A 70,308-nucleotide genomic window follows, 5' to 3' on the forward strand; every position below is an offset into this window, starting at 1 on the left:
ATTCCTCTAGATCCCTCCCCTTCACAGCTCCCCTCATCTGTGCCCTGCGATCCTTCCCACTCATCAGGTGGTCGCTCACCCCACGGATGTCCCAGTAACCCAGTGTCATAGGCATGGTGCTGGTCCCCGGGACTTAGTCCACTAGCCTCCGGGTGAGCAGCTTTGACTTTACCCTGGTGCCCTGGGGTAGCTGGGCGGGGCTGGTGCCCGATAGGATCTTGCTTCTACCCACTTTGCCCCGCAACACACCCAGCTCCTCCAGTTTCCCCCAGTCACCCACAGAAGCCGAATTACAGAGCTCCACCCCCAAGAGACCGGAAAGCGTACTGCGCGGTTCCGCCTGCAGTCCCGCCCTCATCCTCTCGCAGAGTGCGCAGATGCCGAGCTCTGGCCGACCGGCTGTCTTTGCCAGAGCGCTCTGCCTACCTGCCCTTCTGCCTTCGGGAGTGTAGGAGAGTGAGGCCTCCAGGGGAGTCCCGTTGTGTTGGTTAAGCACTTCATCCTTGGCAAACAAGGATGTGCAGGGCCCTGCTGATGACAGTGGTACCCGGGTGATGTTTCTTTGCCTGGCAGAGAGAAGTCTCTGTTCAGAAGTTCCTCATCTGAGTTCCAAGAGATTATTTCTATCTATCACAGAGAACCCTCTGATTCAAGAAGGTGGATAAATGGAAAATTTGAAAGTTCCTACACGGTCAGGATGCGGGCTCATATTATTCAGGGACTTAAAACGAGTCACTTGTCTCCTAACAGAGGTAGCAGCTTTCTCCATTGTGTGACCGTCTTAACGTACTTACTCAGACCTAAGAACCCCTGAAATGTCGGAGGATACACAGGGCCAGCACATGACACACTCAGGATCAGCTTATGGCAAATGCAACCTAGAAAGATGCCTAAGAGTTCTATAGCTGCTGTTCATGGCAGGGCACACTGTTTCAGACAACACTGGTTTTTGTATGTGTACAAAGACTGTAGTCTTGGGGAGCTGGGCAAGCGGGCTCTCCTTTTGTGCAGCAGGCATCACACGCTGCATTTTGTTATTGCTTTAAGACTCCTACAGGGGCTGGATGGTGCCTCACACCTTTAAACCCAGCACTAAGGGAGGCAGAGGCAGGCTGATCACTGTGAGTTCGAGGCTACACAGAGAAACACTGTCTCCGAGAAAAAAAAAAAAGTAATCACGTGACAAGAATTTTAAGCTCCATTATACTTCTATGGGACTTCCTACATAAATGGAGTCCATCTTTAAAATGTACTGAAGTGTCAGATGACTATCGTTAAAATTCTTACCCATGTTAAGAATGTACTGTGGCCAACTATTATGACAAAAATGTCTCTTACATTCTAAGAGACTGGGACTTTTGCTGGACCTCACAGCAAGAGTTAATCATACACCTTGAAGTCACTTAAGATTGCTATCCTACTGTATACTCAGCCTGTTTGTTTAACTTGCCTTTAAGAGAATAATGTAAGAACAAATTTACTTGCCTTGGATTTCTCATGTGCTAACACATAGCTGTAATCAGGGGGCTTTTTGGTTAGTTCGTTGGTTGATTTTGTTTGTTTGTTTGTTTTTGTTTTTTGTGTGTTCAAAAAGTTGGGTTGGGGGGGTTGGGTTTTGGAGTTTTGTTTTGTTTTGTTTTGTTTTGTTTTTCAAGGGACAGGGTCTCTCTACATATCCCTGACTGTCTGGGCCTATCCTAGAACTCACTATGTAGATCAGGCTGGCCTTAGACTCACAGAGATCCCCCTGCCTCTGCCTCCTGAGTGCTGAAATTAAAGGTGCATGCCACCACACACGTCACCCTAGTCTTAAAGTGTGTACTTGTCTTACTTATTTTTCTACTTCAGTGACAAAGCACCACGACCCAGACAACTTCAAGAAGAAAACGCCCTGCATGTTGGTTTACTGCACTGTTTAAGTTGCCGATTCCCTTGCTTCTGCCTTTCCTACCCATTATCAAGGGTAGAATTATTTCTCCATGTCTCCCAATGTGTCTTTTGATTTTTTTTTTTTTTTTTTTTTTTTTTTTTTTTTTTTTTTTTTTTTTTAGATGAGACCTCACTATGTAGCCCTGGCTGGCCCGAATCTCACTGTGTAGGCTAGGCTGCCCTCCAGCTCATAGAGATCCACCTTCTGGCCATGTTTGCTGTATGTATTTTGTTCCAGTTCACTATGTTTCCTAGAACTTGACCTCTAGGAAAAGGAATTCGTTATTCCTCCCAGGAGTCCTCCCAAATTATCTGGGCCTGCCTCGTTTTGGAGGGGTTCTAGTTATCCTTACGTAAGCATGACTTATTGGTGGGCAATAGTTTTAAATACCTGGAACACTTTAAGGACTGGTTGGAATCGGAGTCAGTTAGTGTGCAGCGGGAGGTGTCAGCTGATACCTGATAGTGGAAAACAGATGACTCCGGAGGAGAGACTATCCTTTGTTATCATAAGAGTGAATTACTTCGTGTCTCAAGGTGGACCAAGTCCTGGGCATTGGCTTCTTATTTTTTGTTTTGTCTTGTTATTATTTTTGACTCTTTAATGCCTTTATGCAAGATAGACATTATTGAATGGAATTAAACAGTTCCTGCCAAACAGGTTCAGAGAGCCCTGGGGAAAGCAAACAGCTGTGGCAGCCAGAGTGACCCAATATAAATTATAATTGATCGACCTTGCTGATGGGCTTGTAATGACCTCGAGAGCAGCCTAAAGTTTCACAATAGTGGAGATTGGAATCGATGATGTGAGAGAGGCTAATTACCAACCGCGCCTCTTTTCCCCCCCACACACGATTTTTTATATTGTACCCAGGTGTAGCCCCTCTTCCCCTCCTACAGGGCCTCTTAAAGGGAAGTTTCCTTACAAAGTCTTTTTTTTTTAAAGCAGCTGTGACATTTTTGTTGTCAGGTCCAGGTGAGGGTCATACGTCAGCAGTCCTCAGAGCCAGAACTGCGGCAGGGCCTGGAGAAACGCAGGCGAGTGTCATAGTCCTTTAAGTGACAGGTGGCGCATGTGTGGGGCCTCTCGTGGACACAGAAGGATAAAGATGGGAGAAATGATGCTTTAGAGAGCTTCCGAGTGGAAAGAAGATAAGGATTAATAGGCAGGAAAGGGATTTGAATCCAGATGTTAATCCTCATCAGTGTCTGGCACGAAAGCGTCCACCTGTGACTAAGCATCTTCTGGAAGATTCCTAGTCAGGACTCGGCAATCAAGAACACTTAGTGCTCTTGCAGAGGACCTGGGTCCTGTTTCCAGCATGTACCTCAGGTATCTCACTACCCCTTTCCGGCTTCCATGGGCACATGTAGTACACACACACATATATGCATACATGTAAAACAATAAGTAGATCTTTTTAAGGTGTATTTACTTATTTGTTTTTACAATTTATTCACTTTGTATCCGGTTGTAGCCCCTCCCTCATCCTCTCCCAGTGCCATCCTCCCTCCCTGTTTCTCCCCTGTCCCTAGTCCACAGTAGGGGAAGTCCCGCTCCCCTGCTGTCTGACCCTAGCCTATCAGGTCCTATCAGGAGTATCTGGATCCTCTTCCTCTGTGGGCTGGCTAGGTCACCCCATCAATGATAAGTGATCAAGGACAGGCAACCCAATTCATGTCAGAGACTGTCTTCTCTCCTCTTACTAGGGAACCCACATGGAGACTGAGCTGTCTGTGGGCTACATTTACACAATGGAATACTACCCAGCTATTAAAAACAAGGCAACCATGAAATTTGCAGGCAAATGGATAGTACTAGAAAAGATCATCCTGAATGAGGTAACCCAGAAGCAGGAAGACACCCATGGTATATACTCACCTATAAGTGGATATCAGCCATATAATCCAGGATAAACATACTAAAATCTGTAGCCCTAAAGAAGTTAAACAACAAGGAGGACCCTAGGGAAGATAACCATTTTGATGGAACCTCAAAGCAGTTTTGATTTACATTTCTTTTTTTAAATTTATTTATTACAGTTTATTCACTTTGTATCCCTGCTGTAGCCCCCTCCCATGTCTCCCTCCCAGTCCCACCTTCCTCCCTTTTCTCTCCCTATGCCCCTCCCCTAGACCACTGATAGAGGAGGGCCTCCGCGAGTTCTATCTGACCCTAGCCTATCAGGTCTCATCAGTACTGGCTGTATCTTCTTCCTCTGTGGCCTGACAAGGCTGCACCCCACAGAGAGAGGTGATCAAAGAGTTGGTCATTAGGTTCATGTCAAAGACAGTCCCTGCTTCCCTTACTTGGGGAGCTGCCTATGGGTTACATCTGAGCAGGGAGTTTAGGACCTTTTCAAGCATGGTCCTTGGTTGGAGTATCTGTCTCTGCAGGGCCCCTCTGGGCCCAGGTTTTTTGGCTCTGTTGTTCTCTTGTGGAGCTCTGTCCCCTCCAGGTCTTTCTATCTTCCCCTCCTTCCATAAGATTCCCTGCACTCTGCCCAAAATTTGGCTATTAGGCTCAGCATCTGCTTCAATACCCTGCTGGGCAGAGTCTTTCAGAGGCCCCAGGCTGGAGTGATAGCTCATCCACTAAAGGCTAGGCTCACAACCATAAATATAATAAATAAATCTTTAAAATAAAATTCCAAAGGCAGTGGTGGTGCTCACCCTTAATCCCAGCACTCAGGAGGCAGAGGCAGGCAGAGTTTGAGACCAACCAGGCTACAGAGTGTGTTCTGAGTTCCAGGACAGCCAAGGCTACACAGAGGAAACCCTGTCTCCAAAAGATAAAAACAAACAAACAAAAAAATCATTTCCAATAGAATGGGTGCTCAGTGCTTTGGAGGGAATATGTATCCTTTGAGCTGATCAATACTAACCTATGGATAAATACATTGGTGTCTCATAAAATCCTTATGTTGGATCAAGGAAAACTTTTCTCAGGCCTTTTAAAAACAGCCTCTTGTTGCATATGATAGGTAGATAGGCGGTTGACAATGCAGCTAGTACCGCTTGGCAACACTGGAGGTGCTGAACTTACACTCCTTGGTTACATTTCATTGTAATCACATCGCACCTAACTTTCAAATACACAGGCCAGCATCTTATTAACTCACCAGGAGGCCATTCCCAGGCCTAGAAGGAATTGATCTGGTATTCATTAAAGTTAATGGTGATGTGTTAAGCTGTGGGGATTAAGGGTGCTTTGTTCATTTACTTTACGATTCTACTAGCTCTTTTTATTTTTCCCCGAGAATTATGGATGATGAGAATAAGCTTTGGGAGAAAATGCTGTCTTTACAGAGCATTTTAATAACAACTTTGAACGAAGGTTATTACTAGAGAGAGAAATGGAAATTCCAGATTGAAGAGCAAAGCCAAGGCCCTCCCCCTCCCAAATAAAACTTTTCTGGCCACAGTAAAAGCTGAACAAGGAAGGAACAGCTCCCCTTTGCCCTGCTGAGAGGGAGACAGGAAATAATCAGAGCTCACTCACAGTCCACTGCAGGAGGCAGTCATAAATCTCCACTTATCGGCTAGCAGAATCCTCACGACCTTGGTTCTTTTCCTCATCCCACATTCACTGATTAGCAGCAGCACATTGCTGGCAGGAGGACGTGTTTTTAAAACCTCTTTGGTAGTACCTGTGGAGTCACAGCACCGATGTTGGTTTATTATTGCCGCTCTTTTGCCTCCACTTGCTGAACTACCTTTGAAGTTACGTATAATATGAGCAGGCGTCCTGAGCGGGTAACGAACGCTCAACGCTTCCCATTTTTCGAGTCACTTATTTGTCATAATTAGAAGCAATCTCTTGGAAGTCCTCCGAAGCCCGCCTTTTCTCGGTGATTATGGTCTTTGTTACTGCCACCTTGTTGAGCAAACCGCTCAGCTAAGACACTTGTCCAAGGTTCTAGCCCCCGTGCTCAACAAACATTTCTTTTAACTATATTAAAGCAAACAGTCCAGTTGTTGTTGTCTTGTTTTCTGAGCATTTTTGGAGGGCTGGTTTGTGTGTTTTGGAGGGGGCTTGTTTCGTTTTTGCAATTGTTACTGTCCTCGCTGTGGGTTCTGTTTTGTTTTGTTTCCTTGGAACAGTCTCGCAGTCCAGACCGTCCTGGAATTCTCTATGAAGCACAAGCTGACTCCAGCCTCCTGACAATATGGCTACCTCAACCTCCTGAGAACTGGGGTGCAAGGTGTAGCCCACCACAGATGGCTTCCACATTTTGTTTTAAACTGTTGTTTCAGTTTTATAACTCTTGCCAAAGCCAGAAAACACTACATTTTCAAGGCATTCAAAGTTGCCAGAACCCCAACCCCTAAAAGAAAAATCACCTGCTATGAGCATGCATGCTTTTCCAGCTGAAGAGTCAGGTAAGAGAAATTATCTTAGATGCCAGAAGTGATTTCATTTCTGGGATGATTAATACTTTAAGAGCGAGTTTAGATCTGTGGTAACAGTTTTTAAGATTTTTAAAATTGTGTGTGTGTGTGTGTGTGTGTGTGTGTGTGTGTGTGTGTGTGTATGGATATGTGAGCAAGGGCCCACAGAGGCAGAGGCATCTGGTCTCCTGTAGCTGGGTTACAGGAAGTTGTGACACTGTGCAGGAGTTGCAGTGTGGGTGCTGGGAACTGAACCCAGGTCCTCTGTAAGAGTAGTACGTGCTCTCAAACCCTAAGCCATCTTCCCAGCCCCCATCATAACATTTAAATCAGGTCAGAACTTCCCAAGTGACCTCTTAACGAAAACATTTAAGAGTTAAAAAAAAAAAAAAATCACAGAGAGTTAACAGAAAAATTTTGTGAGAAAAAGCTCTAGAAACCCAGGTGTAAAACACGTAAGGCACTTAGCATGCAAAATCCAGATCTTAATCCAGTCCTTTAAGCATGCTATTTTTGTGACAGACTACAGTTGATTTTCACACATAGACAAAAAAAAAAAATATATATATATATATATATGATATGGTAAAGCTTACTTCCTTTGTGTTTGAGACAGGGTCTCTGTAGGTAGACCCTGTAGGGGGACCTGGCTGGACTCACAGTCTACCTCTCTGCCTCCGCCTCTGCTTAAAGTTTTGAATGAGTTTTTCAGCACACAGTGTAGTTTTTTGTTATCTCTAAGTATGATGTCCCGCAGCAGACATACTGAACATATTCACCTTGTGTGACTGAGGTGATAACCGTTGGCATTTTCTGCTCCATTAGCCCCAGGCAGACTCCATTCTTGTGCTATATGTCTATGCAAGTTGTCTTTTTGTTGGACGTCTCCTCTAAGTCGACACGTGCAATATTTGTTTCCTCACGAATAGTTAATTTCTCTTCCCTGGTTTACCCATGTTGTTGCGTGTTGCGGATTTCTTTTCTCATTAACGCTAAATAATAGACGACATTTTCTTTACCCATAAACCCACTGGTGAGTATTTAGGCTGCTTGCAGGCATTGGCTGCGGTTAGTTGTGCATACCCAGAAGAATGGAAATATCCCTTTGAGATGTTGATTTCAGTTGGAGGAGGCTTGTGTCACTGGGCATGGGAATAATGGGACTGAGTGGCAGTTGCGTTTTTAATTGCCTCCGTACTGTTTTCCACAGTGCTTTCCTCATTTTCTGTTCCTGCCTATGCATGAGCATTCTAGTTTCTCTGTTTGCTGTGGGGAGAAGGGGACAGCTACCCTCGCTGTGTGTGAGATGATAGTTCATTGTGGCTTTGATTGGCTTTCTCTCATAATTAGCGACGTTGGGAGTCCTTAAACATCTGTTGGCCATTTCTATGTCTTCTTTGGAGAAATGTCAATTCTGGTGCTCAGCAAATGCAGATCAATCAGTTGGCCTTGTCATGTTAACAGGATGAAGATTAAAAAAAAGTCACTTATCATTTAAACAGATACAGAAACAGCATAACGTGAGATCCAACCACTCTCATGATTAAAAAGCTCAAAAACTAGACACAGAAGGTTTTGAGTGTTTTTATACTCACACGTCAATTAGATATGTCACCATGATAAGAAGCCATGTGTAAGAAGCCTACGTTATAATTAGCTGTTAAAAACTGGGAAATTGTTTTCCTCAAAGAGCAGGTCTATCTGTGTACCGTGTGCCCATGAAGGTCAAAAGAAGACACTGGGTCCCCCGGAACTGGAGTTACAGACAGTTGTATGTTGCCCTGTGGGTGCTGGAAATCAAACCTGGCTCCCCTGCAAGATCAGCTCCTGCTCTTAACCACGGAAACATTTCTGCAGCCCCTTCCTCCAAAACCATAAGCCAGGCAAACAATGCTACCTCTCATGGTTCTTACTCAGCACAGCAATCAGGCAAACAAAAGAGATAAGGGCACCTACAGTGCAAACGAAGAAGAAAATTTACCCTGATTTGAAGATTTCATAATCCCACACAGAGAGAACCTTGGTGTGTGCGTCAGCGGTAGAGCCCTTTCCTAGCATGTGCAAGGCCCTAAAAGTCCAGTCCCAGGCACCAATAAAAATAAACAATTAAGGGCTGGAGAAATTTAAAAAAAAAAAAAAAAAAAAAAGCACGTACTACTCTTCCAGAGGACCTGAGTTCAATTCCCAGCACCCACATCAAGTGGCTCACAATGTCCTTTCTTTTCAGTGTGGGTGGGTGCCTTGAAACTCCAGCCCCAGGGGAATCTGACACCTCTGGCCTCTTTAGACACCTGCACTCATGTACAGACACCCACCCAGAGACCAATAGTTAGTTTACTGTAGAGCCCTGTTTGTTGAAGGACTGACCTTCGTCACTCCCTGCGCTACAGTCAAAAACCTAAACTGGAACTTTCTACCATCTATACAAATCAACTCCCACTGGGCTCGTTGGAATTTGAGACCTGATTCTATAGAACCCCGAGAAGAAAACACTCTGGGACATCGGTCTAAGTTAGTCTTCTTGGAGAGGACACCAGAAGCACAGGCAGTGGAAGGGAAAATAGACGAGAGGGTCACGCCAAGGTTGAAAGCTTCTACAAAGTACAGGAAGCAACCAACAGAGTAGGAAAAAACATTTGTGAATTACATGCCTGATGAGGGGCTGACATCTAAGATAGACAAGGAGCACCTACTACTCAGTAGGAAAATGCTTTAAAGCCTTGAACTACATACATTTGAAATATAACTGATGTATTGGCCACACTAAATAAAACAAGCTTTTAAGTTTATCACTGAGTAAACTACAGTAATTTTTTAAAATGTATTTATTTACTTATTTATTCACTTCACATCCTGATCATCGGCCCCTCCCCCCTCCTGGTCCCACCCTCCCTCTCTCTTCTCCCTCTTCCCACTGCCCTGCTCCTTAGAAAAGGGTCACCCCACCAACCGGCTCCAGCACAATACATCAAGTCAAATCGTGACTGAGTGCATTCTCTTTGCAGTAAGTTTTCTAAACAAGCAGAAAATCATTCCCTATTCTGTGCACATACCTGAGTCTCTCTGTAATTACTGCAGTCAATGTAATTAACTGTCTAGCTTAGTCATTTTCTTTAATTAGAGTGACCAATCTTTTGTTTTCTCTAGACACAAAATAATTCAAGAGGGGAAAAAAAGTTTAAAATTTTTGAACTATTTTTAAATGTATTAGTTTATTTTGGAAACAGGGTCTTAATTATCTCAAGCTGGCCTTGAATTCACTATGAAGCCTAGATGACCTTGAACTCCTGAGGCTTCTTCGTGCTGGGGTCACAGTCATGAGCCACAACAAACCCAGGGCATACTACAGAACTACATCTCCAGCCCATTTAAATATATTTTTAACTGATACATAAAAAATTATGCATATTAATAGGTACCTCATTGTTTTGATAGGTTTACATATCATGTACCTTTGAAATCATGTTAAACATATGTCACACTTACTTCTTTACAGTTAAAAAAAATCCAGACTCTTTTCTTCCAGCTTTCTTTCTTGCTTTGTTGTTTGTTGTTGTTGCTTTTTTTTTTTTTTTTTTTTTTTGAGACAGGGTTTCTCTGTGTAGCCTTCGCTGTCCTGGGCTCTCTTTGTAGACCAGGCTGGCCTCAAACTCACCGTGATTCTCCTGCCCCTGCTTCCCCAGTGCTGGGATTACAGGCGTGAGCCACCTCAGCAGGCCTCCTCCCAGCTCTCTGAAGAACACGTGGCATTACTGCACGGTGGCACCATAACACAGCAGGGCTTCTTTCACCGTAACTTAATACTTTTGCTATCTTTCTATGAGCACATGTCTCTCGTTAATCACACCTCCTGATAAAACCAAAACAAACACACGTGTTATCGTCTCCAAAAGTGATTGCATTTTAAAAAGTAAGGACAGATTAAAATGTTTCATAACTGATGTCTTTGTCTCTTTCCCCACAACAGTGTCATTTGCCTGGAATCAGGAGCCCCTGACCAGCCTTGAATGGTGATAACTTCGCCTTTGACTAAACCCCACACAGGCAAGTCACACACAGCCTTCATTCAAGTTGTTCTTCTAAGGCTTCTCATCTCAAACGGTTCCCCTTCCAGCCGACACCGGCCTCCCTCATGTTTCCCCAGTGACACCAGTTCTTGTGTCTACCGAACTGAATACAGATTGCAATCCTATGAGACAGACTCCCAAGTGCCATAATCTTAGCTGTAGAAAACCCAAAAGATTAAAAATTCTAACTTGAAAAAGTCACAACTTCAAAAGATTAAAAATCCCAAATATTGAAATCCTGAAGGCCGAAAAACCACAACTCTCACTGGGAAAGAAAAACGAAAAGCAGCAGGTTTCGTGAGACAGGCACAAAGCCCGGCTGTGTGGACAGAATTCACACACGTCCCGGGATCCGCATGCTGTTTTACATCTCGTTGGGTGGAAGGAAAATCTGAGAGGCGTTTTCAGCGGCTTTTCTTGAAGATGTTCCCAGAGCAGATTAGCGTGGAAGTTTGAGTGGCCTAGCCTCGGTGTGGTACTGTTACCGAATCTTAGGGTCAGAGCCTGGGATCTGGCAGTCCCAACAAGGTAGGCTGAGCCATCTGTCCCCAGCACACCAATTAAAGAGACAAGTGATATTGAAAAGCAGAGAAAGGAGATTTATTCAACGGGGCCACCTTGGAAAGAAGAACAAATAACAAGGTCGGGTGACATCCAAGTTGGTCTTTGGGGTGCTGATGTGAGAAGCTGGTCCCGCCCAGCACTCACACAGTTTCCTGGCTCTGGACTCTCCTGCCTGGAGGTCTGACAAGTGTCAGGCTGTGTGAAATCTTTTCATGGGAAGCAAGTTCCTTCTCTGTCTGGCCATAAGACTTCAGCCTTTCCCTTCCTCCAGGGTGGGATTCCTAGCAATTTGTTAATTTTTTGGAGCCCATTATTTCAGTAGTACACACAAGTGTCTCTCTTTTCAATAGCTTCTCCCGCCAGCTACAGAGAACACAGAAAGCTAACATCTCTGAGAGGTGAGACCCAGCTCTCTGCAGCTGCCTTGGACACAAGCATTCCATGCTCCCCGGCCTTTGGATTCCAGCACTTGCGTCAGCAGTCCCCAAATCCTTGGGCTTTTTTTTAGCTAGGCTCCCTTCATCCTACTTGTCAGAACTAGTTTCTACAATTTGTCATGCTGGGCATCTCAGGTTTGTGTCATTTCAAACCCTGGAAGTATAGATTATGCAAAAGACCTTCAGAATCCTAATTCACAGCAAGCTTTTCTTTTTTCTTTCTTTCTTTTTTTTTTTTTTTTTTTTTGCAAATTTTGCAAATTTTGCTCTGTGTAAGTTCGGTTCCATCACACTGACTCACTAATTTTGTGTGTGAGCACTACCCAAGCGTGTAAAAAGTGTTGAAAGGTGCTTGGTTAATGAGGGCATGCTCTCTTTTCAGCTGCAATCGTGGAAGACAGAGTTTTTAAGGATTCCACCTCTTTGATCAAGTGCTTAATGCTGTGATGACTGACCGAGGCTTTTTGTCTTGTTACAGGTTTGCAGTATTGGGGATGAACACAGAGCCTCACACCTTTGAAGTCCCCCAACCCACGTTTTGGTTTTCCTTTCTTTTTTCTTTTGTTTCCTTTTGTTTGTTTGCTGTTGTTGGATGGTTTTTTGTTGTTGTTGTTTTGTTTTCTTTAGTCCTGGAACTCACTATGTAGAACATGCTAGCCTCAGACTCACAGAGATCCGCCTGCTCTGCCCTCTGCCTCATGAGTGCTGGGATTAAAGACATGCACTACCATGCCCAGCCTTTTTTTTTTTTTTTTAATCCAAAGAGTTTCATTAGGCTTGCTTACAAAAATATGGGTGAAGGGGTCTTGACAGGAATATGAGCAACTTGCCAGTGGCTATACCACTGAAGAAATGTTTCTCCCTTCCCCTGCAGCAACCATTAACTACCAGAAAGCCTCGAGGTAGTTCGTTCTCTCCAGTGTTTTGAGACAAGGTCTTACTATGTAGCCACACGCTGCCCTCAAGCTCCACTCTGCCTCCCTGGCGATAGGATGCCAAGCAGGAGGCATCATTGCTGTTTTAAGTTGGACAACTCGGCTGGTAAAACCTATAGGCATCAATGAATGTGGTGACTTGACTGTTCTTTTATGTGAACAAAAAGGTTGGTAGAACTCCAAAGCCAAAATTATCTTGAGTTACAGTAGCCTTACTATTGCTTACCTCTATATGTGACATAATATTCATGTGATAGGAGCGCCAAGACTGCTTAATGAAATTAACTTTAAGGACAGACCAGTTCTTGTAAAACCTCTCCGTTATAGTCTGAAAGAGAAATATCTCCCAAAGATGCGTGTGTTCACCCACTTGATCCCCATTTGGGAAAGTGGGCCCTCACTAGACAGCTTGAGGAAGCCAGAGACTTGAATTCAGTGTCCCTGACCCCTTGGCTTGCCCCTTCTACCTTCCCTTTCCTCTATTTATTTTTTATATAAACAGAGAGGCTAGAAATGTTAGACCACAGACCCCTTCAGGCTGACTCCTTTGTCTCAGAAATGAGGCCCTGCCTCCTCCTGTGCATGTAAAGGGAACTCATAGGCAAACATTCTGTATCCTCCACTCTAAACAAACAACTCTCTTGCCACTCCCACCTTGAAACTGGCTTTGACTTGTGGCCAGACTCCCTACCCCTTGGGAAAATTCTAAAAGTAAGGCATTTCCGGCTCTTACTCTCTCTAGGCTCTCGTTCTCATGTCCTATCTCTCTCTCTCCATCTCTCTCTTTGTCTCTTCATCTCTCTCTGTCTCTCCATCTCTCTCCCACTCTCCTCTCTTGGTCCCCATCATATTGTATATGACACCTTGTTCTCTTACTCTCTTTCTTTCTCTTTTGTAATGAAGTTCCTTTCCAGGTTTTAAAGGGGAACTTCTTGTTGCTTTTTTATTGCTTTGATAAAAAAAAAAAAAAAAAAGATCAAAAAAGCAACTTTTGGATGTTGTGGATGAAAGGATGAAAAAATTTGTTTTGGTATTTGGTTCCAGAAGGAGCTTTTGTTACGGCAGAGGAGCTGTGGCAACCAGCAGCAGGAAGCAGACAGGGCATGTGAACATGGAGCAGAGAAAAGCAAACTCAAAATGGAACAGACTCTAAATGCAAACCTACTCCTAGTGGCAGACTGACTTCTTCCAGCAAGGCTCTGCCTCCTACGAGTAGCACAACCTTCACAAATAGTGTAGAAGAAAGTTCAGCTGTGTTTACTGTATGTACCCCTGCATGCCAGAAGAGGGCATCAGATCACATTATAGATGGCTGTGAACCACCATGTGGTTGCTGGGAACTGAACTCAGGGCCTCTTGAACAGCAGATAATGCTCTTAACTTCTGAGCCATCCCTCCAGCCCTTAACTATGTATTCAAATGCTGACTACAGTACCTTGAGATCTGGTTACCACCCTGCCATGGGCATTGTTATTAATATTAAACTATCTCCTGTACCCAGGTGACGAGAAGGAAAGTTCCCATTTATCCCCGATTGGCAGATTAAAAGGCCTATGCTTGGGCAGGGCAGGAGGTAGGTGTGACCAAAGTTGGGGGTGGAGGGGCTTTGAGGACAGAAGGATCATGGGAGAGAGAGACAGGAAAAGAAGGAAGAAAGCAGACAGCTGCCGAGGGTTACATGGGAAAGCACATGGCCAGCATGGAGGGAGGAAGCTGCCCAGAGAACAGAATAAGCCAGTGTTTATGGAATTATGGATGGGAGGTAGCCAGGTAGACATTATTAGAACGATTGGCCTGGGATGGGGCTAGGAGGGAAAAGTAGTTTGGAGGGTTAATATTTGCCCTGCCCCAAGTTAAGACAAAGCTATTCTAAAATCTATCCGATGTTTATGTCTTTTATTGATTATAACAGCGGGTTAGCTAATATTGCTGTAATCATTATAGGGCTAATAATAAACATTGTTAGGCCATACCTTTAATTTCCGCCACAATAGTGCCACCAAATGGAGGAGACCAAGTGTTCAAATGCATGAGCCTGTGAGGAACATTTTCAATGAAACCACCACCTCCCCTTTTTTCCTTGACGTCTCTGCCCTGCTGTCTGGGATAGGATGCTTGGTGGAGATCCTAACTCTCACCACTAGATCCAACCATAGGCTGGATCCATTTTCACAGACTCTCTCGCCGAATGAAGATCATTTTTGAAGACTAATTTTCACGTCAGCTCCTTTCCCAAAACTGCCATTCTGACTTTTTAAAAAGTTATTGTTTACATGTATGTATGTGTGTCTGTGCATCTATGTGCTCATGTGTGCCAGTGCCTGTGGAGGTCAGAGGGGTGTTGCCAGATCCCCTGGAGCTGGAGTGATAAGCAGTTATGGGCCACAGTGTGGGTGTTGGCAAATGAAATCAGGTCCTCTGGAAGAACAGCAAATGCTCTTAGCCCCTGAGCCATCTCTCTAGCTCTGTCACTGATTTTTAACACCACACAAGCCTAATGACCTGAATTTGATCCTCAGAACCCACATAAAAATAGAAAGAGAAAATGGACTCCACAAAGTTGTCTTCTGACGTCCACGTGTCCTGTGGCGTGTGCATGCCTACATACACACAATAAAAGATTGATTTTTCAAAAAGAGATCTTATTAAAATGTTTTAGATGTCCATAGTTATAAAGCTGGGTGCACACGATTCCTAACCATGGTGAGATGTACTTACATACATTTTTGCTCCTAGGGTTTTATTTTATGAATAGAGTTGATCTGCTCATAACAGTTATATCCACAAGACTGATATTAGTGAATCGCAGTGTTTACAGTTACAAAGCTGTTTGTGCAATGACGGCTGACTTGCTGTGATATAGCTGTTAAAGTGCTTTATTGTGGTTTTATTAGGTTTCTAAGGCAGGAGATCAGTGCATTTGAGGCCAGCCTAGCCTACACAGTGTGTTCCAGATAGCTTGGGCTAGATAGGGAAACATTTTCATAATGATGATGATGATATAATAATAATTAATAATAATAATAATAATAATAACAACAACAACAATAATGGGGCTGGAGAGATGGCTCAGAGGTTGAGAGTGCTGCTTGCTGCTTCTGGGAAGCAGATGATGTCTAGAGTGACTGTCTATTATTGACAAGGACCCCAGTGGAGCCTTCCTGTCCATGTGTGAGTGTTGAGGTGTACACAGAGAGCAAGTTCCTGGACGGCAACTTCCTCCTCCCCTACAGAGACCTGCCACTAGCTAACCCCAGACCTTCGGGGTCAACAAGTAAAACTGGGAAACCCTGACACCCCAAAATGGTTAGATTACTGGTAGACCCAGCTGCAAACGGAAGGGACTAGCATGCTGTACAGACTTAAATCCCCGCAGGGTTTCTGGCAGCAACAACTCCCATAGCGCCCCCTGGTGTCCAAATGTGCAACTACAAGGCCCTAAGGGCAAGCAGAATTTGTCCCCAACCAGCCATACAGCCACAGCTACCTAAAAGGAAAAGCATTTTTCTTTAACCAAAGCTTCCGTCAGTTCCATGAGCTATCAGGCCTATATCTTCCCAGAGAGCCCACCTTTTCCCCACAAAGATGGCATGGAGTGAAGAACAGCCGTGGGTTTGCACAGAACAGCAGGATTCCCTGTAGTTGGGGGGACACGCTGGTGTGAATATGCAAAGCATGGCCACACTGGAGCACCTCCAGCTTGATGGGTGCTGAGCTCTTGTTTCATGACAGTGCTGGGTGGTGTGGGGGCAGGGACGCCTGGACGGTCAGCTGATGACATCGGCTCATATAGGAGGCTGCCTGCAGCTTCCATACCCAGCCAAGTGGCAACCTCAGGCATAAGAGCCAGTGGTGGGGCAGGCTGAGGGGCAGATATAGTCAATGCATATTGCATATATACTTATTGTGTGTGTGTATCTATATATTTATCAAAGGATAAATTTTAGAAATATTTTTAAGAAACAGAGGTATCACAATGATAATTCAACTGCACCTGGCAGAGAGCCTCAGGGACCCCAAGTCCAGGCCACCACAAGAATAAAACAGGTTATCATCTAACAAGAGCCCGTTGGCCACCTGCATTTGCAGGCCATGCTTCCTTGCAGGACACTGTGTCAGCCGATGAAAAGAGGACCTTGCGAATGCACAAAGACACTGCAGAGTAGCAGGCCTTGGACCAGGGCAACACTGATTGCAAGGAAGAAGAGGTGACGGGAGAAAGACTGGCACTTTTCAAAACCGTGACTTTAAACTCCCTGCTCCCCAAGCCATCCCTGGTTGACACTTTTTTTTTTTTTTGCTTTTTTTTTCTTTTAACTTTTTTATTTTTTTATTAATTACACTTTATTCATTTTGTATCCCCCATAAGCCCCTCCCTCCTCTCCTCCCGATCCCACCCTCCTTCCCCTTTCTGCATGCATGCCCCTCCCCAAGTCCACTGATAGGAGAGGTTCTCCTCTCCTTCTTTCTGATCTTAGTCTATCAGTTCTCATCAAAAGTGGCTGCATTGTCCTCTTCTGTGGCCTGGTAAGGCTGCTCCCCCCTCAGGGGGAGGTGATCAAAGAGCAGGCCAATCAGATTATGTCAGAGGCAGTCCCTCTTCCCATTACTATGTAACCCACTTGGACACTGAACTGCCATGGGCTACATCTGTGCAGGAGTTCTAGGTTATCTCCACGAATAGTCCTTGGTTGGAGTATGAGTCTCTGGGAAGTTCCCTGTGTTCAAATTTTCTTGTTCTGTTGCTCTCCTTGTGGAGTTCCTGTCCTCTCCAGCTCTTACTATTTCCCACTTCTTACATAAAATTCCATTCACTCTGCCCGACAGTTGGCCATCAGGCTCAGCATCTGTTTTGATAGTCTGCAGGGCAGAGGCTTTCAGAGGCCCTCTGTGGCAGGTTTCTTGTTTGTTTCCTGTTTTCAGCTGGAAACAACCCAGATGCCCCTCAACTGAAGAATGGATGCAGAAATTGTGGTACATCTATACAATGGAGTATTACTCAGCAATGAAAAATAAGGAAATCATGAAATTTGCAGGTAAATGGTGGGACCTGGAAAGGATCATCCTGAGTGAGTTGTCGCAGAAGCAAAAAGACACACAAGATATATACTCACTCATATAGACATACAACATAGGACAAACCCACTAAAATCTGTGCATCTAAAGAAACTAAGCAAGAGAGAGGACCCTAACTAAAATGCTCAATCCCCATCCTGAAAGGCAAAGAGGATGGACATCAGAAGAAGAAAACAGGAAACAACCTGGTTGACATTTTTACAAACACTTTGCTCCATGTTTTGAGTCTTTGCTGCAGGTGGCTCAGTGGTTCACTTAGCAACGCCCAGGTAAGACAGAGTCAGTTCCAGGACTGGTCATCTCTAGACGCCCTGCTGAGGATCTAGCCTGTGAGCATCCTGAACCCCATCTCCTTGCCCACTGAGACATCTGCTAATGTATCCATTGAACCTAGGCCCTCCTAGTTCTGCCAAGGCTCCTCTCCTCTCCTCCTCATATCTGTCCACACAGGAGCATCTGACTCCCAGATCTGAGAGAAGAACCATCTCCTAGACCTTCTCGGGAGACAGGATTGTCTGGTGACAAGATGGGCAACAGAAAGGCAAAGGGACCAGAAGGCAGCTCAAAGAGCCACACCAAGACCCACATGTCAATGGGAAACCCTCAAAGAAGAGACCAGAGACGCAGTCTAGGAGAAGCGACTGCTGGGTAGCAGAGGCTTAGGGTTTGGAGGACCAGGGAGACAGTTTGATGATATAGAGGAGTAGAAGAAGGAGGAAATTGTGTGTGTCCATGTCCATCTTCATGTGTGTGGACATGTGTGTGTGTGTGTGTGTGTGTGTGCGTGTACAGAGGACAACTTCTGGTGCTGTTACCTGGCACCAACCCCTCCCCTGCACCCTTTACTTTAAAGACAGACTCTCTCCCTGGTTTGGAATTTACCAAGTAGCCTAGGCTGGCCAGCCAGTAAACTTCAAGGATATTCCTGTCTCTGCCTCCTCATCACTGAGATTACAGGTGCAAATCACCATGTACAACTTTTTTCTTTTTTAGATGTGAGTTCTGAGGATTGAACTCTGGCTCTTGTGCTTAAAAGGCAAGCACCTTTCCTCCTGAGCCATCTCCCAGCCACTGGAGACCTGTTGATTAAAAAGTTAGTCTAAGCCAGGCAGAGGTGATGCACACCTTTAATCCCAGCACTCAGGAGGCCAAAGCAGGAGGCTATCTGAGTTCAAGGCCAGCCTGGTCTACAGATTGAGGTCCAGGACAGCCAGGACTACACAGAGAAACCCTGCCTAGAAAAAAAAAAAAAAAAAAAAAAAAAAGTTATTCTAGTGGCATCGACAAAAGAAAGAACTGTCAAATGGCTTAATAAAAGAAACTGAATAATATAAAGAGTTACCCTGGGTGACCCCTGGCAGAGTGAATAACACAGAGGAAAATGCAGCTTGCCAGGCAGGACAGGCTAATCAGTATCTGGTGATAGACCAGTGGCTTATGGGTTTGCCTGCTTTATCACAACCTGCAAACATCTCCCCGGAGCAGCTATGTGTCACTGTGTGTCACTGTGAAAGTCAGATGCTCCGAGATAGCGTCATCTGCAAGACTCTAGAGGTTTCTAGAACTCTAGAGGTGGTGTACCGCAGGGGCTCAGCTCGGGATCCGGAGTCAGACAGAATTTGAAGCCTGGTTCCTAACATCCCAACACTTAGCAACCAGGAAATCCCTTAATCTGTAGATTAGAATCTCCATCTGTCAGACGGAGATAATAAAGCAGATACTGTCCAGTGGGCTGTGTGGATTTGAAAAGTAACTCAGGGAAATGAACAAGATCAATAGAATGTTGGTTAGCTGGCGTGACCTGGGAGCTCAGAAGGTGAGAGCTGGAGGCAGATGTTGAGTCTGAGCCTCCACCATCATCCCCAAAGCATCCTAAGACCCATGTTCACTGGGGGCCTCTCCCAGGGGGTACACAGGGCAAAGGTCGGGGTGTGTGGCAGAAACAGAGAAGGAGGAAGTCCTGGGAGTTAAAGGAGACAGTGGGGTGCTTGCTATGATGGTGTCCCCATGGCCCAGGCAGTGACAGAGGGTTATGTTAATGTCTGTGCTCTGTACTGCCACTGGAGACCATGTGAATGTCCATGGTCCATGTTGTCACCAGAAACCATGTGGACGTCACTTTTGCAGTGATACTGATGACTGCAGACTCACAGAAAGAAGGAGAGAGAAGGTCTCTGACAACACCTACCCCCACCCCATATCCTACACCCCCTAAAAGTAACAGCCGAGACAGAAAGCCATCAAAGAGAACTCTTAAAAATTGTGATGAGAACGCCATAGTATAGCTCTCCACAGCTGATGGCTTCTGGCATGGGTGTGGGTGGGAAAGGACTCAGATTTAAGGTGCTGCCTTCTGGGAGTTTGACCATGTTCCTGTGAGTACATGGGTAACACAAACTGAACGACTTCTCCTCCTCCTCCTTTTCCTTTTATTGGGGGGTAGGGTGGGTCACAAGTGTTGGGGGTGCAGGCCCAGGAGGACTAGAAAGTAAGTATGATAGAAACTCATGATGTGAAATTCCCAAATAATCAATAAAAATATTATGTTGGGAGTAAAAACTCACACCCTTAGTGAAGGGCCAGATCTATCCTTACTCTCCCCTCTGTCCTCACCCTGGGCCCTAGCATCTCTGTTACTCATTCAGGCTTTTTTTTTTTTTTTTTACAGTGCCTCACCAAAATCTCCAGGATGTCCCCAAGAGACTCACAGCTTAAACCCTGGGCCAGGAGTCTGAGGCTCAGTCCTCACCGGGCTCACTTCCTAGCCCTGAGACAGGCAGGGTATGAGTCCACTCAGCTGCCCACGCCATTATCCCCTCTGAACAATGCTGACCGCACCTGACTCCAAAAGGCCTTGGGGCTATTGATTGGAACAACCACACGCCCGTTTAACCCGCAACACTCTAGTAAAAACTAAATGTGGAAAATCAGGTATATTGAGCTGGGTACAGTGGCACACGCTTGTAATCCCAGCACTCAGGGAGGCAGAGGCAGCTATCCATCTGCCTGTGAGTTTGAGGCCAGCCTGGTCTACAAAGTGAGTCTAGGAGAGCCAAGGCTACACAGAGAAACCCTGTCTCAAAAAAACAAAAACAAACGAACGAACAAAAAACGAGACAAAAACCAGATACATTATTTTTCCCAAAAGTAATTGACCTAAACTTCCCTAGATCTTCCTACAGAACTTCTGACACAAGCCCCAAATTGTCCAAGTCCCCTGTTCAAACTTGCCTCTAAATACATAGAATTTGATCTCTACCACAGACCCCCACAGTAGAACCTGTGCTGTGGTTTGGATGCGGAATGTCCTCCAGGGCCCATGTGTTGGAGGCTTGCTCCCCAGGCTATGGCACCAGTGGGTAGGAATCAGTGAAAAGAGCTAGGGCTTCGCTGGACAAAGCGAGGTAATTGGTGCCGTGCACTGGTGCCGTGCACTCGAAGAGGATGTTGGGATCCTCCCTCTGTGATGCTTCCTGGTCTCCATGGGGTAAAGGAACCTTCTCGGTCATGTGCCCACTCTGCTGAATGTCGTGTTGTCACCAGTCCACAGCAAAAGGAGCAGGTGGCCTGGACCTCAGGCCTCTGAGTGTGAACCAAAACCAACTCCTGCTTCTAAGTTCTCTCAGGCAATCTGCCCCAGTAACAGTTACATTTCGTAGACAAGAGAACGAAAGCTCAGAGGCCATGTAATGCTCGCAAGGGCTCATGTTAGTAAGTGACAGCGGTACTGTGAAGCTGAGTGTTGACCCAAAACTTGTACCTCCCTGGGGCCCAGGCAACAGGAAAGAGCTGGGCTTGTCACCATCTCTCAGAGTGCATATCCTCAATCTTTGATCAGACTATACCAGCCCATCATGACACGGTGGCTAGTTTATGCCACCTTGTCTTCATTACAACATCGTTGTCTTTTTAGTGGCACCAAATAATTTTTTTTTAGGTTTATTTATTTATTTTATAGATGAGTGCTCTATCTGCATGTACACCTGCATGCCAGAAGAGGGCATCAGATCCAAGTATAGATGGTTGTAAGCCACTGAGCCATCTCCCCAGCCCCCACTATTGGTCCTTTTACACACACACACACACACACACACACACACACACACACACACACACGCGCATGCACATTTATAGGTATCTTAAAGGCCAGAAGACAACCTCAGATAGAATCCTCAGGAACATTATCCTCCACCTATGACACGTGTCAGGGCTCACCCTCTCAGCTAACAGGCCCACAGACCAGGCTAGTTTTTCATGAGTGGGGTGGAGATGGGGGCCCTCTAGCCATTCCTATGGCTGCTCTGCAGCTGGGAGCCAACACAGCAGCAGCAGAGACTGTGGTTCTGTTCAGCTTTTTCAGGCAGGGAGAAGCAACAACCCGAAGGCTGGATCTGAGGCTGAGCTGATCTTAACCGGAAGAAGGCTGGAGGCGGGACTCCCCTGAGCCCTACACAGACCCTGCGTCTGATCCTAAGAACCCTCCCCTCCAAGAGTGGTATCCCTCATCCCAAGTAACTCTTCTTTGCTTTAAACTAAAGTGGCCTCTGTCGATTTGCTTTTGAGGATGCTTTTGAAGTTACCCCGGCTATGAGTAACTCATTTAGTCTAGAACAGGCTCTGACTACAGTCATGCTGTGGATTCTGGAGCGTTTGCCAAAAACCCAGTTTACACATTGTTTTCAAATATAATGACATTTGTATGGATACTAAAATTAACAAATATTGAAGTTGACGTGCTATTTTCTGAAGGCATTTCTTTAAACATTTGTTAGTTTCAATTTCTCTCTTTTTTTCCTTATTTCACAGCCTCCAAAGTTCTAGCTCCCCAGCTTTCCCTGAGCCTTTGAAAGCCCACTCCACAGGTTTGCATGCGGAGCCAGGGATCCAGAGGGCCTGTGGCTTCTACCTGCAGAGACCACCGACCCCAGGTCATCGACCAGGCAATGTCAAGTTGAGCAACTTTACTCCCATTTAGAAAACAGAATGAATCATTGAACATTGGACTAAACGTGAGTTAATGTTTAAAGTTCTATTGGACTTTCCTTGAATAAATTCTCCCATGAGGCAATAGTGTGACAGGGTTTGAATGAGCACGAGAAATGTCCCCACCTGCTCTTCTCTAGTTCCCCAGGAGGGGGCGCCCAGGTTACTGTCCACTTGGTTTTAAGATGACAGTGTCCAGGGGTAGAATTCACTTTGTGCCAGCCCTAAAGCCACAAGGAGGAAGGTTCGCCCGCTATTTGCACGCGCTTTTGGGGGCATTGTAAAACACTGATTTTAAAAGTCCACCGCCAATCTCGTTCCTCCACCCTGCAAACAAGAAGCAGTTTCTGCCCCAGCCAGGGCTACATAATGAGTTCAAGGTCGGCCTTTGGAGCACGGTAAGGGCTGCCTCCCTTGGGAGTGGTTCACACTCACCTCCCAAGCAGGTCCCAGGAGGGCCTGGCAGAGTGACCGTAAGAGAGGTCTGGCAAGTCAGAGGGCAAGCAAGCAAGCCAGGGAAGGGCTTTGCCTCACTCTGTCTGGTCAAATGGACGTCTCCAACCCGGTGATTCTCTCTTACGGGCACGCAGTTAGGGTAGGAGTCTCAAGCCTTGTACGAACCAAATCTAAAGCTTACCAGAATCTTACCTAACTCTTTTAATCCAACGATGGGAAGAATCCAGCATGAGCAAAGCTCTGTGGACAGGAGGCCGGAGGCACAGAGAAGGACGCATCATGCCCGTGGTCACAGACCAGGAGCCCAGCCGAGGCCTGGGTGATAGGTATGGCCAGTCACATCCCTACGGACACTTACCGCTGTGGTTTTCTATCGTGAGTATGTGTGTGCATGCTATGATGAGAACACAACACGGCGTGCACGCGCCATGGTACATGTTGCTGGAGGACGAATTTCAAGAGTCAGCTTTCACTCTCCACGACGTCAGACCCCAGGATCGAACCAGGGCTTGGCAGCAATGGCCTTTGCCTGCCGAGCTATCTCACAAGGCCAGGCCTGGTTACTCTTTAATGGAGAAAAGCTATGATGATAAATCATCATGGGGCAGGGCACAGCAAGGAAATGTATTTATGGATTATTTTGACAGAATGTGAAAGACATTAATAAGTTTAAATAAAACTTAGACTTAACATAATCTCGAATTCAAAAACATCGCTCGAATTCAGTGTGCGGTACACATGCCTGTGACCTCTGCACTGGGAAGGCTGGTTAGGGTTCTGACTTGAAGGCCAGCCTGAGCTGCACAGGAGACACAGTCTAAAAAACACACAAAATGCTGCTTGCAAAAAAAGAAGTGGGAATGGCAAGATGACTCGGTAAATGATTGCTGCCGAGCCTGACAACCTGAGGTGCAGCATTAGGACCCAAGGGGTGGAAGGCAGAACCAAGTGACCTCCATATAGGCTCCATTACACACACACACACACACACACACACACACACACACACACACACACAGGGGAGGGGACAGAAAGATAAAAGAAGTAGAAGGAAAACATAAATATGTAAAATATATTTATGCATACATACAGCTCAGGTATGCAGGTTATAATCAAATACTTTGTAAAAGTGGTAAGCAAGAATAGACTTACTTCCTATTTTCCTGTATCTTCAAAGTCCTTTTAAAAAAAATCTTTTCTACGGCATTTATATACATATATGTGTGTGTGTGTGTTATACCCCTAGAAAAAGAATCCCCAGAATATTACCTCCTGTGTGTTTTCGCTTTCATTCTTCATAGTCCATGTGGCCATCTGAGGCTGTCAGAACGGTGAAACCAAGCTGAAGAGAGATGGGAGTGGATTCTCCTGCCCATTTTCCCTCGGTCTCTGAGCTGCACATCAACCAAATCGGGGGCTGACTATGCCATTACTTGTTTAGCCTGGCAGGGAGGTTCACGTTCCCAGCTCTGTGCTTATCAGTGACTACCAGCGTAGCCATGCTTCCTCCTCTTGGGTGGGAACCACATGAAGACTTGAGCACAGGCTGAAGAGGATGGGATGTTTACATTCATGAGAGCATCCGCCAGCAAATGCATGTGACCCATTATGGTACCGTAGAAAGAGCTCTCTTTTCTTTTTCTCCAGCAAAACCTTCCTTCCCTTTGAAAGATTATTTGCTCCTGGGCTGCGTGTGTGGCTCACTAACCTAGTACATGAAAGGTCTTGTGTTCAGTCCCTAGCGCCACAAAATCAAATTGAAAAAAATAAACAATTTTTTAAACAAACAATTCATTCTTGATACATGTTTGAAAGGGAAATACCTGCAAATCTGAAAACCAAAGTCTGGTTGATAGGAAACTGGAGAGGTTGCTAAGAAATATATTGTTGGTTAGTGATGTACTGAGGGCTGGGTCAAAGTACAAACTGAGAAAAGCTGTACAGAAACATGAAAGAGAGGATTTGACTCAACGACAAATTTAGCGAATTAATGCGGAGTCCTCGAAGCTCGTATGGACAGGCCATGCTGGCCTTCAAGGGATGATCTAGAGGGATCTCCTAATCTTGATTGCTTGATTTCCAAAAGTAGCTCCTAGCACCCTTGAAAAGCATTGTTTAGGGAGCAGTACAGACAAGGCCCAGTGAGGTGGAGAGAGCCTTACAGTGCTTGTCTCCATCCCATCACTGGCTGTTTCTATCTCCTCGGCCCATTTCTTTAGGCAGAAATCAGTTTTGTTTTTTACAGCCTTCTGCTCATGCCCTAAGGACAGCATCTAGTTCGGATACATAAATGGCTAAAACAGTGAATTGGCTAGGAGCCAATGGGAGGCAGGCAGGTAAGGAGAACTCTGCCTTGCGTCTCTAGGGAACCTGCTACAGTCTCAGGCCAGATGCAGATGGGGGCCCTCCTATCTGCTCAGAGTCAGGGGCTAGGTGGTGGGGGATGGTAGAGAGGTGGGGCCTGCTGCAACCTCTATGGGTTCCCAGCCAGGTCCTCTAGCATACAAGCTTGCGATTCTGAGGCAGGCAGACCCTAGTCTCTCTCTTCCCAGAAGTAGCTGTGGTAAGTGTCGGTTGCCTGTGCCTGTGCTGTCCAGGGCATGTTTTTACTGCCCTTCTTCACATGGACAGCAAACCCCAGCCACCTTAGTGGCAAAACTCTGCAAATTGCACCATAGACTCGGGGTGGAAAGTGAATTGCTGGAGAGTTCAATCACAAGCTGCTCCAGCTCCTTTCAACGCAATCTGACAGGTACGTCTGTCACCACATCTGCCACCTCTGTGTCGGAATCCCTGAGGGAGGGACCTGGAGAGAGCATTTTAGACAGGCTCCCTGAAAGCCTCAGGGAGGCAAGTAGAGGCATATGTTCCCACCTGCCAGGTCGTCCTCAGAGGCTGCACGGGACACATGAGGCGGAAGAGTGCCATCCTTTAATCTGGTGATGTCAAGAACACACCACGGACCTGGAGCCTCGTGTCGCCTTCAGAAGGGGCAAACTGGATGAGGGCTCAATGGCATCTCCTCAGTCAGTGCGCAAATGGCACCGATCCACCCATCCATGCCTCAGACTGTGCCGCTCATCACAGGCCTCCGCCGTAGTCCAAGCACTCAGAAGTGTGGGCAGGCAGGACTGGCGGCCTGTGTTCCACAGCGGCCCACACCATACTCCAGCAGAGCGCCTTGCCACTCAACCCCCTCCTCTCCCTCTCCCAACAGACCTTCACAAGCCTCATTAATTAAATAATCTTTTATTTCTCATGCACTAGGAAAAAAATGGGTCATATGAAAACACTGTTCTTCATAGCAAAGGCCTCGGTCTAGGACATAACACGAGAGGCTAGCTGGGATCTGGGTCTGATCAAGGACCTGCAAACCTCCAAAGAAGGTGCCATCCTCAGGGCTAATGACAGACCCAGTGCCCTCCGATGACAGCAGCCTCCAACTGGAGACTCAGATCAAGCCAGCTGCCCATTCCCACAGGGGTACAGGGAGCTGGAAACAAAGGAGCACGTGGACTGGGGAGGAGCAGGAGCTGACGGGCAGTGACTTGGCAGGAGCAGCGGTCCAGCCCCTCAGGCCAGGCCTCCAGGGCCATGAGCAAGCTTAAGTGCTGCTCTGCCCAGCACAGACAGGCTGGAACTTCACAGAGGCCAAGCAGCCAGTGCCACAGCAGAGGGATAATGAGCCCCTTCCGACTGCTCCACGGCCACTTAACAAGAGGGGAACTCAACTTGAACTCTAGCCAAAGCCTGGATTTGCCGAGGTAGGGCTCCCGGGGGTAAAGGGACCAGCCCCAAACAACCATCCCAAACCCCTGTGGACACTGAAGACACCGGAGGACAGCCAGACTTCTGACAATCCTGGGATGGGTCACTAGCAGGGCCAACCTTTAAATCTTAGCCATCAGGTACCACCTGAGCCAAGACAATAGTGAAGCAGATTCCTGGACTGGTTTTCATTGAGGTGGCCCAGAGGCAAGACACACGTTCAAAGACATGCAGGACAGAAACAAAATGGAGACATGCAGAGATGTCATCAGGTGGGAGGGTCCAATCACAGACACAATCAAGATGCTGAGATGAGGCAAGCACTGCCTGGACGGGTCCACTAAGGCCCTGGGCTCATGATGAGGCCCACTTCCTCTGGGATGGTCTCCAGCGTCTCACTCTGGATGGCCTGTGTGATAAGCGCCAGCTCCTGGCACAGGGTTTCGTGGCGGTAGCCCACGCGGATGTCTGGCACGTTGGTACGGCGGATGTCATTGCCCTCAGGACCCTCCTTGGTATAGTTGGGTCCCAGCCAGTGGCTCTTTACCTGAAGGGGGCATAGGAAACAGACAGAGCTGCAGCAGACCCAGCCATCACAGGGACAAGGACGAGACCCCATATGCAAAGGAAGGAGAGAGGTGACGCCCAGCCTCAGGCGGATGGCTTATTGTACCTTGTGGGAGAAGCCACTCATGAGCACACTGTTACGAGCCAGTTCACACATGTCGCAGGAGCTGAGCTTCCACACCTGGGTGGCGATGCTGTACTCCTCCATCAAGGGTTCCTGCACAGGCCAGGTTTCTGTGAGAGGCGTCAGGCCCCTGCAGTCCCTCCTTCAAGGACGTGGCTAACAGTCGCTATGCTCCACCAGCAAGGTGCAGCAGCAACCCTGAGACACCCCAGTATCCCCTAGACACTCCCTTGGCTGCCTACTGGGCTGGGTCTGACCTTGGTAAAGTGGAACTGCAGAGGATCATCTGTGGACAGCGAGACCATGAGGCCACGGGACAGGTACTCAGGTAGAGGGTTCCGGTGGTAGCTGAGGAACAGGCTGTTGTTGCTGAGTGGGGACATGGCGATGCCAATCTGAGCCAGGTAATACAGGTACTGCAGGACAGGGGCCTGGGCAGGTGGGAGGAACAGGGCGCCTTCAGGTGGCCTCGTTGCTGGGAGGACACGCTGGTTCTGGGGCTTAGGGGAAGGGGAGGGTCCAGGCCAGGGGTCACAGAATGAGGAGTCCAAGCTGGGCTCTTCCACTAGAGGATGGGTGGGAAGAGCTAATTCTATTGGGAAGGAGGATCTCACGGCCGGGCGAGGAGGAGGATCAGGAGGGCGAACAGCTGCATGTGGAGGCTGGGGGTGTAGGCCCTGACCTTGCGCAGCAGCAGCCCGTGAGAGATGTTCTCGGCCAGCATGAAGGCTGACACCAGGTGGTGGATGGGCCCAGCCTCCCCGCAGTGCGGCCTCAGCACGAATGTGTGAAAACCTCTCTGCCTGAGGGGTATAAAGACAGACTCAGCTCCAAAGCCGGGGTATATCTAAGCTCACCCGAGCCCAGATCCCACACCGCCAGGACAGGATAGCCCTCCAGCTAGTGACTATGGGGAGCTCGGATGGAAGACAGGGACAGAGGAAGAGCCCAGTCAGTCTGGGCACAGGGGCAGTGGGTGTGCGGGGGCACTGGCGGCCTCAGCAAGGGTGTCCAAAGCCAGGCAGGTGGGGGTTTGGTGGTCCTCGCACCTGCGCAGGTGGTTGAGCATGGCCATGTTGGCGAAGGTGTAATACAGGTAGTAGGCGTAGGGTGGGTTGTCCTCCTCCATCCAGGCTTCAGGGAGGGGACTCTCCATGTTGAAGACGTGGTTCTCTGGCTTGGACTCATCGTCCACGCTGTCAAAACCGTCCACCTGGCAAAGAGCTGGTGGTGGTCAGGCCTAGAGCCCCAGCTGGGCCCTCACCCAGCCACCCTGTCCTCACCCAGCCCAGGCCACTGCTCACATGCTCCAGGAAGAGATGCAGCTCCGGGTGGCTGGCAGGGTGCACCGTAGCCTCAAACAGTGGCAGAAAGATGTTCTCCAGCATCTCTTGGAAGTTGGCCAGCTGGCCCTTGGTGCGGTACACATCACTGCAGAGGAGACAGGGCACAGGCATATGCAGGTCAGGGCCAGCAGCACGCCAGAAGGGTCAGGGCTGTCACGAGAAGCTCCAGAGTACATCTGAACCTCAGCGGGAGAGTGGGACACCCAGACAGACCAGGCTGGACAGACTGTGGGGTGGCCTGGAAGGGCCCTCCTGGCACTCAAGAGTGCCTAGCTTGGCTACTGAAGGCTCAGCCATGCCCGTACAGCAGGAGGCAAGCCCTGGCCCCTTGCACACTGCCACGGAGCTCCCTCCCACTCTAAGAGACACTCACAAGAGGCGGGGCACCTGCACCAGCCAGCGCACATTGGGAGAATGTACTCTGTGCATCACCGCCCAGCGTGCCAGCTTGTCCCACTCGTCCCTCGAACGGCCGTAGATGGACAGCCGTAGCTCTGCGTTCTGGTATTTGCTCTCCTCCAGGTCTGACATTACCTCCTAGACACCAGAAGCAATGACATCTAGGTTTCTCCCTGCCCCGTGTAAACACCACATGAGCTCAGCAGGCTTCTCAGACCCTCCTCCCATCCCTTGAGGCCTTCCCACACATGGACTCAAGCTCAGCAGGAAGGGGAGCTCCTCCGTACCTTGATGATGTGAGCAAAGTACTTCCCAGAAATCTTGTTGTCGGTCTTAATGAAGATCTCTCGAAGGACAGACTCCCCAATAGGGTTGTATTTGGCGTTGAATTTGTCAAACCTATGAAAGGTATTCCTGTCCTGGAGGAGATGCAAAGGCCTAGGTCACCCCCGATCTCTGGTCCCAGCGCTGCCCCAACACCCCAGGCCACCCCACAGGACAGACCGCGTGCACATCGAGTGTGTCCACACTCAGGTCGTAGGCGGTGAGGTTCATGCTCTCGAAGACCTCTCGCAGAGTCTGCTCCCGGCCCTGCTCCACGTGTACGATCTCCTCCAGATGTCGCTTCATCGCCCGCTTGATGAAGCGCAGCAGGTGCTTCTGGTTCATGCAGGAGGAGGCGTGGATGTGTGTGTCCACCTGCAGTGGAGAAGGGCTGCTGGGTCCACCACAGGCGAGGCCCTGGGCCTGGGGAGACGGCACGGCTGCTACATGTTCGCTTGCTATACAAACGGGAGGACTGCAGTTGGGATCCCCTGAACCCACGTACATCCCAGTATTCGCAGCAGCCTGCCTATAATCTTACTATGAGGGGGGCACAGGCGGGGGTACACAGATGAGCTGGCTAGCTAGACCAACCGAAGCAGCAAAGTCTGGCTTCGCGTGAGAAAGTCTGCCTCAATACATAAGGTAGAAGATACCCAGTGTCAACGCTGACACCTGAGACAGGCCCCAGGACCCACATGGTGGAGGAGGAGACACGACTCCTGGAAAGCTTTCCTCTGCTTCCTCACCCACTTATGCACACATTAATTAAAATGTAATAAATTGTTTTAAAGGAAGGGCCTGGGGCCAAAGCAGTACGTATAAAAGGAATCTCCATCTTGGATGCTGGGGCGAGGGGGGGAAGTGGTCAGGTCACAGAGGCCGGGGGCTGAGGGCCCACCTTCCGGATGTTGTAGAAGTCCCGGTGCGGCACCTTCTTCTGGGCAGCGAGCTCCTTCATCTCGTTGAGCAGCACATGCATCTGGAACTTGGAGCTCAGGTACTGCAGCCGGCGGTAGCAGAATGACTTTCTGGATGAGAAGAGAGAAGAGAGAGAGACCCAGATCCTGATGGAGGCTTCTGGGGAGGCTGAAGGGAGGAGGTGGGAGCACAGAGAATAAGGGCAGCCAAGAGGGCAGCAAATTAGGGGTGGATGACCGGGAGTGGCAGGAAACAAGGTCACAGCTGTCTGGGGCAGGGCAGGGCAGGGCAGTGAGATGGCACAGGTGGAAACTTACATGGGGCCGTTGATAATCAGGGCCATCAGCACATTGACGTCGGCTACAAATTCCTGCAGGTCAGGGTACGGAAGCTCCACCTCCGGACAGCTGCGCGCAGGAAGCTCGGGTGAGGAGGGCCAGGGCTCCAGCCCCTCCCGAGCTGAGGCACCATTCCATATGCTATACCCCCAAACACACCCCACACCCCACTTACTGCTCATCAGGGTCCCTGCGGGTGTAGACATGAACCACACCACGCACCATGCGCAGACCCAAGCCCAGGTCCCCAGGCATGGTGCTTGGCTCACAGTGCTCATATGGGTGCTGCTCCAGAGCAGGGGGGTGAACTGGGGCATCTGCAAAGGGGAGGGGGAAGGGTCAGGGCCAGGGAGCTTCAAGGCCAGCAGCTGCCCAGGATATGGGCTTCATAAAGGGCAAGGTATGTCAAAAGCCCAGAAGAAGAACTATGGTCCCCAGCCTCCACCCTCCCGGATGTCAAGAAGCTAGAAAGAGGCCAGATGAGGGAGAGAAGTGCCTAGGCTCCGAGCTTAGGCGCCCAGGGCAATTGGGGTTGGGAGGGAGGAGGGTTCCCACCAGCAGACACAGGGGTATCAGGACTCTGTTCATAGGTGCGAGTCTCCAGGGGCTTCTCGGCCAGCTGCTGCAGGTAACGGCGGGTGGTGGGACAGAAGCTCTGCAGTGACAGGGCCATGTACTTCTCCCGGATGAAGAGTGCGCGGACCACACTTTTGGCTGCATCTAGCAGGTCTGTGAATGGCACCTGAGGACAAGGACAAGCAACCACTTTCTCCTGGTCTCTGTCCGCACTCAGGCACATACTCACCTCCTCCCTGTGGCCATCCCCAGACCTGCCCATCCCTCGCTCCAAAGGCCTCAAACCCAGGAGCACTCGGCACTCTCTGGTCCCAGCATCTCAGTGAGCCCAGAAACATCTGGAACACAAGGATAAAAACCTGAGGCCACACCGCACACTCACCCCACACTTCTCCTCCCCAGAGATGATGACCCGCTGAAACTCCCGTTCCAGGACCACATCACGCTCCCAAAGGCCCCTGTCACCCTGTCCCTCTCCTTGTTCCTTGTACAGCCTATAGGAAAGGGGAGATAAATAAGGATTGGAGACCCCCACAGGGCAGACCCCAGCCCCATACCATCCGTGCATGGCCCCTCTGCCCTCCTCACTGTAAGTCCGAGTCACTGTCTGTCTTCAGAAAGTCTTGCTTGGCCCGAAGTAAGATGTCCGGCTCCAGTCTAGAGGTGAGAGGAGTAAGGTCTGGTAGAGCAAGAGCAGTGGCTGCTGCATCCACGTCCCAGCACTGTGCCAGCTGCTGTGCACATACTGTCACATGTGGTCCACGGGCAGGGCCTGTGGACCCTGGGCTGTTCTCACGCCACTTCAGAGATAAGAAAGCAGCTCGAGAAGTAAGTTATCCAGTAGACTCCAAGCCTACAGGAAGATGGAACCAGTCATAGCCTGGCTCCAAGGAATGTGCTCTATGCTGCCTCCCTGATGGACCTCGAAAGAGACAACGGGGCAAGGAAGGGGCAGTAAGCGGGCTTACTTGACATCCTGGCTGATCTGCCGCTCCAGCCGCTGTCTCCGCTCCTCTAGCTGCTCGATAGGGCTTGCCTCTGGGAACTCGTACGGGGCGCTGCGGAGCTCACTCTCAGCCAGCGAGCGGCTGAACAACTCCTGGTGCCAAGCAGGGAAGGAGGAAAGTCAGGTGAACTTGCCTTCAAGCCCTCTGCCCCTCCCCTCTCCTTCAGAGCCTGGGCAAGGGATGAGGGCAGGAGCCAGGGTTCCTGGGAAAGGCTTAGGATCAGGGACAGCCAAGCATGAGATGAGAGGTGGCTGAGGTAGAGGGGTATAGCAACAGAGGTACAGGTAAGGTTTGAGGCGAGGAGGTGTAGGGATGCCAGGTGATAACCTCTGCGATCTCCTTGCATTTGCCATCCATAGACGTTCGAAGGTCCAGTGGGAAGTGCTTGAGGCAGGGGGTGGTACCCGGCAGAGAACGGGCAGGCTGCAGTGGAGAGGTCCCCAGACCACTCCGAGCCTCTGCAGAGACAGTGATGCCAAGGTCAACGGGAGGAGAGACAAGGCCTGGATGCCCCTGGAAACCAACAGCCCCTTCCCAACCTGGGGCCAGACCCCGCTGGGCAATACTTCCACTGAGACAGAAGAGCCAGCCATGTGGGGCTCATCCAGTATCTACACAGAGGCCCTTTACCACCCCATGCTCAGGGATGAGGTCCTGTGCCTGCCTGTGGGGTAAACAGATCCGATAAGAACTTGAGGTGGGGGTGGCCCACTCCCTTAGATCAGGAGAATCTCATACACACACACACCAGACACTCATTTAGAACTAGCGTCCACCCCAAGGATCGTCAGCTTCTACCAGGGTCAGATCTGCCCCTGGCCTAACAAATCCTTCACTGAGAAGAACAGAACCACTGCCTGCTGTCCCAGACCTGCAAGGCCTAGCTAAGTACAGCAGGCACCCAGCTCTGACCCAAGAAGCAATTCTTAAGAAAGAGGACCTGATTGGCAAGGAACCCTGTCTCCCCCTGGAGGCTTGTCCTCTCTCCAGGACCCCACAGCTGCCAAGAGGAGGGTTGATCCTAGGCTACCCCTCCTACTGCTCCAAAGGGAGCTGCCACGGTCTGCGCCACTTGGAGGCCTTAGGATCTAAGCTGGAGGCCTCATGAAGGGCCCTGGGGAAGGGAGGATTGGAAGCCAGGGGCTGTTCTACCCCAGTATGGGCCCTACCACGAGGCTAACACTGAAGGTCTGAAGCTGCTAGTCTCCTGGGCTGCCTCAGCTTGCAGCTCACCAGGAAGGAGCCTCCCTGGGTCCTCCAGCAATCTCAGCCTCGTCTTGCAAGAAAGCTGTCCACAGACCATTTGGTTCCCCCAGCCAGCTCTAGAAGTTGCATCCCTCCAGAACCCTCTCCCCCACCTCCACTCTGGCTTTGAAAAGGACGAAGGGGCCACATCTAGGCATTATGCCTTAAGGTCTCTGTACCCACTTCCTAGTACTCTAGGTGTAGCCCCAACTCTGGACAAAGAGAGGGGTGCTTTCCCTAGATCAGAATCCAGCTACCTACTTGCCTTGGTCCCTACTGGAACCCTACCTGCAGAGTTCAAGAGTGCTCTCTGGTCTGCAGCCCTCTGCCCCTTGCCTGCCTGTTTGCCTTGTGAAGCTGCAGCCAGTCCCCCAGGACAGCTCAGGGGCTGGCATGGGCTGTACCAAGTGTAGCTATAAGCAGGGGAGACCCTGGGCTGGCCGCAAGTAGGGGGCTGGGAGAGTTCAGGGGAGTTCAAGAATCCAGGGAAGGAGCAGGAGTTGGGAGACAGGAAGACCTCTAATTCTAACAGGGCCTTAACCTCTTCGATGCCACGAGGCCCACCCAGATCCTGGGATTTCAACAGGGAGAAACAAGACAGGCTGATATGGCCAAGGCAGCCTGACAGGGGAGGGGCCAAGTCTCCTTAAAACCACAGCCCTAGGGGACAGAAAGTGGACACAGCCTGGCTGGCCAAAGGGTAAGAGGAGAGACAAGGAAGGAGACCAGCCATCCTCCCCTAAGCCCTGCAGTCACTGGCCAGCTTCCTCTGCTTACAATTGTTTTGGGGCCCTGTCTATGGACTCTTCAGAATAGACAAGGACTTTGCTACACACAGGAGCTGGCTGGTAGTTGGACAACTGGCCTAGTCTGGGTAGGAGCTAGTTACAGAGGCTTCCGAGTCCACAAACTAGTTCTAAGCCCATTGTCAGGGTGAGGACAGCCTGCTCAGAGAGCGTACCTTGGCATATGGAAGCAGCATTTGGAAGACACACAGGACTCTGCTTTTGTTTACTTGCTTGTCCTAACCTCTGGACACAGGCTATAAATGGGTGAGAAAGTGGCCTTGCCCTACATGGCCAGAGCCCCAGGACTCACAGGGGAATGTCCTTGCAGGACATCTGTAAAGCTCGGGGGCCCTGAGAGTGCAATTAGGAATTCCTGGGACCCTCCAAACACTTCCCACATGGAGACCCTTCAGTGATGAGGGTGAGGGCTTCTCTGAGCCCAGTGCAGGGTCCAGGCTGACAAGCAGGTCCCTAAGAGCAATGTCAAGAGAGGAACCTTGCAGGGGTGATGATGCGACACCAATCCTCCCTTGCAAGAGAGCAGAATAGGGGGAAGAAGCAAAGATCAACACTACCCACCTAACCCAGGGTTTAAACTCTTTGATTATCAAGATCCTAGGTCATGTGTTGGTGGTGCAAACCTTTAACACCATTAGCACTCAGGAGACAGAGGCAGACCAATCTTTGAGTTAAGTTAAGTCCAGCCTGGTCTACAGTGTGAGTTCCAAGACAACTAAGACTACATAGAGAAACCCTGTCTCGTAAAAACAAACAAACAAACAAACAAACAGGAGCCCAGAACCATCCTAAATTCCGCTCCAGACCATTTGGGGGTTTGTTTTCTGTCTTTTGCATTACTGGGACCACACTTGAGGCTTGTATATGCTAGGGAAGTCCTCTACTACTGAGCTACATCCTCATCCTTTTCTGTGTACTTTTAGGCAAGATCTTACTACGTGTCCAAGCATGCCTGGAACTCATGATCCTCCTGCCTCAGCTTCCCAAACAGCTAAACACAGGTGTGCATCACCACATTGAGCCACCCACCTCTTCTAAGGCCCTGAAGGCAGACCACAGAGCTGCAGAAATGAAGCCAAATACTCTCATTTTAAACCTTTTCCTAACAGGCAGCTCTGGACCTTCACAGAAGTACTGGGTGAGCAGGAAGGGTTCCAACAGCCAGAGTCATCCTCCTAGTCTACCACACAACTGCAAAAGACTGCTAAGGACTCACCAGAGGTGACAAACAGGTGATAACCTCCACACGCTCTCAGACCAGGCCCCATCTCCCTGGCCCTGTGCCAAAAATTGGCATCCACTATACCACATACGCACATATACAGCTAAAGGGTGCATACGTACTCCAGGATTCTGGGGCTTGGTCAATCCTCTTGACTAGGAGCCCCCTGACTCCTTATCAAGTCTGCCCCACTAGGCCTTGACCCCCAAGTACAAGATGTTCTCATGGTCTCACCACCTAAGGGTCTCTGGCTCGGCAATAGAGTAACCAGCCCAGGGATAGCCACAGGGCATACACCTAGAAGGCAGATCTCAGCACAGAAAACAGATCTCAACACAGTACAAAGCCTTGGCCGAATGTCTTCTGCAGCGTAAGAACATGCAGGAGGACGGCAATCAGGGTGTAAATTCAGGCGGCTATGAAGGGTTAATAACACCCAACCAGTCACCCAAAGGTCTTTCTTTAGCCGTTAGACTTGAGAGCCGCAGACACCCACAGTCCAGGAAGCACAAACTCTCGTAGCTAAGTCCTCACCAGGATGTTCACAGCCGCTGCCATGCAAACAGCTGCAAATGGTGCAGACATGGCCACAAAATAAGGAGCCAAACCAAAGGGTCCAGCGTACTCACAGTCCTCTGGCCGGCTGGCTGGCCCAAGGACTCCCCACTTCCCTGAGGAGACTCACAACACAGACCAGGAACAAGCAAATGGGAAGGATACTGGCACTTGAGGCCCAGCCCTGGTGTATGTGTGGGCAATACATGACCCGACATGTCACCAGGGAGGGGGTTCTAGACCTAGGGTCTGGTGAAGAGTAAGTAAAGGCAGTACAGCCTGAGCCTGCCTGGCCGAGGTACAGGCACCAATCAGAGTCGCCAGTCCGCAGTCAGTCCCACACCCTTCCCACTCCATTCACATACACTTCACACGCAGACGTGTGCGCACACACACGCCTCTTCTGCACCCACATCCACACCCACTCCTTGTTACCGAGAGCAGCATCCCTGACATGGAAACCTCAGGCACCCCCTCCCATCTCCCTCTCTCTGCGCAACCCAAGCCAGCTAGCCAGCCCTGGAACGGAGGTCGAGAGGCATCATTGCAGAGAGGGTTGCTGAAGAAGGGGGGGGGGGCTTCCCTGAGGCACTCAGTGACCTGGACAGGAGGTGGGGGAGCCCATGCCTAAAGCCAAGAACACTCACCTGGAGCGGCAGCGGAAGCTTGCAGGCTGGCCCGCTTCTTAAAGGGATATTTGGCCTTGGACTTGCCTGGGCCAGGATAGGATGCCATGGCTGGGGCCAAGGCGACAGCGGAGAAACCTCACCAGCTGGGGCCAAGCTCTCCTACATCCAACCCCTTCCTCCGCCCCGCCCCCAGCGGGAGTGACTGATGCAGGAAGCAGCGCCCCGCAGGCGGAAGAGGCCCTGGCCACGATTTCTGATGTTGTCTAGGCAACCTGGGGAGCGGGGCCTCCATCCTTCCATCCTGCCCCTTATCCCTCCCTTCCCACTCCAGTCCCTGGAATGACGTGACTGACGGTGGCTGGGGCTGGGGTGGGAGTGCAGAGAAAACAGATGGAGCGGCGCCAGCTCTCAGCTCTGCACCACTCTCACCCAACCTCGGGAACCCGCATCCCTTTGCCAAAGCTTCAAGGCAAAGAAGCCAAAGTCCAGGCTAGGCTGGTCCCGCCAGCCAGAGAGAAAAAGAATAAGCAAGAATACAGCCCGAGCTTCTCCAAGCTCAAAACCCGTTTCCTACAGGGACAGGGCAAGTGTACTTATAAAGACCCAACGCCTCTGAGGCAAAGCCCCCCCTTTTCTTCTCCATCTGACCCCTGCTCTAGGGACAGCCCAGCTCCGGGAGAAGGAGGTAGAACTCTTAAATTCGAGCCCAGGAGGGAGGGGCCTGTCTTGGGAAAATTCCACTGACCGGCAGAAGCTGCCTCTTAGGAAGACAGGAAGAGTAGGAGGCAGGGTCCTGACTGAGGCTGCGGGAAAGACCGGGCTCTTATGACTTGTCCCTCTGCCTGCACACTCAAAGTCTGCTTCCCTAGCCCCTTCTAGGAGCTGTTCACATCCCCTAGGTCTCACAGGCATTGACAAGACCGCCTTCCCCCCATTCTCTTGTCACTCGGAACAAGGCACCTCTTGTCCTGGGGTCCGTCTATCACCAACACACGCGCCACACACTTACCTGAGGCCATAGTGCCCGAGTCCCGAGTGGCACCAAGAATGCTGCCTTACGAAAGCCTGCACGGCTAAGAAACCCGGCTGGGCAGGTGAGAGGGCCCCCACCGGGGAGAAGTAGAGCCACTGGCCCCTGCACCTACACTGAAAAGCGGGAAGAGAGGCAGTTTTTCAAAATGGCCAGCTGCCCGGGGGCGGACTCCCGCCGACTTCAGCGGCCAGACTGACCTCAGGAGACCCCGGAGTCGCGACCCCAAGCCCACACTCAAGAGGAAGCAGGCCACGTGCTCCCCAGAAGACCGGACCCGGAATTCGCCTAGGGTTCCTTCACCACTTTCTGGAGATCAACCAGGGATCCGACTCCCGTGGCCCGGCTACGGGGCAGTCGCGCAACAGGTGCGACCCCGCCGAAACCTCCCGGGCTGCGCGCCAATCTCGCCTGCCCCAGGCCCCGCCAAGCCTGCGGCCACGCCCCGTTCGGCCACGCCCCCGGCCTCCTGGCCACGCCCCCACCATTTTTTCCTGTTCCCTAACGCCACGTGGGCAGCCTCCGGGCCAGGGTTGGCCTGCCTTGGCCCTTTGGTCTTGGGCGATTTCTGTGCGTCAGCTTCCTCATCAGTCAGATTGGATGAGATAATGACAGCACCTCAGCCAAAGGAGTTACTGAGGAGTGACTGTAAAGTCCCTTTGCACAATACCTGGCTCAAGGTCAGGTAGCTATTATTAGGGTCCCAGAATCCGTTTTAAGCAGAAGCCCTGCCCCTGTGTTCTCCGCATTCCCACCTGAGTCTGTTTCCTTCTTTCAAGCATTGTTAAAGCCGGGTGTGCCCTTCAAGGCTGGCTTCCCATCCCACATTAGTTTCTATGTTGAGGTTAGACTAGCCAGAAAGTCTCGGTTCAAACTCAGGCATCTCCACCTACTTCCTGACTGATGCGGAACTTCCCTGTGAGGTTTACAGGTTAACTTTAGCTCTTACTCTTGCTCTATCTGATGCTGGTGAAGATGAGTTAAGTGCTTAGAACTGTTCCTGGCCTGTAAGTTACTCACTACCCAAACAGCGTTCGTGTAATATTGCTTTAGCCTGGGATCCCTACTGCCAACGTATGACTCTCCTTGTGGGTTAAGTGAAACTGGGCTGTTTGAGTAGGGCCGTAGACACTCAAACCAGTATTCCCATCTCCAAGGGGCAATTCTATCTAAAGAAAACCTGTAAAGGAAAGTCCCCTCGCTGCAAGTAATTACGTTATGAGCAGCAATGGGTCTCTTCCTTATCCTATCCTTTGAGGGAGTTCTTTGACCCCTCACCCAGCTGCTCTAAAGCTGTCTGTGCAGCTACTTTCAGGTCTCCCCACAATATCACTTCCCTCCTCTCCCCATCCTGAACTCTGGGTCCTGAGCCCCAATTTTTTTTTTTTTTTTAAGACAGAGTTTCTCTGTGTGTAGCCTTGGCTATCCTGGACTCACTTGGTAGACCAGGCTGGCCTCAAACTCACAGAGATCCACCTGCCTCTGCCTCCTTGGGTGTTGGGATTCAGGCCTAAGCCACCTCACCTGGCTCTGAGGCCCATTCTTTATCTGCATCTGATGAGCCCTGGAGGGAGCCTCCTGTCCACTATTCTTAAAACAGACTTTAAACACTATTGCCTTGGGGCTGGAGGGATGGCTTAGTGGTTAAGAGCGCTGTCTGCTCTTCCAAACGACCAGGGTTCAATTCCCAGCACCCACATGGCAGCCTACAACTGTCTGCAATGGTCATTCCAAGGGATCTGGCACCTTCACATTAATGCACATATTGCCTTGGAATGGGGTTATGTGCTCACTCTGCCTTACAGGTGGAAGGCAATTTCCAGAACTGCAAAAAAGATAAAAACACAAAAAATCCCCCCCCCCCCCCCCGCAGTGGCCTTCAGAAACCTAGGAGAACAGTAGGGGAAATCCAGCTTACAGAGAATCAGCAAGACTAAAATAGAACCAGGAGATAACTTGTTCTTACTTTGTTATGTTTAAATATCAAAACAGGAGCCACCAAAAGCATCCAGATACGGGTGAAGATATATTGAACTGAGACACACACTACGTGGCCATAAACATTACTAGAATTAAGAACCATTTAGCAAAATATAATCAAGCGTCTCAATAAGTTTAACTGTTTTGACCCAGTAATCTACTCCTAACAAGTCCCTTTTTTTTTTTTCACTCAAAAATAATTTTATTATCGGTTAAAGGAATAGCCCCAAGGTATGCATACGCTCTTTGAAAGAAAGAGAAAGAGAATAAGGAAAAGTTGCATCTTTCTGAATCAGAATTCAGGAAAGCAAGCAGACCCTGAAACGTTCATGTCAGTTTCTAAGGGATTTCCTCAGGGGGTGGGAACCACAAAAATGTTCTTTTAAGAAAAGGGCTGTCGGAAAAATATCCACAAAGTTGTTCAATACTGCAATGCTCACCACAGAAAATTTGGAAGCGTAAAGGCTCAACAACAGTGGGGCTCAACAACAGTGGGGGAATGTTGAAATGAACAAAATTAAATGTAACCACTAATACTGTTCTTGGAGAAGTTTTTTAATTGTATGAAAACCTTTACAACATAAAGTTAGATGAAAAAAAATGAAGTCAAAGAACTGCATAGATAGGATGGTCCTAATTATGTGACATATATGATATACACAGAAAAGAAACACGTGGAAAACTACGGTGGAAATAAATAAAAATCCTGGAGGACTCCCCAGTCACCCCACCGGTGCTCTCTCCAGACTCAGAAAGTGGGATGTTCTGAATATGGCCCCTAGGCATTGTGAGAATGTTGCTTCCAAAAATGAACAAAATAAATCCCCAAACTAACAACCAAGCACCATGTGACGATATAGATGCTCATTTATGTTCTGCTAAGTTGCAGGTTTTGATACAACTCTAAGGGTCACAGCCTTATACTGGACCAGGCCTGCGTGGATCCCCTAATCCAGATCTGCCTAACTACCTAGCCAATAGGTGGCAATCCTGTTCTCCACCCAACCCAGACAAACCAGTTCATGGGCGCCTTCATCTTGAAGTCCCACCAGCAACAACATGCCCTTCACGGTATTAGCCCCCACCCCCCTATTTCCAGGTCATGTGGTCTGTAGTGGTTGTTAGGGAGTCTGTCCAGCTTCCAGCTAATCATCAGGGTCCCACCTATTCAACACGGGCAAGAATTTCAGCGGGGTTTCATTGCCTATGCAGAGCAGAGCTTGGAGAACGAAGGAGTGAGTCATCCCATGGCCTTGGGCTCTCTGGTACTGAAGCCTTCATGCTGTTGTAGTCTCTGGAATCTTCCCTGCCTCTAGACAGGGCTTCTTCCTCCTAACCTATTTCCACCACGCTTCTCACCTGGACCTTCCCAACGTCAGCCAGCCCCTGTTTCTCTAAAGAACAGATGTCCTGGTTTTCTGACCTCCAGCTCCCCCTGGTAATGTCAGCCTGAGCAGGACAGACCTCTACAAGAGGTGATACAAGACTTGGGAGAAAATATCTGAAGCTTCCAAGGGATACTCGCCCAGGGTGATTTCCTATATCCAGGCCTTTCCAGAATCAAGCTTGACCCTGCGGCCAACTCCTCTTCCTCCCTCACCTCAGTCACCCAGCACTGCATTTGTCTCTCTGTGCTTGTTTGCACATCAGGTGCCCAGCCATTTTCAGCCAAATCTTTTAACCTGTCATGCAAGGCCCTCCTCTAGCTAGCCTCAATTTCCCTTTCTTGATCTCATCTCCTAGCACTCCTACCCTGTCACAGCAGACTTTCTAGTCTCTCTAAACCCACATTTACCTCAGACCTTTTCTCTTTCCCCCTTTCCTCTCCCCAGACTCCCATCCTCCATGTCTGTTGTCCTGGCTCCCTGAGGAAAGTCCGTCCTCCTCACAACCACCCCTTGCTTTCGCTGGTGTTGTTATTTGAAATGGTCCTTCTGTAGGTCAGGCTGATCAAGAACTCAGGATTCTACTGCTTTAATCTACTGCATGCTCTGTTAAGAGTCTGAGTGGCTGGCTTCCCCCCTCCCCTCTCTCTCTCTCTCTCTCTCTCTCTCTCTCTCTCTCTCTCACACACACACACACACACACACACACACATACTTCTTTTTTTTTTTTTTTTAATCACAATAGATGTGGATATAATTGCCTCTCCTGCCAGGGGGTGGAAGCAAGGTTTTCAACAGCTCTGAAACCCCCAACATTAGCATCAACCTTTTAATTGTTACTCTGCTTTCCCCTGCCTCCTCCTGTGGATTGCAAGTTCCCAAAGGCAATTCTTCCTGTGTCAGTGTCCTACACTCCATCTGGGGCACAGCTTCTCACTAAATGTGAGGCAGATGCTGAGATCTCCTTCACTTAGGAAATGTGCCCAAATCCCTCAGGAAACAGCAATTGCTTTCGCTCAAAATGTTATGACCATCTAAGGCTGTGACTCAAACATGGGTGCCGTCCATACCCTCACGCCGAGGGGGGACCACCACGCTGCGCTTCTCTCAGCTCCAAAACAGGTACTATGCTCCCCACGCCCTGCCTTCTTCACCGGAATACGACAACCAGAGGGAAGGCAGGCGGTCCCTGTACCCTCAGCAACCAGGGAATGGCCGAGAATCTCTCAACTGGAATGTGCGGGTGGGGAGCGTCCAGCAGCAGCTACAGACCAAGCAGGGCTAGAGGCTGTGGCAACAGCAGCTGGGAAAAAAAAAAAGGTACAGGGTCATGCCCCCGCCCCCCATGTGACTCAAGCTAGTGGCTTCTTGCACAGCGGTGCAGGCACACCAGCTGTCCACAGTTTCCCCATTTGCTCAACTGTTCAACTGTTTTCTCACCCGGTGAGATGGGGACTGGTGAAGGGGAGATGACTGATTTTTCTATTTACTAAGCTGTGACCTGAAGCAAGCCGCAGGCCCACCTGCAGCAAAGGCACAAAGACATGCACCTCCCCTCCCCACCCCACCCCACACCACACACACACAGTCCTTTGAGGTCCCTTCTTTTGAACAGCACAGTCTTCAGCACAGCTCTGGTCTGGGTGTAAGTTACCAGTGCTGTGGGTAGAGCAGGGCAGGGCTGGTGGTGGGGTATAATTACTGGAACCTCCTAGCCAAGATTCCAAACAATCACAACATCAAAGAGACTCTTGTTTTCCCTTAGGTCACTAAGCACAAGCCAATTTTGGGTTGGGACAGCAGGATTGCCGTGGCAGGCACCTCCACAGCTCTTTCTCATTGGTCTCCCAGATACCAACTTAAAGGGGGGGCAAAGGAAGATGATAAACCACTGTTCTGGGTTCCCAGTGTCTGATTAGTGGGGACCTAGCTTCTCCTCCTCTTTTTTTACCCCACTGTCACACAATTTGGGCTCAAAAAGGCACAAATTCAGTCTGTTTACCTTAAGGGTTCTTCTACCTTGACTGTACCTGAGAATCACCTGAGGAAAAATCTAAATCTCATGACTGGACTGCACTCCAGGCCAATGTAATCAATCTTTAAAATGACCAGCCAGGCAGTGGTGGTGAAGGCCTTTAATCCCAGCACTAGGCAGGTAGTGGCAGGCAGATCTCTGTGAGTTCCAGGCCAACCTGGTTTACAGAGCGAGTTCCAGGGCATCCAGGGCTATACAGAGAAACCCTGTCTTGAAAAACCAAAACAAAAACCTTTTGGGCTGTGGTTCCGTTGGTAGAGAACCTGCCTGGCTCACTCACAGGCCTAGGCTGGATCTCCAGGGTGTTGGGACACATAACTTATAATCACAGTACTTGGGAAGTGAAATCAGGAGGATCAGAAGGGCATCCTTCATTACTCAAATCCAAGGCTACCCTAGGCTACATGAGATAGCTAAAAAACAAAACCCAATTTTTATTGTTTATTGGTTTACCTTTCTAGTAAATGCCAGTGTATATGCCCCAATTGTACTTTTGTAGGACAGAGTTTTCTTCTTCTTCTTATTTATTTTTTTTTTTTACTTTGTTTTAGTTTGTTTTTGTTTTTGAGACAGGTTTTCTCTGTGTAGCCTTAGCTGTCCTAGACTCACTCTGTAGACCAGGCTGGCCTTGAACTCTGTCTACCATGCTTGGCTGGGCAATTTTCAACCTTGCCAGGTAATAACCACTTATATTAGGTTCTAGAATTCACATTTTTACTGTAATTTATAGATTTTTAAAACACGCCCTTTTCAAATATTTTAAACTATTCTTAACATTTTTGAAAAGCCAGGTGATCTTCCAACCATATTTCAGAAAACAGACATAAGGAGTAGGCAAGCTTGGGGTGAAACAATTTCTTAGGGCAGTTCTTCCCAAACTTGAATGCCCTATGGGTCAACCGAGATAAAATGCAGATTATTTATTGGACTTTCTGAGCTGAGGGCTGAGACTGTGTCTAACAAACCCCCAGGGCATCTGATGTGGCTGGTCCTTGCCATACATAGGGGTTAGCAATGTTCTAAAGCACTGGCTCTCAACCCGTGGGGTCGGACGCATCTCAGATATCCTGCAAATAGGTTATTTACATTAAGATTCCCAACAGTAGCAAATTATAGTGATAAAGTAGCTATGGAAATAATTTTATGGTTGGGGAAGGGGGGTCACCACAACATGAGGAACTGTGATAAAGGGTTTCAGCACTAGGGTGGTTGAGAAAGTGCGAGCTAAAATAACTCTAGGTGAGGGGGGGGTGTAGTGGGAGGGCTCTTCTAAATCAAACTACTGGCTCAGAGAACTCTGACCAAAGAGGTGTGCTCAGTGTCAGTGAGGCAATTGCTGGGTCGAACCCTTACTCCCACAGAAGGACAGCCAAGAGGTCGAGGGGCAGACCTAATAACCCATCTCTGAGTAGGCAGTCTAGTGTCCAGCTGCTGTGTGGGGTGACACTGACGTGCTACCCGCACAAAACATGAGTGACACCTACTTAACCAAGTGAAGCTGGTGTGGGGCGAAGGGGAGCAATCCCAGTCTCTACCCCATATCCCCCTTTCCTCCACTTTTTCGTTTACCAAAATATTTTTGAGGATCCACGAGCAAATCACAAACTCAAAGGTAAATCAGACTTAGTCCCCAGATGGAAGAAATGTACAGTGGGAAAACAAAGTACAATATGAAATGGTAGGTGGTGGTGCATACCTTTAGAACCAGCACTCACTCAGGTGGCAGAGGCAGGCAGAGCTCTGAGCTGGAGGCTAGCCTAGTCTGCACACACACACACACACACACACACACACTCACACGCAGAGAGTGCTAAGGATGGGACAGGCATCCTGCGAGATGAGCCAGCACAAAGGAACAATAATAGCCCCTGGGGGTGGCACAAGTCTTTGCCAGGATTATCTATCCCTTTGAGCCTTTAAAACCAAAACCTTGTAATCCAAAGACTCAACTTGGAGAGTGCCCTTAACCCTCAGTGAAGCCACAGGAGCAGAGACTCTCAGTTGATGCGCATTTCAGGAGGGAGGAGGTGGCCATTTCCTCCCAGAGCTCCAGTACTTGCATTCTACCCTGCTGTGTCAGAACCCAGGTCATTTTCCTCATTAAAGCAAAAAAACAAAAAACAAAGCATTTGTCTCTGCCCTTTGTCTGACTGGCAAAGCTTTTAATTGGCTTGATCTGTCATATTGCTGGACATAAAGGGGGCAATCCCTAGATTAAGAAGTCTCTCTCCAGCTGGAATAAGAGTCGAAAGCCAAGGTAGGCAGGGCGCAGGAGCAGTCCGCACTCTCACCCAGCTTTTATGGGAGCAAGAGAATGTTCCTCTGTCCCAATCTATTTTTCTTTTTCTCTGTCTCAGACAGGAACCTTATAGGAAAATTTTAAGAGCCGGAGAAAGTGGTCCTTCTCTGAGGAGACAGCAGTGATGGGGAGTGGAATCAGTGCTGAGGACAAAGAACTTGCCAAGAGGTCCAAGGAGCTGGAAAAGAAGCTGCAGGAGGATGCCGACAAGGAAGCCAAGACTGTCAAGCTGCTGTTGCTTGGTGAGTGACAGGAGCAGATGAACTGACACAGGGGAAGATTAACACTTCTTTTTGCTTTCCTGGAGGGATGGTGGAGGTCTGACCAACAGGGGAGGGCCAGGTGTGTTCTTTTCATCCTGGTCCAGCCTCAAGCTAAGAAAGCAAGCAAAGCTTGGAGCTAAGTTAATATGGAGCTGCACATATTAACCACAAGGAGACCCAAAGTGCCAGAGCTACAGAACTCTCACTTTTCCTTGAACTATAAGTAGTGAAAGGACAGGGCTCAGCTACCCAACTGCAACAACACCTTCTTTTGGTTCAACACTACCAAAAACCCTGGCCATCCAGGCACACACCAAGATGACTGTGCCACAGAGTAAGTAAACAGGGATGTCTCCCACCAATGGATTCATAAGGTACCGCCACCCCAACCCCAACACACAGTCTCAAAGATAAGCCTACTGGGTTTTGCCAAGTAGATGGGATCCTTCTCCTTGCTTTCAAAGTTCCTCCCTACACAGAGGAACCTGGTAGGCAGGGAAGGGACATAGGGAAGGAGGAGTTTTTAACAATGGACACATCCTCCTGGCTTTCTATTACATAACTGCTCTAAAGCTCCTAGCATCTGGAAGGTTCATCGACTTGATCCCGCTCCAAGCAGTTCACCGGTTGGCACAGAGATGATAAAAGCATCTCAGTGGGTCAGCCAGGGAAAATGATCATGGCTTCAAATAGAAGATAAGAAACTGATACCTGGCTTATGAAAAACACAAGAAACAAAAATACCCATGGTACTACTGAAGTGGGATCGCTGGCTCTATGCAGCAGAAGGCTGGCTGCCCGGGATGGGTTTCCATTGAGGACATAGGGATTGGAGCAGTAAAGCCTAAGGACACACTAACGGGGCCTATTTGTAAGCTAGGCTCAGGCTCCAAGGAATCCAAGAGTTACACACAGGAAGCAGAGACGACAGAGAAGGGAGATCTTTTAAGCCTAAACAGATTTTCTAGTTACATGGTAAGCAGCTTAGAGAAAGCAAGGACAGGTAAGGTAGGAGGAGATTGAGGGATCAGGACAGTAGAGAGGTCTAAAGGAACGTGAGATCTTGATGGGCAAGAGCACAGCTTGAATAAGGACATTAGAATGTTTGAGCCAATAACAGACACCATCAAGATTGTAGGGAAAAACAGCATTTCAACGAAGAGGTCCCGCTCTTTCCAATCCTACCCACCTACTTGCCCAGTCAAAAATAGGCAGTGTGGCTATTTTAAAGGAACGTCTATGAGTCGATCAGTGGCTCCCAATTGGGAAGACTCCCACTAGGGAGAGACTTGTTTGTCACAAAGAGTGGGATGCTGGTGGCCTCTAGTGTGTAGAGACCAGGCACAGTTCTAAACATTTTACAATGCATTGGGCAGCCATAAAAAAAGAAAATCCCTCTGAGTTTGAGGCCAGCATGAGCTACAGAATGAGTTCTGGGACAGCCAGGGCTACACAGAGAAATCTTGTTTCAACCCCCCCCCCCAAATCCCTCCTCCATGTAAATAATGCTAATAGGGAGAAATTGCTCTACATCCTGAACGGCTTGAGCTCAAGTTGTCTCCCAATTAAGTATCCTAGAAAGCGCTGTTCACATACTATCTTCTGGATCATTGGGGAGAACTGACAGTGTGAATATTTCCCTTCTAGGTGCTGGAGAGTCAGGAAAGAGCACTATTGTCAAACAGATGAAGTGAGTAAAAACACAACTCCAGGATGACTGAGGTGGTGGTGGGGGGGATCAGTGGAGCCAGCGTTGGTATTGAGCAGAAGGGTACTACTCAGCTCAAAGGAACCCTGAACTAAAGGACCTGATCTCCAATGTCCCTCCCCTCACCCTGCACTTGGGAACTGTAACAGAAATACAGGAGCAGTAGGAATACAGGTGGCTTCCTATGACCCTTATATCCCCAACCTGGAGTCCCAATCCTTTAGCTCTCGTTCCTCGGGTCCAGCTAAAAGTTTAGTGTCTGTTCCTTGAAGGATCATTCACCAAGATGGCTACTCACCCGAAGAATGCCTTGAGTTCAAGTCTGTCATCTATGGGAACGTGTTGCAGTCCATCCTGGCTATCATCAGAGCCATGTCCACACTAGGCATTGACTATGCTGAACCAAGTTGTGTGGTAGGTGATTGGTGTTATTTGGTTGGGGGAGGAAGCAGGACCAGAGACCAACCGCAAGGGAAGTCGAGTAAGAAAACGTTCTGTGTAACTCAAATTGCATCTGTTAAGCTTCAAATCATCCTAGTCCTACAAGAGTAAGAAACCCCTACTTTTATAACAAATGCTTACAAAACTGACACTCAGCATCTTTTTCCTTTTTTCATTTTATCACTTAAATTCTCTCCTTGAGCTTCTTGCCCTAGCCATGAGAATTTTATGAGCTAATATGCTAGCTTTTTCTTGGATTGTGTATTTTAGGGCCAGTGTAGCTTTTAAATTTCCAGTCCCTGCAGCACAGGACCTATTATCTTCTAGCCATCCACTTTCAGCCTAATCTGAAGCCTAATCTAAAACCTGAAGGAAGCACCTAGGACTATCCTCTAGGCACCTCATGGCTGGCTACACCTGGAGAGCAGGCTCAAAGTAAATTAGCATGTTTACTTAAACTGCACCTTCATTGAGACTGTACTGCCAGAGGCTTTGGGAGCAATGCAAACTATTTTGCATTCAGTAAGTTCCCAGAAACCTCCTGGAAAGCTACTCACCTACTCCTAGCTCATTCTCAACCAGATTTCTGGATTACACAGGATGCTGGTCGGCAGCTCAACAACCTGGCTGACTCCACTGAGGAGGGGACCATGCCTCCTGAACTGGTAGAGGTCATCAGAAAGTTGTGGAAGGACGGTGGAGTTCAAGCCTGCTTTGACAGGGCTGCAGAGTTCCAGCTCAATGACTCGGCATCTTAGTAAGGCTCTGGGGAAGAGGAGGGGGATGATGCTCAGGGGAGACCTCTCCCAGCCTTAAGTTCCAAGCACTTCCAAGCTGCAGACCCACACACTGAACTGAAGCCCACGGGGAGATCCGTCAGTTCCCACTATTCTGTATCCCTTTACAATGGCTCCTTGTGGCCTATGCAGCTGAAGATACAACATTCAAAACAGGGGCTCTGCTTAGCAGTCCTGGGCCCTATCTCAAAGAGGCAAACCAAAAAAAGATGGTCAGACACTAAGAGACAAACTGCTTGGCAAAGCTGGTTCCAAAAAGATAAGGGACAGAGTTATCCACACCCGCAACAGTACAGTATCAGAACTGGGCAAGAGCTATGGGACCAAACAGGCCCATGTTTACTCCCCTATCACCTCATCTTGAAATAACATTATCACTTAGTTTCTGCAGTCCTACCTTACTAAGTTTCTGTTGTTCCTTGCTAGGTGCGTGACATACGCTGTACCTCAGGGCCCTTCACTTGTTTGTACATGAGCTGTCAAGGCACATCAGCTCCACTTTCTACTAGGAAACCTGCAGTTCACTGATGTCAGTTAACTTGGCAAAGGCAGCTGCCCTTGAATCCAGGTTTGCATGACTGCAAAGCTGAGGTTTCATAGTATGCCAGGGGCTTTCTTGTTTTGAGATGTGACAGGGCCTTCCTTTGTGGCCAAAGCTGGTCTGAAACTCAGCCCTCATGTCTGTGTCTCTCAAACTTTTCCTTTAACTGTAAAGAGGGGACATGAATCTCAAGTCTTCTAAGATTTAATGAGAATTTAAATGTGAAAATACATGAGACATTCATGCCACTTTTCCTTCCCTTTCCATACTAAGTCATTTTATTCACATCTGCCCTCTTTCTACCCTTTGTACTTTCTCATGTTCTCATGGAAACTTCCAAACATACAAAAGTGAAATAGAGTGAACCATTAGTTGGCAGTTGATTCATGGCTGTTTCTAGTTCACTTGACAGCCCTCCCACTAGACTGCTCTAAAGGACTCTGTAGCTTTCACTTCACCCTGAGAATTCCCTTATATATTTAAAATGTACAGAAGAAATCATATCATTACACCTAAATATCTAGTAATTTCTTAGTATCCAAATATCGAAATGTGTTCACATTCCCCAGTTTGACTCAGGAGATCAGGTCCACACATTGCCTTCATGGTTCGTGTGTTCAAAGTCTCTTTCAGTCTATTTCCTGTCTATTGATGGAACTTTGGGCACATACTTAAGTCTCAAAGGTCTAGAAAGGCTTAGTCAGGGGGACAGAACACTTGCCTCATATGGGTGTGGCCCCAGCTCTCTCCTCCCCTAGGCGCACAGCCTTCGCAGAACCTGGACTGAGTGCCGTGGCCGCCAATCCTGCTTCTGCCCCTGTATCAGCTGTGTGACTTACCAGGAGACCCTTTGCCTCCCTTAGTCTTGACTTTAGAGACTGTAACATCACCGATGCCACTTTTTTTGATAGCTACCTGAACCAGCTGGACCGGATTACAGACCCTGACTACCTCCCTAACGAGCAGGATGTGCTTCGATCTAGGGTCAAAACCACGGGCATCATCGAGACCAAGTTTTCTGTTAAAGATTTGAATTTCAGGTCAGCAATGGGTTCCCTGGGGCGTCTCAGGTCTCACAGCATGTTTCTTGGCCTTTGCTGAAGCCCAATCTCAATTACTGTCCTCCGCCTCCTCCTGGCTCTCCTATTTCTGATTTTGCTACTAACTGGCCCCAAGTGGCCAACTCTCTCTCAGGGTGAATAGCAAAGGCAAGTGAGTCACATGCTGCACACACCCTCATCTTCCCTTAGGATGTTTGATGTGGGAGGACAGAGGTCAGAGAGGAAGAAATGGATCCACTGCTTTGAGGGAGTCACCTGCATCATTTTCTGTGCTGCTCTCAGTGCCTATGACATGGTGCTGGTGGAAGACGATGAAGTGGTGAGTGACCTTTACACCAGCTTCAGTGGGAACCTTGTCCTTCCACTGCCCCACCTGGCTAATCCTGACAGCCTGGATATCTCCTAGCAGAGGAATCTGTCTCATGTTTATCAATAACTCCAAAAAAACCCTTTTTCTGCTGCAGGTTTTAGGTTAGTACTGCAAAGCTTCAATTTACTGAACTTGAGTTTGGTCTGAGATCAGAAACCCACATATTATAGGCTATCACAAAACAAGAGGAAATGATGCGAAGTGGACACAGAGAGATGAAACAGGGAGTGCAAGGAGGACTTTCAATGGCTATCTTTATGCCAGTTCCCTTTTCTTGAGTTTGAGATAAAGAAGTCAAAGATGTGAGAACACTCATTTCACATAAACATTTATTCCATATTGGCCAGCTGCCCAACTGAAAACACAGCTTCTATCCTGTCACTCCAGCTTTGGTTCTCTTCTCTTCTCCTCAACTGGTGAGGTTCATAGTAGAGAATTCTGTACCTTTTAGCCAAAATGTCTTATAGCATGATTCACATTCCAAGATCTCTTCCATTTTATGCTGAGTTTAGGAGGTATTGAAGTATCAACAGCAGGAGCATTACCAGTGAGGAAAGGCTACAAATTAGTTTTCCCTGGTTAGATGACAAGAATGAATTCAAGTCAGCTGGTGGCACCCTTCAGGTCCCTACATGCTCAGTGGACTTGGACACTGGTGAACTCTAGACTCCGCAAACACACAGCAGGTCTCTCCTTATCTTTCAAAGTAGCTATGAGAGAAGATTAAGTATTGGTGATATAGCACTGGGAAATCCTCCAGCCCTTCCCTGTGACACCAGGGTCCAAAGACTCCATGCCACAGTCATGCCCCAACTGAAATTTGGGATCCCCTGACAGTAGCCTAGCAGAGTCACCTTGAAGAAGCAAGTGACAAAGTGCTAATTTGGGCCTGGCTTCAGCCTAACAGCAGCATTATAGATGCTCCCTGCACTTAGGCAGCTAACAACCTCCACATTTAGGTATTCTAGTCTTCAGGTCTCCTATAGTCGGCTACTACCATGGATACCACAGATGGATGTTCTTTCTCATTTAGCTCTCATAACTGTAAGGAAATTGAGACTCTGAGATGCTAATAAACTCCCCCAAATCAAAACTATTAACATGACAGGAAAATGGAAGGAACCCAAATGTTTAGTTGTGCCCCACCTCACTAAAAACCTATGATCTGTTCCCTTGCTTTCCCTTTATATTGGAGCACTAGTCTGTTCGGTCAGAACAGTAGTAAACAGACATCCATCCCATGAGCTGATCTGATCGCACTGCTTCCTCGCCAGAATCGCATGCATGAGTCTCTGCATCTGTTCAACAGCATCTGTAACCACAAGTTCTTTGCGGCTACTTCCATTGTTCTCTTTCTCAACAAGAAGGACCTCTTTGAGGAAAAAATTAAGAAAGTCCACCTCAGTATTTGTTTTCCGGAGTATGATGGTAAGTGCAGATGAGGGTAACGATGATGAGACTGTCTCATTCCATAGGCCAAAACACACAAAGGAACTTAAGGGAGGAATGGTTTCAAGGTTCACGTTCAGATGTGTCTGGAATAGAGTAGATGGATACAGCAGAGCCACCAACTGTTCCAAGGATACCTGCCAGAAAGCAAAAGTGGAGACAGAGACCACTTTCCTCCATGTCCTTGTTCCACTCAAGGGAATAGCACCTACATGCATGAAAGGCCTCACTCCCCCAGACAGACCCTGGCCATATTTGTCTAACACAGTGGTTCCCAACCTTCTTAATGCTGTGATCTTCTAATATAGTTCCTCATGATGACCCCAACCATAAAAAAATTATCTCATTGCTACTTCGTAACTGTAATTTTGCTGTTATGAATCAGAACGTAAATATCTGATCTGCAACCCCCCAAGGTGTCATGAATCAGAATGTAAATATCTAATATGCAAACCCCCAAGGTGTCACAACCCACAGGTTGAGGAGCACTGGCCTAACAAAATACTCCGAAGGGCAATTACAGGTTAATTTATTCCATGTTATTTTTTTTTTTTTTAACAAAACAAAACAAAACAGGAAACAACTCCTATGAGGATGCCGGGAATTATATCAAGAGCCAGTTCCTTGACCTCAACATGAGAAAAGATGTCAAAGAAATCTACAGTCACATGACCTGTGCTACAGACACACAGAATGTCAAATTTGTGTTTGATGCAGTTACAGACATTATCATCAAAGAAAACCTCAAGGACTGTGGGCTCTTTTAATGCTCAGTTCCTCAGGTAGCCTCGAGTCTGAGACTTCATGCAGAAAATTAGTCAACATGAACCAGAACATATAAGCCCATTCTGCTGGAGATATAGAAGGCATGCTTATAATTGTTTTTCAAGTAGTATGGCTAGTACACTTTAAAGAATACATTGCCAGAGATCCTAAGGCCCAGGTTCCAGTACTGGTTCTGCTTAGTACAAAAATAGAAATGCTTCATTTCTTTTAAGCAAAAGTCCCTCGTCTATAATAAAGGTTAGCTTCCCCACCTACTTTACAGGGTCATTCTGAAGAGCACAAATCTAATAGAGGAGAAAGCACATGAAAGCTGCTGTGGCTGGCCATGGAAAGCCACCATGAAGGCTGCAACCGATAGACCACCACACTGGGTTATTAGAATGGTCTCTCTCAAAGCATAACAGCAAACCTTCCTTACACTGAGAGATGAACCATTAACAATTAGACATGTTCCTGTGTGTTTACTGGCAGTGTATATGTCTCAGCTCAGAGACCTGGATCACAGGACGGAAGATGTGAGCCTGCTCGTTCCTAAGAAACTCATTCAGAATTTATCACCTTTATTAAAAACAAATTATCCCTCCCTCCTACCCTGGGTTCCCACTTTCCTTTCTCTCTTTAAATGACTGCTTGGCTTTCAAGAGTGTGTGACAGAACTTGAGGACATCAACACACTCCCACTTAGGCCTTTTCTGCTGCCACTTCTGTATCACAGAGTTTGAACAAGTTGAGCAATCTGAATTCTCATTCCAACTGTTCCATGTTTCACAGGAACAAAAAGGACTGCTGAGCTTAAGGCCCTGGAAATTTTGCAGCTGGGTCCTTGTGAGATTGGCTGCAAACATCTCCCCAAACAAACCAGGGATAAATTATTCCTTCGTACTCCTCAGAAGGGAAACGAAGCTTGCATTTATCTTGACAGGAGGTGGTGAAGCCATGTATAGATTTAGCATTTACAACTACTAGTGAGGAAAGAACTTGGCATCCGTGCTTTAGTATATAAAAGAAAGTGTCAATTAAAATGAAAGTCTGCTCCTTGCCAGAAACTCCCATTCACACTTAGCTGCTTCTAGCAATATTAATAGTAGAGAGCCAGCCAGCCTCATGAGCTTGAAAGCCACTGAAGAACCAATCTGTACCACTGAAATAGAATTCATGTAATAGTCTGAAGGAACAAATGAACACACAGAGACACACACACACACCAACCTGCCAGAATTACCATAGGTACTTCTCTAGGAATGGCTACTAACAAAACCAAAAACTAGAAACAGAAACTAATAAACCCCACCTGGGCAAGGCATCTTGCAAAAAAAGGGCAACACAAAGACTACTTTGAATGGCATGCCCCAGCCATCACCAGTCCACTCACTCTAATGCAGTATTGAGAGTCTGACTTGGATCACGGGTCCCTCCAGCAGGATAAAGGCCATGGATCTGTTTTTGGGTTAATATTTTGTTTGGTTTTTCTGTTTTTATGAGCTAGAGTCTCGTTGTATTGCCAAAACTGCTCTTGTATTTGTGAGTTCAAGATATCCATCTGACTCAGTCTGGTGATCAGCCAGGACTTCAGACATGCACCAACATACACATCTCAGAATGCTCTTGTCTTGTCTGTGCATCACTTGCATGACAGGTACCCACTGAGTTCAGAAGAGAATGTCAGACCCTTGGAAATATAATTACACATGGTTGTGAGCCACTAATTGGGTTTTTAGAACCCAGGTCCTCTGGAAGAGGAACCTGAAGAGGAACTTCTCTAGGTATGACTACTAACAATTACTAGAACTAAAAGAAGAAACAAACTCCACCTGGGCAAAATAAGTTGCAAAAAAGGGTAATACCCAAAAGGGCAGAGTGGCTCTGCCCCTCAGAAGGCTTTAAAATTGCATAAAATAAGATTCAGAATTTCAAAGGAAATAAGCAAATGAAAGAATTTTATGTGTAGATTCTGGAGCTTAATGAAGCTGAGGTAGCTTTCTGGACCTGGCTGAGCAGGAGGTACCATCATGGGGGTTGACATTCACCACAAGGACTGGAAGGTTTGGCACAAGGAGTACAAGAGCCACGACATCTACCTGCAGCTGCTAGTTAAGCTGTACAGGTTTCTGGCCAGACGAACCAACTCCACCTTTAATCAGGTTGTGCTGAAAAGGTTATTTATGAGCTGCACTAACTGGCCACCTCTGTCCCCGACACACATGATCCAAAAGATGAAGCTTGCTGGCCGAGAGAGCAAAACAGCTGTGGTTGCAGTGACGGTCACAGATGATGTGAAGATTCTGGAAGTGCACAAGCTGAAGGCATGTGCACTGTGAGTGAGCAGCCATGGAAGGAGGAGGAGGAGGAAAGAGGAGAAGCAGCAGCAGCAGCAGCAGTTGAGGTATGGCCAGGAGTAGTATCACACAGCTTTAATTCCAGCTGTCCTTGGGAGGCAGAGATAAGCGGACCTCTGTGAGTTCTAGGTCAGCCACGGCTACAGCATGAGAGCCTGTCTCGAAAAACAGAACCCAGAGTATGACTGTCTATTCAGACCACAATGTTACCCTATTTGCTCCACATGAGAGGTCCCCTTCCGCATTGTACTAGGCAGTTTGCTTCTTATTATTATTTCTTTCGCTACTAATAGTCACAAAAAACTTGCCTCTAGTATAAGAGCCGATTCAACGGGGACTGCTCACAGAACCGTAAAACTCAAGCCAAAACCAGAGTTGCATTTGGTCCCCTCCTGTTTTCTGACAGACATTTTAATGTTTAACTGGCTTGCAAATTCACACACTCTACCTTGCATACAAATCTCACAAAATTATTTTCTTGGAAGACAGAGGAGAAAGAGCAACTCCTCAAAGGACTCTATTCCCAGCCGTTTTTCAACGGCGTCAGAACTGGTTACACACAGAGTGTAAAGTGCCCTGCTGCACTGCCATTAACTCCTTGGGCCCTGGTCACCCACTTATCTGTACCTTAGAACAACGTCAAAATGATGTTCTGAAACTCAGCCTGTGTTCACTCCCAGGAAAGGGAGGAACACACTTGCTGTTGCCGTTAATCCTTACTCCTGGCAGGCCGAGACTGTCCCTCCACTCCACTCTTCACAACTACAGAGTCAATTTGTACTTCTGCATCAACGCCTGTTTTGGCTTTTTTGCTTGCTTGTTTTTTAAAACAGTGTCCCCCTGTGTAGACCATGCTGGCCTCAACTCACAGAAACCGGCTGGCTTCTGCCTCCCAATTGCTGGGATTAAAGGTGTGCACCACCATCACCACACCACCAGGCTACCTGACCTATTTTTATTCCAGACATTTTGATTATGTACATGGAAAACTTTGTGTAGAAAACACAAAACCCCTAAGAACAAGTCTACACCATATATTCTGCTCTTTCTCTTCTTTTGCCCTATTAGAAATGTACATTAGTCATTATTGTTAGGTGTCACATTCGTTCTAAGCCAGCACTCATTCTTTTCACTAAGAATAAACACCCAACCCTATTTCTTTTACTGTGATCTTACTTCTTAGACGAATGCAACTGAGATAAATAGGTTCCCAAACAGAATTGAGCAGTCACAGAAGTATAAGTAAATGTGTTTGGTTGACGGCATGGGTTCCTCAGATGGCAGTGACAGGTTGTTGGACACATCCCTACCACAGCATGATTAGAGACTGCTAACTTTCGCAGTCTGATGGGTTGTTTTTTAATACTATGATGACATGATAGGACAAGTCTCATATAGATCCACTTATATGAGGCACTTAAAACCATCAAAACAGAACAAAATGATGGTTACCAGGGCTAGAAGGAAGAGGGAAGTGGAAGTTACTATTTGGTAGGTAGAACTTACAATTAGAAAAAATAAATTTTGGAGCTGAATGGGGGTGATGGATGTAAAACAGTGGGAGTGTACCTAATGCTACTTAACTCTATACTTAATTATGAAACTTAAAGAGTTCTTGCTATATATTCTTTCCTACAATAAAAATAATGGAAAAGTAATTAGAAATGTGCCGGTACACTTTCTGTGGGTAAAGAAATGATGCATAAAAGCAGCACGAGTCATTTGGTCTTCAGAGCAAATGCCACACACACAACAGCCCCTATGATGACAACACTTAGGTTGTCCGAGTCGGCGTTCCTCACCACTCTCAAGGTGCCACCTCATCCCAGCTCCACTCCACTTGCAGAGGTGCACACCAGAGTGCTGGCACTGCGGGGAGCAGGTGGTCAAGAGTGAAGAGCGCTTGCCTCCCACTGCCCTTTCTACCCAGCACAGCCCCCAGCACAGCTTCCGGCAGGGCTCCCCCGCTAGCCAGAGCCTCTGGGGGCGCGGCTTGGTAACAACATGAAGATATACTGAGCTAGTGAAAGGGAGCCTACCAGGGTGAATGGAAAATGGCAATGGCTGAAATATAAAGCAAAGATCCAGAAATTGAGGCCCAACTCCAATTCAGCTCCTCACTTTGAAGCTATGATAAGCAATGCTATACACCAGCTACTCTAAGTACATGTGTCGTAGGACATTTTTTTTTGTAGTGTACTATAATCCTGATTATCATAAAGTATATTATATTTCCAAATGTTATTTCTACCTGGTCAAATTACAGATTATCATCCCTGGAAAGAATAGTTTAGTGCAGCCCATCTTTGGACCACACAAGAGGAAACGTAAGACTGAAAGTGACCTGTTCAAAAGTTCATGGCTTAGCCCGGCGGTATTGGTGGGGACAGGGGACTGTATTACCCTGACTCATTCAAAAATATCCTCCACAAAATTAGCTCCAAATCAATGGAGTGTAAGTATGTATTTATCTGTGTATGTAAAACTAAGATGAAGCAAAAAAGACCTTGACCATTCTGGAAATCAGTTTCTTAGCATCTAGAAAAACCTTTATTTTCACTTCTTAACAATTCAATAGAACCAAGTTTCTATGGCAAGCCTCTAGATGTCCTGTATGTCTCTTGTGCTTACTGGGAACAATCTAATAATGCACGGTGGGCACTGAGTCACATAGAGAACTGTGTCTGAGCTGGTCAGGTCTCTGCTTTGTACTACGGAGCTCGAGGAAGAATACAATAGTTTCTTGGCAGTAGAAGCAAACTAAGATAACATTTTCCTTACAGTCAGTAGTATATAAGAAACATAAGATTTCCCTGGGCATTGTGGCACATGCCTAATCCCAGCACTTTGGAGGTAGAGACAGGTGGATCCATAAATTCGAGACCAGCCTGGTCTACAGACTGAGTTTTGGGACAGCCAAGGCTACACAGAGAAACGCTGTCTCGGTGGGAGGGAGGATTAAATACAAGTGCTAAGTTAGCTTTGACTAGAGAACTGTGAAGAGGGAAAGGCAGAGGAAGGTTGTTTACCTGAATGAGAGACTGGCTTCACTGTCTCCACTGTCTCCTTCACTTTACCAGAGAGTCCTGTAACAAGTGCTAAGTGAACAGATACAGAGATGAATGTGACGAGCCAGGCCACAGAAGCACCATCAAAAGCCACAACTACAAACAGCAGCATGGACCAGGGAAGGGGCACATGCTAAGTGAATGAATTAGAAAAGACAGTACTTATTTTTGGTTAAAAAGTCTAAAACGCATGTTTAACAATATATATGAGAAAGGTCCACTTATGATTTCAGCACCTTGTAAATAGTAACAACCCATCAGTGAAGAAGATACAGTAGGCTAAGCCAGGCTAAGATCTGGCCACTTCCATAGGAACATTATCCATCATAAAACACCAGCATTTTCTGCAGAAAATACCTAACTTTTGGCTTCTTTAATTATAAGTATCAATCTTTTTTTCCTCCAGGCTCATAGGATATTTTATTCCCACATTCCTACTCTGCCTAAGAAATGTTCTTCAAAATACAAATTAGAGATATGAAAGCTTCGCTGAATAGAAACACTTTAGAATGTATAGGTGAGAAGCCTCTTCAGAGAGCTTTGGTGATTCTTTCCTCAGGTAGTGTCTGAAAATTCAAAACCGCCTCCTTCTGTTTGGAAGAAAGGCACCGGATGGTAAGGTAAGAACAACTTCATGGAAACTGAAAGCAATTAAAGTGGTATGTAAAGGCAAACATGTAGAGAACTTCTATTTTTAATTAACAGAAAGGCTTAAAAAATAGACAGATTCAAATGAAAATACAAAATGCATTCTGAAGTAAAATTAAATTTGGATTATCTATTATTTTAGCTTATCAACACCATTTTATTAAACCGAAAGTATAGAAAAATTATGACAAAAGTATTTCACTAGTTCTCATTCCCAGATGCTTTTATATTACAGAATATAACAAAAGAAAGATAAATTCAGAGTAAGACTTATCAACCCTCTAATGTGAGAATCCAGTCAAGCACTGATTGAAATCAATACTTTTCTTTCTTCCAGGTGGCATTTTCCTAGCTCTACAGAAATGTTTGTTAGATAACAGTTATACTGTCTGCATAAAAATGATTTTCCAAAATGTGTAAGAATTAAAAAGTTTAAAAGCTGCCAGCAAAGGCACTGATCACTGTGGCTTGATTTCTAATGCAGTTCTGACCACCAACCTTCTTTTAAATGAGTAGGAGGTAACATCAAAAGATGAAATGGATCCAATTCAGAAAGACTGGACCTCAAAAGGCACTGTTCAAACTACTGATCTGAAATGCTTAAAATGCATTCTCTGTTTGCCATCCCCCAGTGGTCCACTCAGTGTTTAATGACATTTGTTATGTATTGTACAAAAGGACTGTAGCTCTCAGTACAAGCAAAATATAAATCAGGAGGCTGGATTATGACTCATATCACTTGTACAGAGACTGCACATAAAGCCCTTAGCCCTATATTTCATAATACTATTATATCAAGGAACTAGACTTTCAAAGACACCCATCTACCTAAACCCACTCTCAGACAAAGGCCAAAGAACACGCAGCAGGGGCAAAAAGAAACTGAAGACAAGATTTCCAGAAAGGATTAGTTACAAACAGGAACAATCCTGGACTCTTTACTCACCATTTTAATACTGCTGCCAACCGTAACAGATTAAAATCTGTACACGTGACAAAGTAGAAAAAAAGTCCCAAAATGCAAGTTTTAGAAAAAGAACATACTGACTAAGGATGACTACAGTTAACGCTGCTACAGTAAAAACGATGCAAACAGGGATTTGGCACCACATTTACAAAGGAGAAGCATGCACTGTTCATACACTGTAGATGTCTCCCAACAACAATAACAAAAATGGTCATGAAGCTGGAAAACAAGGGGTACCTTATACACAACTCCCCATGACTAAGACAAACAGGCAAGAATCAAAGTGGCCAATTTAGTAGATTGGTAGTAGCAAGTCACTGGTTCTCAATTTAGCAGTTTGCATTGACAGCTATCCTGGGTGTGTCTGTATCCAAGAAGCAGAGTTTATCATATCACATCAGTATTCACTTAGTAATTTGGTAATCAGCAAAAACAAGGTTAACCTTTAACCATTAGTTTAAAGAAACGAGAGTTAGAATCTTACTGTAGAACTCTCCAAAGTGACTGCTGTTTAGAAACCATCATGGTACCTTAAACATGGCAGTAATGTAAATTTCATTCAAAAAAGCTGTCTTAATGTAGTCCCAATATCTGGGAAGAACTTTAATTATGGAAATATTATACTTGACCATTTCAAGATTTAAAAACAAACAGTTCCTACTAAGAGGAATGTTCTCAAGATGTCTGGTCACATTGTGTGCATAGTTAAGACTGAGTTCTCAGAAGATTCTTTTGCAAACAAGTAAGATTTTCTAGTTAATCTTCTCCATGAGAAAAACCTAGAAATTAACTACTGGTGATCTATTAGGAAGGGGAAAAAAGTCGGCTACATACTTAAGTTCTGGAATGCAGCACCTCAACTTCAATATGCCCTAAACTTTTGAGATTATAAAACCCAAGGGATGCCCTGATGATGCAATCATACTTTACAGTTGTTCCAATTCCAATGTCTGACTTGAACATCTCATGCCAATTAAACATTCCCTAATACAGAAGATTGTGCTAAAGAGTGCTAAGATTCTGCATGTTGCTGCCATTCCTTGGTCCCGTCATGCTTGTAGCTGACTCAAGAGACAGCAGATGATGTCTGGTCTCAACACTCCTCACTGTAGAAACTAAAAAGGAAGAAGATTATTAATTAGAGAGACATTTACAAAGCCAAAACACACCATCATAGCACTGTAACTCAACTCTTTAAAGTTTTACCTTTTAGTAATGCCATCTTCTCAATAAAGCCCACATTCCTTTAAGTTGTTTTTAATGATGACATCTGTAACAGCATCAAAAACAAACTGCACATTTTTGGTGTCTGTGGCACAAGTAAAGTGAGTGTAGATCTCCTTGGTATCTTTTCTTCGGTTCAGATCTTCAAACTGGCACTGAATATAAGCAGCTGCCTCTTCGTATGTGTTGGAACCTGAAACAGATAGCCGACACTGTCAACTAAAGGTGTGACAGTTACCTGCACCCAGCTAAGTGACGCCATCAGCATTTCCTTAAGAAAAGCAACACAACACAACTGAATACAAACAGAATTCTTCCTCTATTTCTGTTATCATTAGGGTTTTTCTATAGTCAAAGATTCTTCATGAAAAAGACACTAAAACTAAAATAAAATCATCACACACAAGAAACGAAGAAAACAAGTTTCACTTCCTCTTCGTTTAGTTTTTCAGCTAAAAAACAATCTAGAAAATATACAAAAGAACTAGATAAGTAGTTGGGCACGTTTCTAGAGAATGCAACTGTTTAAAATATCACAGTCTGGCTCTTGGAGTGATCCTGAAATAAGGATTCCAAAAAGGTAAAGCATTTATTTCAAAATCATTCCAATGTTAAAGAGGCAACCTAACAGATGGGAAACAAGTAGAACCCTAGTTACAGACTTTGACACAAGCTCTCATCCTACCCTGGACTGGCTTCAAACTCATGACATCTTACCTCATCCTCCCAACGGCCGAGATGCAGGCAAAATCATCAGCACTGCTAGTAACACACTTTAAAGGGTGGGTTGTCTCAATAGAGCCGTTGGTTTTCAAGGAGCAGGGGCAAGCAGGGACCTAACTACAGTAAGCCTTATTTCTAATAAATAAAATGTGGAAGGTCATCCACCTTCTACACCATCTTTTGGCCTTGGGAAGCTTTAGAAACTACCTGTTAGTGTCAGGGAAACTAAAAAGACAATGTATAGTTCTTTCCTTAAAGCAAAGGCTATTTTCAGTGAGATCAAGCATGACAAGAAGTATCAACTAAGTGCATAAAGAAGACTGGGATAGGGAGAGGAACTTATGAAAGAAAGACTACTAAAGTACGTAACTACTTTATTTTAGTCAGAGAAAAGAATACTACTAAACACCAAAAATAAAGGAAGACTACTTTGTAGATGCCTAAAGCATATCTGTGTGTGTGTGTGTGTATACGTGTATATGTTTCAAATCAGGGTTTCTCTGTGTAGCTTTCACTGTCCTGGAACTCACGCTACTAAAGTGTGTGCTACCACTGTCCAGCTAAAATAGGTGGTCTCTTAAAATCTGAAGGAAAGCCTCTAAATTAAAAAGAAAAAGTGAACTTTATCCAGTAAGAACACAGACCGACATTTGGTGACCAGGACCGTAGGCTACTAAAGTCTCGGAACAAAGTCAGTGGGAAACAGTCTTGGAAGCTCACAACAAAAAGGCATGATATTAAAGAACCAAAGGCAAGCCTAGGCTACCTATGAGCAGTGTGGGTTAAAGGGGAAGGAGACTCACAGACTAAGTGGTAAAATCCTGTAACAAAATAGAAAAGCAGAGCTAACTGATGGAGCAATATTTACACGCAGGTGGGAAAAGAAAGATGATTCAAGTTAGCATTAAGGAATAAGTAGACTGTGGCATACGTGTAGAGTATTAGTAATAAAAAGAACTAAATATTAGTAGGTACTGCATCTTGGATAAACCTCAAAAGAAAAAAAAAAACTATATTAAGTAAAAGAATGCAAACACGAAACCTTTTCCTACATTCCCAGCATTCATATCACTACCTAATAGATAATGATAATAACCTCTATAGTGCTCTACCTGGTTATTCCAGATACTTCTAAACCAGCATTCCTAAATAGGAATTCAGACCATATCAGAAGCATACAACTGAGAGAAAAGTGCAGGCACCTTTGATGTCCTAATGTTTGCTGTATCCTTTCACTTTATTATACAAAGAATGCATAGGGTCTCAGATAATAAGAGTCCCCTTCCACGGAAATAGCTAACTCTGACCTTTCACAGCTTTCACAGTACAGTCCTGCCATCACTGTTTGTGGTCCTTAATTTCAAATAACTGACTGGCCTATAGCTTTTTTTCTGCTTCAGCCATAACCAGAATCTTTTTCCTAGCTATCTGAATTTGAGGTTAAGCAATACCAGTGGACTCTCATTGTTTTAATGGAGACAGAGGAATGGCGGCAATGCCATCTTTTATTTTATATATTGAACATCAAAGAAAGTTTGTAAGGGGACAGAGAATAGATCTGGAGCTGACGAAAGAGATGAAGATGAAATTACTTCCTTCAGAGAGGAGCCTAGCATTGATTCCGTATTCTGAATTTAACCCTTAGACCCACCCACATCCTTGCCCTTGGCTTCGAAGGTTGCACCCCCCAGCTCTCACCAAAGGGTTTCACTTGCATCCTAAGATAGCCCTTACTATCTTCACTATACTACTGCCAACATACTATTCCTACAGCATGCACCCATGAAACTCTCTACTAGTTCCTCACTGCCTCAGTGTGAGGCACAGGGCCGGCCTCTTCCCTGCTACCACTTCAAATTCTACTACCACCATATGCCACTTTTACGTTTCAGAATAAGTCAGGCCATTTTTAGCCTCCATACGGTCTTACATGCAATCCCCCTTCTCCAAATGCTTCATTGTGCCTAATTGATTTCCATGTCATCCTTTTAATAACTCACACACAAGGTCACTGTCCCTAGAGAAAGAATGCACTGGCCCCATCAAGGCTGAACTACTATCTCTACTTCTGGTAAGACATACTTTACATAATAAAGTCATATGAATTTCTTTCTGGAACTGATGTTTGTTTCTTAAGAAATATTGTTTTTAGTAACTTTTTGGACATATGCCAAAATTTAATTTTTGTATTTCATATTCCTCAAAAATTTAGAGCCCTGATCTCTGAAGTTACATTCTAAACTTAAGGGATCTTACTCAGATGCTTATTTCTGAGCCCACTGTTAGTGTATGCATGAGTCACCAGGCAGCTGATGACCAGCCCCAAAGCGATGACAGCTAAGATACACACTCCAACAGAACGCATGCCCTTTACCTGTGTATTCTGGATAGCAGATTGTTAATGGACTCCTCTTTATTTTCTCCTCAAAAAGGTCTTTCTTATTAAGAAAGAGAATGATTGAAGTATCTGTAAACCATTTGTTGTTACAAATGCTGTCAAACAATTTCATGCTTTCATGCATTCGGTTCTGAAAAACAAACAGGGTTATGATAGGTTAGCAGCAAAAATGAAAATCACATTAATTTATATACCAAGAGGTTTTAAAACAGCAAAGCAAATTCATGGAACTAAGTTAGGTACTCATGTAACTTGAAGCTGAGTCAATCCTGATTTGTGTAATTCTTGGGGTCAGGGGATGAGAAGGAGTGGCTGACAAGATGCAATCCTGCCCACATAATGTGGCTACCAAGAGCAAATGTGGAATGGAGGAACTGATTTGGGAAACTAACCTCACTGACAAGGAAACAGGAGCATTAAGTTTTGGTTCTATGAGTAAAGAAAAGCAACCCATCTTCCTAGGAGTTATGTTCATCTCCTAGCTGTATCAGATGGACTTTTTACCCAAAGCTTCAACATACCATTTCCTCATCCTCGGCCAGAACAAGGTCATAATCACTGAGGGCCACACAAAAGATAATTGCTGTCACTCCCTCAAAACAGTGAATCCATTTTTTTCGTTCTGATCTTTGGCCACCTACATCAAACATTCTGAGTAAAGAAAGAAAAGCACAGATTAAACAATGTCACATTTATATTTCTCTCTAGACTATCATGGTTAGGAACTTCCCCATTATCACACATTCAAACCCCATTTGTAATAGAAAAAACAAGGAGCAAATAAAATGTGTCTAAATAATTGTGGGTGGCTAAAAGTAGAGCCCACAGCTGAGCCTCCTCCCTTTCAGAACATATACTGGATGTGCCAAAAGTCAGCAGAGTTAAAGAGCTAAAAATGGATTAAAGGAAGGAAGGATAAATGAAGAACTGAACAGTACAGCTGAACAGTACTGCAGTCATAACAACAGGCAGTATTTGTTTGGTGTTTACCATGGTGCCAGACACTACTCTAGACCATCTGGCACTTTAAGCACAGTCTCTATATACCTTCCAGAGCCCCACTCTGACTCTCAAACTGGTTTGTTCCTGAATACCCAACTTGAATTCTGAGTCCCAAGTTTACCTGCCTTATGTTAATAAAAAAAATATATATATATGAGGAAAATTATGGAAAAAATAAATTTTATATTTGATTAATATTTTTTTAATCCTGGTGCTAGGTTTAGAGGCAATGATTATAATCTAAGCATTTAGGAGGCTGAGACAGAAAAATATCAAGTTCAAGGCCAGCCTGCACTACACAGCAAGAGCGTCTGTAAAGTAAGCAAATAAACAGAATAAACAGTATTCCCCAATACCAAAGTTTGCTTAAACCTAATCAGCAGCACAAAGCCTTAATTGCTCACTCACTATGTTCTATTCTGGATTTGTCTTAGTCCTCTAAGGACTAAGTTTGTATCAACAGTGTCCATACTTACTTCCTACAATCACAGGAATAGCTGTCCTACTTTGTCTTTTAATCAATACTTGAGTCTGATGGGGTCAGCACTCAAGTATTCACACATTCAAGATCTATATCTGATAGCAATGATAAGGTTTTAAAGGCTAATGTCCGCTACACTGGTTTAGTGAGTGAAATTCTCAGTAAGCTTAGAGCCTAAATTTCCAGAGAGTTTTCTGTCCCTACAGATTAAGAGAAGTAAAGCATACATGATTTTCCAAATTCCGTTTGACACGACTGTTCATCCTATCTCTTCCTGACTCAACTCTTCCTTTTGGAGGTCTTGCAGTTCTTTACAACCTTTGGTATTGCATAATAGCTAAATGATGTAATCACAAACTGGCCTTAATCCAGGGTCACGTTGTAAGTTTTAGAAAGGCTGACATTTAACCACACAAATCTTCCAAAGGGAGGTATATTAGTACACTAATAATCCCAATGTATACCCCATTTTCTATAAAGCCCATAAAACTAACAGAATGCTATGAAGCCCCAAGGCTGCCTTTAGTACATAGTTACACAGTGTTATTCACTAACAGATCAACATTTTATAAACATTACCTCATAACTGAGAGGCAAGTAAGCAATTACACAATGCCTTGCATATGGTAGATGCTCAATAAATGTTTGAATAAATGGATAGTAGTTTTGCCTAGAGAGAAGAGGAAAAGGAAGAGGTGATAGTACTTCATAATAAGTTATCTACATGCCAATAATGAAGAGCATGTGGCACTTAAATCTGACTTGGCTACTGACCCTAGAAGAGAAAGACGGAGTTACCTAGCTAAAGATCAACCCATGAGACCAACCAAAAATGTTTCCCATGCTAACTACTGGTTTTGGTACTTAATTAAAACTGAATTACTAATTTTATAGTACAGGAAGAGACATCTCATTCCTATGGCTTCACAGGGCAATAGTTTTTGCTGATTTTGTTAAGTTCATTAGTGCTTAAGATAAACAGCCAGTTTACCCTAAAAATGATTCACCAGGTTTCAACTGCAGTTTGTGCTAAGATTCCAATACTTCAACTGGTACTAGTATTTAAGTCCTGTGTGAACTTCACAAATCCTTACCTTCAGTGAGGATCTGAGGTGGTGATTCCCTTCATATGCAATAACACTGACTTTTACAAATCACACATAGTTACAACCAAGTAACTTCTTAAAAACTGATCATGCATTGAAAAAGAAGAGGAAACTGCCACCTCAAAGGTCATTAACACAGAAAAAAGACACCAAAACAGTTTTAGCATTTTTTTAAAAAAAAGCAGAGGCGTTTTCTCAGAATTACTAGAGCTATGAGAAGATTCTTTTAGAACACTAGAATGTCCTCTAAAACAGTCACGGTCTACATCATCCTGCCATAAAGCAGCTCTACCCCAGGCCTGCTTTGCACTGTACTACAAGCTTAATTGAGCTTGATGCTATGCATGTACCAATCCAAAAGCCAAGCCAAGTTTTAGCTTCGCCCTATTAAACCAGAAAGAGGAACCAGTAGGAGAGGAGTGAGCTTGCTAAGAAATAGTCCTATTTTCGTGTCAGAAAGGCAGAACAAAGCTAGCAATGAAAGTTTTTTTTTTTCTACCTATTTAGTATTGTGTGATCCTTCTTTTATTTATTTTGATTTTTTTTTTTCTCTGTATAACAGTTCTGACTGTCTTGGAACTCGCTCTGTAGACCAGACTGACCTCAGACTCAAAAAGATCCGCCTGCTTCTGCCTCTGCTTCCTGAGTGCTGGGATTAAAGGTGATATGTTTGGCAACTAACAAAACGTGCTGAAAATAAATGTAAATTAACACAAACTGGCAATTATATGATTAATTCTAAAGGAGGTAAATTGTTATTTAATTTTATATTCAATTTCCTCTAAATGGATATAAATATGGATGCTATTTGAAGAAAAAAATAAATGTTGGGCTCAGATAAATCATTAAACTAATGGCCAATACTAATTTTCTAAAGCAAGGAACACTGCTCACAAAAATCTTAGTCCTAGTCATAGAGGCTCAGGGGACTCATAAGCTGGGTGTGTGGTGTATTTCTGTAACCACAGCATTCGACAGGCTGAGGTGGAGAATGCAAGCTTGAAGACAACCTGGTCTACACAGCAAGAACTAGGTCAGCCAGGTCTACCTTGTCTCACACACAAGAACAAAAAAATACTGGCTATTTGTGCCAGGCACGGCAGGAAAGGCTTGTAACTTACTTGAAGTACAGCTCCTTGAAGGTGAAGTGTGTCTCCACAATGCCTGTAGTCTTCACTCTGGTCCGAAGGACGTCTTGTTGAGTTGGAATGTAGTTGCTCTGGGATATTCTATCCAAATCATTTAGGTAACTAAATAAAATATACATTGGTTTTATTCGGTAAAGTCAACCATAGACAAAACAGGTCAACAGACTGCAAAATTAGAGTCTGTGACCAGCTGAGCACTGGCATGTGTATGTAAGGCCCAAGGCTCAATCCCAAGTGCCAGCAAACAACAGAAAAAGGAGATCATGAAGTTCACTGAAGGGGCAGAAAAATATTAAATCTTCATTATCACAGAATGAGAAATAAATGAATCTAACATAGAGAAAATGAATAGGTTCTACATACAGTAGTAAGAATGGTTTCAAATATAACATAAAGGCAAATTTTAAAAACAGCAATTTTATTCTCGCTAATATGAAATGAGCTATGCACTATACAGTAGAAAAAACAAACCAAACTGGGATTGTGGCACAGACCTATAATCCTGGACTCAAGAGTTCCAGGAAGCCTGGGCTACATAGTAAGACCCTATAAAAATAAAACAAAAAAAGTAAAACAAAAGTTCTCGAATATTTAAATTTATGTCAGCTGCATACATAACTATTTGATAGCTCCTTAAAGAATGACATTTGAATTATGAAAATTAGAAGAACTACATTCAGTGAGAATATGGGTGGACATGCTAGTACATGCCTGTAACTTGAGGATGCACAGGAAGCCACAAGTTTTAGACCAATCAGGAAGACACAAATAAAGTTTCAGGACAGCCTGGGCTTCTAACTAGATCCTGTCTCAAAGAAAGAAGCAACGAGAGTAGGGACAGAGACAAAAAGCTAAATCCTCACTGATCCCAGACAAAAAGCTGAAGAGCAGGTGGCAGTAAGTGTGTCACTCAGCTCTTCTACAAACCAAATACCACCATTAACATAGAGTCAATTAACAGAAAGCTCAGAGGACAACTAGGGAGACAGCTCTATAAACAACATGTAGTTGGGGGAGTCAAAGCTTACTCAATAAATGAGAAGAAACAATTAAAAAAAACTGCCTTTGATGACCACTGAATTGCTTAAACTATCAGTACATGCATGTAAAATCTTACTTTTAAAAAGTAGGCAAGAATCCTTTACTGTTTGCCAAGTTATTTCTGATGAAAGATCTAAGTAAGCTTTATAAATACCATTTAATTTTTTTAACAATCTGTGTCAGAAAGAGGATGGGAAAATATAATATTAGAAAAAAAATACCTTAATGATCAAAAGCCCTTTATCAAGTTCAGAGAGGAATACAGATGACAAATACTCACCAGGTCCACCAAAAACTACATTATAAAGCCGGGTACAATGGCACATGCATGTGATCCCAGCACTCAGGGAGGCAGAGGCACGCAAATCTCTGTAAGTTCGAGGCCAGCCTGGTCTACAAAATGAGTCCAGGACAGCCAAGGTTACACAGAGAAATCCTGTCTCAAAAAACAAAAACAAACAAACAGACAAACAAACAAAAAGTACATTTTAAAAATACAGCGTGAATATAGGTCTTAAAAATAAATGTGTAGGGGATCAAAATTGGATCACATGTAATAGTATATAAAAGTACTAGTTACCAATTCTCCAAATCTTAACACTCAAGAGAACTTTTGACAAGGAAATGATTTGCTCGACTCTATGACAACATCCTTATCTTACAGAAGCTCATCTCGCCACAGTCTGGCACGAGATGTACATGGTGCTGGGTTTTGTGGTACAGGCTTGTAATCCCAGCTATTCAGAAGGCTGAAACACAAGTTCAGGCCTGCCAAAGCTACAGAATGAGTTCAGTGCCAACATGAGTGAAACTGTCTCAAAATAAAAACCAGAAAGAGGGCTGAGGACAGAACTCTGTGGTAAAGCATTTGCCCGACATGCCTAAGACTAGTTCAATCCCTAGCACAACACACACACATTCACAAAGGATTAAATGGTAATGAGTACTACCAGAAAAGTTCATAGAGTAGACAATACAGAGAGTATAAAAAGGACTGTCATAACAGATGTGGTGCTGCGTGTTGTATGTGTGAGTGTGAGTGTGTGTGCGTGTGTGCGCGCACGAGTGTGTGGTGTGTCCGTGTGTATAGAGGGTGGGAAAGGAGATGTCCAGATTTAACGTCCCCCTCTAACGGACTCTCAGTGCCTCATCCTGAACAGAAGGCACCTACCTCTACTAGCGGTCTCACTGTCACTTGCTTGCCATAGAATGTATCATGGAGATAACCTTAAAGTGAGACATCTGTAATAAAGGATCCTACGGACTTCTGGGCATTTCTAGTGCTTCAACATTTTCTTAAGAATAGACACTGAACGTTCTCTACAGTCACCAAATTATTTTCTATATAGTTTCAA

The 70,308-nt window shown here is 46.3% G+C and overlaps 4 protein-coding genes and 1 pseudogene across 7 annotated transcripts in view; 2 read left to right on the top strand and 3 right to left on the bottom strand.

The window, feature by feature from the left end:
- Window positions 1-263, bottom strand: part of LOC129684858 (glutathione S-transferase Mu 4) — a 7,623-nt gene extending 7,360 nt beyond the window's left edge. The window contains exon 1 of one of the 2 annotated variants that reach the window (XM_055618095.1): window positions 173-263. Coding sequence is in view for 1 of the 2 variants with exons in the window: in XM_055618094.1 (XP_055474069.1) it covers window positions 80-115 (36 nt within the window). In the remaining variant the exon portion in view is untranslated. The other variant, XM_055618094.1, reaches the window with a different exon arrangement.
- Window positions 264-26,072: 25,809 nt separating this feature from the next.
- On the bottom strand, window positions 26,073-38,116 carry Ampd2 (adenosine monophosphate deaminase 2). Of its 3 annotated transcripts, XM_055618106.1 has the most exons (19): window positions 37,897-38,116; window positions 37,676-37,812; window positions 32,537-32,667; window positions 32,171-32,301; window positions 31,791-31,859; window positions 31,585-31,696; window positions 31,182-31,368; window positions 30,802-30,943; window positions 30,606-30,695; window positions 30,269-30,398; window positions 29,548-29,742; window positions 29,331-29,462; window positions 29,018-29,181; window positions 28,603-28,729; window positions 28,348-28,511; window positions 27,981-28,101; window positions 27,556-27,729; window positions 27,281-27,391; window positions 26,073-27,154 (listed from the first exon to the last, which is right to left on the bottom strand). In XM_055618106.1, exons 2-19 carry the CDS (start codon window positions 37,683-37,685, stop codon window positions 26,948-26,950), a joined length of 2,397 nt encoding a protein of 798 aa, XP_055474081.1. In that variant the 5' UTR covers window positions 37,686-37,812; window positions 37,897-38,116; the 3' UTR covers window positions 26,073-26,947. The 3 variants fall into 3 exon arrangements, with proteins under 3 accessions (XP_055474081.1, XP_055474080.1, XP_055474079.1); XM_055618105.1 differs by having other exon boundaries at window positions 37,676-38,116; XM_055618104.1 differs by lacking the exons at window positions 37,676-37,812; window positions 37,897-38,116 and adding an exon at window positions 36,685-37,398.
- On the top strand, window positions 37,686-38,300 carry LOC129684884 (translation initiation factor IF-2-like; annotated as a pseudogene).
- Window positions 38,301-45,519: 7,219 nt separating this feature from the next.
- Window positions 45,520-55,090, top strand: Gnat2 (G protein subunit alpha transducin 2). Its single transcript, XM_055618097.1, has 8 exons — window positions 45,520-45,637; window positions 47,306-47,348; window positions 47,639-47,780; window positions 48,407-48,564; window positions 50,057-50,185; window positions 50,396-50,525; window positions 51,851-52,004; window positions 52,602-55,090. The coding sequence occupies exons 1-8, from the start codon at window positions 45,520-45,522 to the stop codon at window positions 52,790-52,792; spliced, it is 1,065 nt and encodes a 354-aa protein (XP_055474072.1). The 3' UTR covers window positions 52,793-55,090.
- Window positions 55,091-58,891: 3,801 nt separating this feature from the next.
- Window positions 58,892-70,308, bottom strand: part of Gnai3 (G protein subunit alpha i3) — a 40,096-nt gene continuing 28,679 nt past the window's right edge. The window contains exons 5-9 of the mRNA XM_055618096.1: window positions 67,886-68,014; window positions 64,697-64,826; window positions 64,152-64,305; window positions 61,037-61,247; window positions 58,892-60,945 (exon numbers count right to left, since the gene is read on the bottom strand). Coding sequence (XP_055474071.1) covers window positions 61,057-61,247; window positions 64,152-64,305; window positions 64,697-64,826; window positions 67,886-68,014 — 604 coding nt within the window. The 3' untranslated portion in view covers window positions 58,892-60,945; window positions 61,037-61,056. The remainder of the gene's footprint in view (window positions 60,946-61,036; window positions 61,248-64,151; window positions 64,306-64,696; window positions 64,827-67,885; window positions 68,015-70,308) is intronic.

The sequence above is a fragment of the Psammomys obesus genome, unplaced genomic scaffold, assembly GCF_907164565.1.
Source record: "Psammomys obesus unplaced genomic scaffold, mPsaObe1.curated_primary_1811, whole genome shotgun sequence".
Lineage (NCBI taxonomy): Eukaryota > Metazoa > Chordata > Mammalia > Rodentia > Muridae > Psammomys > Psammomys obesus.

Coding starts and splice junctions, on each gene's coding strand:
- Ampd2 (XM_055618104.1), bottom strand. CDS start 36,772: ATGGCATCCTATCCTGGCCCAGGCAAGTCCAAGGCCAAATATCCCTTT. Junction 32,668..36,684: donor AGCTTCCGCTGCCGCTCCAG/GTGAGTGTTCTT, acceptor CTGTCTCTGCAG/AGGCTCGGAGTGGTCTGGGG. Junction 29,743..30,268: donor ACTTCTACAACATCCGGAAG/GTGGGCCCTCAG, acceptor TCTCCACTGCAG/GTGGACACACACATCCACGC.
- Gnat2 (XM_055618097.1), top strand. CDS start 45,520: ATGGGGAGTGGAATCAGTGCTGAGGACAAAGAACTTGCCAAGAGGTCC. Junction 47,349..47,638: donor ACTATTGTCAAACAGATGAA/GTGAGTAAAAAC, acceptor TGTTCCTTGAAG/GATCATTCACCAAGATGGCT. Junction 47,781..48,406: donor ATGCTGAACCAAGTTGTGTG/GTAGGTGATTGG, acceptor TGGATTACACAG/GATGCTGGTCGGCAGCTCAA.